The sequence below is a fragment of the Malaclemys terrapin genome, chromosome 1 (genome assembly GCF_027887155.1).
Source record: "Malaclemys terrapin pileata isolate rMalTer1 chromosome 1, rMalTer1.hap1, whole genome shotgun sequence".
Lineage (NCBI taxonomy): Eukaryota > Metazoa > Chordata > Testudines > Emydidae > Malaclemys > Malaclemys terrapin.
Genome location: NC_071505.1, coordinates 342,596,039 through 342,667,473, shown reverse-complemented (window position 1 = coordinate 342,667,473; position 71,435 = coordinate 342,596,039). Strand labels below are relative to the sequence as shown.

At 50.7% G+C, this 71,435-nt stretch overlaps 1 protein-coding gene and 1 long non-coding RNA gene across 4 annotated transcripts; one reads left to right on the top strand and one right to left on the bottom strand.

Annotated features, from left to right (window-relative positions):
- Positions 1-24,532: 24,532 nt before the first annotated feature.
- LOC128830147 (uncharacterized) lies at positions 24,533-25,491 on the top strand. The gene is made up of 3 exons (XR_008443548.1): positions 24,533-24,839; positions 24,972-25,063; positions 25,451-25,491. It is a non-coding gene; the product is annotated as an uncharacterized LOC128830147 (long non-coding RNA).
- Positions 25,492-48,802: 23,311 nt separating this feature from the next.
- On the bottom strand, positions 48,803-64,801 carry KCNE3 (potassium voltage-gated channel subfamily E regulatory subunit 3). Of its 3 annotated transcripts, none has more exons than XM_054015904.1 (3): positions 64,697-64,801; positions 51,804-52,049; positions 48,803-50,321 (listed from the first exon to the last, which is right to left on the bottom strand). In XM_054015904.1, the coding sequence occupies exons 2-3, from the start codon at positions 51,815-51,817 to the stop codon at positions 49,994-49,996; spliced, it is 342 nt and encodes a 113-aa protein (XP_053871879.1). In that variant the 5' UTR covers positions 51,818-52,049; positions 64,697-64,801; the 3' UTR covers positions 48,803-49,993. The 3 variants fall into 3 exon arrangements, with proteins under 3 accessions (XP_053871879.1, XP_053871881.1, XP_053871880.1); XM_054015906.1 differs by lacking the exon at positions 64,697-64,801 and adding an exon at positions 64,618-64,636; XM_054015905.1 differs by lacking the exon at positions 64,697-64,801 and adding an exon at positions 53,582-53,641.
- Between the last annotated feature and the right edge of the window lie 6,634 nt (positions 64,802-71,435).

Sequence of the window (71,435 nt, the reverse complement as noted above, 5' to 3'; positions counted from 1 at the left end):
ATTTCCTACTCATCAAAACCCACTTGGGTAAAGACACCGTTCAGATTGGTTTCTGGAAAAGCTGTAAAATAGATGTCAAGGAATGATCCTGTATCTCTGACTGTTTGGACTCTTACAGGGAAGATGCCAAATGCAAAATGGAGATCCCCAGAAACATCTGGGTTCCTGAAAAGACATTTAGGAAACCAAGAGATTACTACATCTCCGCTATCATTTGGGATTTACAAATTTTGACTCACCTGTTAATGTATTTTACCTGCTTTAACCTCTCAATAACTCTCATTTATTTTTCCTAGCTAATAAATCTTTAGTTAGTTTACTAGAGAATTGGCTGCCAGTGTTGTTTTTGGTGTGAGATCCAGAATCCCAATTGACCTATGGTAAGTGACTGACCCTTTGGGGTTGGGAGTAACCTGATGTGGTGTGATTTTTGGTTTTAACAACTTTTAATTGCAAAGTTCAGTTTGTCTGGGTGGCAAGATAGGCTAGAATGTCTAAGGGGACTGTCTGTGGTAAGACTGTCCTTGGTAAAACTGGTACTGTAATCCAGGAATGCACAATTGTTACTGGCTTTGTGAAATCCAATTATAGAATATACTACTAGTTTGGGGTGCCTGCCCCGTTTTATGACAGTCTGATCTAAGATTGGCACTCACGGTTGTGAACCACTCCAGAGAGCGTGACAATTGGCGTAGTCAACACAGGAGTCACATGCCACAGGTCAGTTGGGCTTAAAGATCATAACCCAACACTATTTAAAGTTTAAATTTGATATGGAGAGTTTTAAGGGTTAAAGATGAGTTACAATGGGTGAATCACAATCCTATGAGAGTCTTGACTCAAAAGAACTTGAAGAAGTATGTAAAGAAAGGGGGCTAACTGTTAAGAGGAAAGCCGCAGAACACGAACTGAGAGATTTGCTCATGGACTTTGACCAAAAATCAGGGTCTCAGCCCCCCTATACCCCAGACGCAGAAGAAAAGGCCCCTCTGAGGCACTTGGAAGCCAAGGAACAATGCAAGCATGAAAGAATGACGGTGGAAGTTCAAATGAGGGAGAAGAATGATGCCGAGGAAGCTGATGAAAGAGCCACTCTTCTCTTCATTAATTTATTCTCTCCCATTCTTAGTCCCATGAGGCATTACCCCCACCCCAAGCATGCTGTCTCTGCAGCCCCTGCAGGTCAGGAAGCTCTGCGAGATCCGAAATCAAAGCTAGGTCCCCTGTGTGGCAATGCAGCCTAGTGTCACCAGACTCCACAAGGCAAAGCCTTCAACCTGCCAGTGCCCGGCTTCCCCCGCCCTGCTGCTCAGGGCAGTTTAACTCGGTTTGTTTCTCCATGAATCAGGGGAGTTTCATAGCACATAAGCAGGAAGTCCTGAGAACTGACGCAGGAGGGAGTAGGATTTCCAAGTAAGCTTGTGTCTGTCTTGTTCCCTCTTCAGGCCACATGCGCCCTCTATGAGATGATCTCGGTGAGCAAGTCCAAAGATGCCACAACCCGCCTCTATCCTCAGCTGCTAATGGCTCTTCTTGTCGAAATCCATTTCAGCCTGGGACAGAGCATAGCAGGGGATAAAGTCTCTGGAAGGGAAAGCAGCTGGCAGAGCCTCCACACCAGGTACTGTGCCTACTGGAAAATCAACGGTCTAATTACATGGACAGTCATAGAGAAGTCCTAGTTCTCTTCTCCAGCTCTCATGTGGCCCCTGCAGGTTTTCCATAACTCTCTAATTCTCAGGGAGTTAGCAGGCAGGGCTTAGGTTGCAAGGGTGTCTCTCAGTGGTAAATGACATACCAACCAATGCACTGCAGAGGAAGTAGAAAGACTATCCCAGCAGCTATGGGGAGAAATTAGTGGGAGCCAATTTGCCAGTGTGTCAAAGGAATGTGGGTCCGACACTAAAGGGCTGAAGTTCTCCTGTTCTGTGACATTGACATGCCCTAGTGCAATTGTCTGTAGGATTTGCTCAGAACTCTTTCTCTTTCTTCATATTATTAAATTGTATTACTATAGTGCCTAGGAACCCCAGTCACGAACCTGTGCCTTCCTAAGCTCTATTTAAACCATTGGTGTGTCTTTCCACACACAAGTGAATCCGTCACTCCCTGACAGACCTACCATGAGGGGGCTCCTGGCACTCAGTCACGCTGGTGTGTTGTTTGAATCTAGCTCTGCAGTGGAGGCTATAAAGATGCTGCTTCTCTGTGTTGGCTGCCGTTCCGAGCTGACTGTTATGGAGAAAGAGCAAGGCTGGATCCTCCTACAAAGCCCCCAAGATCACCTCCGTGGGGTGAGCCTGCTGGCCAGGTAATACACAAGCGTTTTCCATGCAGTCAGTCCTGCTAGTGGGGGCAATTCCAGAATGAAACAGTCCTCACTTCTGGGCTGCCATGTGGCCCCAAGCTGACCCCTCACCCCCTTGTTGCAGAATGTGCTTCTTCCCTTACTAACAAAGGTATTTCTGCTTTGTGTCACAGAGCCGTGGTGCACTATGCTTGCCCTGAGACCACAAGGATGCTGCTGGACCTAGTGATCCCGCTCCTCGACAGAGGTGATAAGAAACACAGGCTGACCATGATGGCCTTCTTTGTAGAAGTAAGTTTCATTAGCTGATGAGAGCAATTGGGTCTTGTGTCCTAGATTAGTGAGCAACTGCTTAAATCAAGCCTTTGAGACTCATTCTTGCGCTACATAAACAATGAGCTTTATTGGTCATGTCCACATTGCCAGGTGTCCATGCAGCACTGACTAGGCTCCCCCAGTCCTGTCCCAGCACGCTCAGGGTAAAATCTGAGATGGATCCTTTAGGGGATCATTGGTTGCTCCAAAGTTGTAATCAGGAGCCTGATGGGAATATCCAAGAAACTAAGGTTCTGTAGAACAGCATCAGCCTGGACTCTCCCGAAGGGCAGCTGGGTCTCCTGTCAGCATCAGCCTTTCTGCAGGTCCATGAAAGGTTCCTCCCTGCGAAGTCACTAAGGAAAAGCAAAGAGGGGCATTTTGAGTGGGTATGGAGGAGAGAGGATCATGGTAAAAGCTCCCCCAGATGCAGGATCATTAGCTCTGAATGTGGTGAGCAATCTTTAACCTTCTCTATTGGATGGGTTAGTTAGAGGCACATCACCAGGAATGAGGTGGCTCTATAGTCCATCGCTAGGTTGTCCTCCCCATTTCCACGGTTTCTGTCTGGCTAGTTCCTATTGACAGTTTTCAGGGATTGTCTCCTCATCTAACTCATTAAGGGATGGGGTTTAATTCTCTCCTCACCAGGAGTCCAATCCTGGGCCCATTGCGATCAATGGCAAAACTTCCACTGACTTCAGTGAGGTCAGGATTTCAACTCAGGGGTTTGATTTCTCAGTCCCAGCTTTCGCGTGATCTCAGAGCGGCTTGTTCTGCTTCACAGGGTCACCACGAGGGCTTCGGCTGCTCTTGGCAAACCCCCAGATGCACAAGAGTCCGCCATACAAATGGTCACTGAACAGTTTGTTGCCCTACATGTTCTCCTGGAGGGTAGAGCAGCTCTGCTAACGCCTATGGCTGAGTCTAGTGCTAACGGCCAGTCGAAGCCCCAGGAAGTCAGTGGGAGGACTGGGTGTCACACACAAAGTGGGGCTGATGTATAGCAATGGACGGTACAACATGGAGGTTATGATGCCTCTCCACAGAACCGACACACACAGTTTTCTGGTAAGCACCCTGTTGCTGATTCGCTCTGTGTTGTTTTCAGCTTCTGCGTTACAAAGAGGCCAAGAAGCTCCCACATCCAGACACTTTGGACCGTCTCGAGGAGTGGACAAAACACCCCAGCCCAGTTTTCCGTTCACTTGGTCTAAGAGGACTCGGCATCCTGGCAACCCAACCAGGGAAGGTGAGAGCCCAGGCTTGGTTAACTGGAAAACGACGAGGTGGCTGTGACCCAGTGGACTGAGTTCTGGGCAGGCAGTGAGGCACAGTGTTCTGAGCCCACCTCTGCTGCTGACTTGCTGACCCTCTCGGTGCCTCCATTTCCCCAGCAGGAACGGGGATCACAACGGCCCCTCAATGCAGATCTTTCCTCAGAGTATTTTAGATGGGATTTTACTGCTTGGATTTCAGATGGACATTATCACTCTCCTAGGGCTATCACACTCCGGGTTTCCCCGGACATGTCCGGCTTTTCGCTCTTTAAATAGCCGTCCGGGGGGGATTTCTAAAAATCTAAAAATGTCCGGGATTTCCCCCCCAGTCGGCTATTTATCGACCGAAAAGCGGCTGACAGGGCGGCCGAGCGCCGCTTGCATTGGGGCCTCGGCAGCCAAAGCCCCTTCCCGGCTCCCCCCATCCCCTGCAGCCTTAGCACGCCGCCCGGCAGCGCTGGGGGGCGGGGCTGTGCGCCTGTGAGGGAACGCGGCGGCGGGGCTGGAAGCGGCGGCCAGAGCCCCTCCCCCGCTTCCCCTCTCCCCCACAGCCTCAGCACGCCGTTCGGCAGCACTCGGGCGGGGCGCTCCTTGGGGCATGGAGCCAGACACCTGCTCTAAGCCGAGTGGCACGGTAAGGGGGCCGGGGAGTTGGAGAAGGGGGGCAGTCAGGGGACAGGGAGCGGGGGGGGTTGGATGGGTCGGGAGTTCGGGGGGGCTGTCAGGGGGGCAGGGGTGTGGAGAGGGGTTGGGACAGTCAGGGACAGGGCGCGGGGGGGGTAGATGGGTTGGGGGTTCTGGGGGGGCTGTCGGGGGCAGGAAGTGGGAGGGAGTGGCTAGGGGGCGGGGCTACGCCCTCCCCCCCCAATGGAGTGTCCTCTCTTTGAAAGTTCAGATATGGTAACCCTAATTCTCCCCCATGCAAATTACCCCAGCAGCATTCCTGTTCCTTCTTGGAGAGACCAATCCTGGTGCTGTCACCAAGGAAGACCTTGATTGGTCTAAAGACCTTAGCGAGCACACAAGGCCCTGTCTCATAGCCCCCTCCAGTGGCAAGACCCAACATTGCAGCACTGCCTCAGTTTTCCCCTCCTCGCTTGACTTCACAAATACCTCGTTCAATAACACCCTTAGTCAGGCTCATTTATTAAGACAAACAAGCCTTTGAAGGCCAAAGATAAAACCCTCAGAATCAAACCTGACAATGTCCAACAGACTAAAAATCAGAAACAGGATCTTCTGCCATTACCACATCTCCTCTTCTGAGCTCACTCAACAAAGGTTCCACCCTGTCCTTAGTAAACATAAGAAAACTTAACTTTGGCCCCCTTCCTGGGCACCCCTTCTGCAAGCTCTTTGCCCCCAGGCTCTGCGGAGTTCTTTGTTCTCTTGGGGGAGGACTGCTTCCCAAGGCTTCCTCCCTGGAGGCCCTTTTCCCCCATCAGATTCCCCCTGCCTTCCCTCCCAGGGTACTCTAGGAGCCACTCCCCCCTGCTCCTGCTCCCCTTCCTTCCTGACAGCCCAAAATAGTTCTCTCCTCCTCCGCTGTATCTGATTAATGCATGGGGCTGGCTGGTCCCAAAGTCTCTGGCCCTGAGAGAGGCAGAGCACTCTCTTAAAGAGTGTTTGTGACCCTGCCCCCAAAGGATATTTCAGTGCCTTGCACTATCAGGTCCAAGTTTCTCAAACTTTGCAGAGGGTTCAGCTCTCACCTAGGACTCCCCATGGGCCAGGTTTGATTTTTTTCCCCAAGTTTCACCATTTGGGGGATTGTCTGCATGGGAAAAGAAGGTGGCTAGAAGTTTTCATTTGTTTGTTTGTAAGTGGAAAAACTGTCCTACAGCTCAGAGACGCAATCTCCCCAGGAAAAAATCACAATTGACTGGGGAGACAGCATGGAACATTTCCATCCAAAAAGGGAATGTTTTTAGGAGCGTATCAAAAGGAGCAACTAGAATGGAAACTGTGTACCAGCCTTAACTATGGAGATTGCTGCCAGCATCTGCTATAATAATAATGAATAGCACGTAGAAAAGAGAGAAAAGCCCCGAAGCAAACCACAGCTTTGCCCACCCTACACCAGAACGACCCGGGGCAGGGTTAGGATTCACTGATTGCCTCATCAGGCATCCCCATCGATTCTAAAGCACCACGCCTCCGACTGTGGAGACGGAGCTTCTTTCTGACTTGGTACCACGGGGTAGAATAAACACAGCCCTGGCACTGTGGCTTGTACTCACTGGAGGGCTGGGAGATCTGATGAGCCCCCCCCCCGTGTGTGTGTGTGTGTGTGTAGGTGGAACAAGTCAAGGCCCTGCTGCCTGCCATCCTTTGGGGCTCGGATGAGAAGGATGATGGGAGTATTCTGGAGGCCATCTCAGCTGTTCAGAACCTTCTGCAGAGCCTGGATGGGAGTGAGCGCACCAGCGTGGCCAGGAAGCTAATCCCCTTACTCGATGCTGTAAGTCAGGGGCTCTTGACCTGCCCATCCCCAGCCAGGCAGTGTTGTGACTCTGGAGTTGTAGTGGTGGCATATCTGACCTGATCAGTTCCGAGCCATTGCCTGGACCTCAGGCATTGGTGACACCTTGGTCTCTCGTGTTCTCTGTGTGTGGCATGCAACCGTTTGGTCTCCTGAGGACTGATATGCTTTAATCTAACTCAAGTGAACATGCTCAATGTAGTGGTCATGGGGTGAAATGTAATGTCCTGTGCTTTGGAGTCTAGATGAATGAATGGCCCTTAAATGCTATGAAACTATGAAAGTGTTGAACCCATTAAAGAAACCCTCCAAAGAGCCCTTCACTGTGGATGGAGTCAGCACTTACAGGAGGCCTCCAGGGAAATTTAGGAACCACTGTCCTAACCTGTGTTGTCTGCCCCTCCACCCAAACCTTTCTGCAAATGGGTGCCCTCTTGGTGGGCAGACCATGGAGTTATTAGTCAGACTGGCCCCTATCTGTGGTTTGCATTGTGCCGAGCTCACCCAGTAAGGAGAGTGTGAAGCTCCCTCGGTGAGATCCCCTCACGGTTGTGTGTCCATCACAGGTGAGACCCCAGGTGCGCTCTGCTGCCATCATGCTCTTTACAAAGTTGCTTAACACAGTGAAGAGGAGGCAGAAGCCCCTGCTGCAGGAGGAAGTGACCCGCAGCCTGGTCCCACTGCTCCTTCACTTACAGGACGAGGACCCTGACGTGGGCAAGGTGAGTCCCGCTGCCATGTGCTCCCTGGTGCAGCAGGCCCTGACTGCTCCAGCTCTCCTGCTAGGTCTGTCTCCAGAGCCGCCTCCCAAAAGTGAAAAATCTCAGCCCTACCCGCTTACCCAAGCAAGTTCCCTGGCCTTCAATGGACACACAAGTGGAGATGTTTTATGGCTCCCAGCAGCCACTTCCTAATTCACTGAACTGCAGCCACCATGAAGATCAAACTCCAGGAGCCTCCACTAATAGGAACAAAGAGACACCAATGGTCAGCAGGATACCATGTGACCCCCACATTCCTTTCCCTCATTGATCATTTCAGCTGGCTTTTCACTGCAGAGTGACCACAGATTCCAGCTCTTCTCATGATGCAAACTCTCCTTGTCCCATCTTGTGTTGCAGAGGTGTCAGAAAGCCTTGGCTGGGTGTTTTCAGCTCCTGGGATGGTCTTGTCCTAAGCAGATTAACAGCAAGAAGGCTTGGCACACCCATCCCCAGGTGGTGGACAAGATCTGCCAGCACTCTGTAAGTGAACAATCGGCTTCTCGTGAGTGCTGCTTCTAGATGTGGGACCGGAAACGTGTTCCCTCACTCACTGCTCTGATTGCATGTCTAGTACTAGCATACTGCACTCTGGCTTCCTCTTAGAAGCACCCGGCTCCCCCACTCCTCCCAGTGCCTGTCAGATCTGAACAGCCAGACCTGGCCAGGAGTTCAGTACGGAGGTGAAAGCTCAGAACATAAAGAATCAGATGATGGCAAAAATGCCTTCTGAATCCTGCAGGAAACTGGATGTCCCCATTTTTCACCTTACCCCAGCCCATTGGCCACTTCTGCACCGTATTTCCTATGCTCTGCACCCTCTCTAATGTCCTCCCCAGATGAAGCCCATACAACCGGGCTTCAGTGTTCTCTAGTACCAGCCTCCAGCCCTGCAGTGCCAGCAGCTCAGACACCAGCAATGTGTCTGGTGACACTTTGAAATGGTCATTTAATGACTGCCTGGCATGTAGATGGTCGCCCCCAGGATACATGGAGATGGGAGCTGCATTCTTCCCACCCCTCCAAGCCAAGCAGATGAAATCTCTCTTCTCCTCACCCTGCGGCCCCAGCAACAAGAAGCTTCCTTGGTTTCTATTCCTAGGTGCTGAAGCTCAAGAACGTATCTGACATCTTGCTCCAATGTCTGGGTCACCTCCGAAGCCCCCAGGCTCCAATACGACGGGCAGCAGCCATCTTTATCGGTAACCACTACTTTTCTTAAGCAACTTCTATCTGAGAGGTTGTCCCGTGTTCTGCTTGGAGGGCACTAGCAGCAAGAATTAACCCCCTGGGATCCTAGTGTCTAGATATCCTGCCCTTGAGGCAGTTGGGCTGGGGATTATATCAAAAGGCCTGGAGCAAATTACAACCCTACCCTCCAGCTCCACCCACTGGAATCCCTGTGGGACTGCAGCAATACCATAGCCATTGGCAATCAGGCTCTCTGTATCTTCCAAGACATGAGCCTCTTTGTCTTGGAGCTTGTGGACTTGTCTGATTATCCCAGGGACCACTTGAAAACTGTTTTGCTTGTTGGAAAGACTGACATTTTTTAAAAGGTAGCCCCAGGGGAGGTGAAAACTCCTGCAAGATTCATTTCCATTGTACGTTCCAGGTTGCACTGTTCGAAGCTCAGAGCCCGCCATGGTCAGGCAAGAGAAGGAGCTGATACTTCAGTGTAAGTAGTTGCCACATGGCTGTGTTTGCATATGGAAGGAGAGCTCATGCTCCTTGTAGAATATCAGGGTTGGAAGGGACCTCAGGAGATCATCTAATCCAACCCCCTGCTCAAAGCAGGACCAATCCCCAGATAGTGTTTGTTTGTTTTTTAAGCCCCAGTTCCCTAAATGGCCCTCTCAAGGATTGAACTCACAACCCTGGGTTTAGCAGGTCAATGCTCAAACCACTGAGCTATCCCTCCCACTTGTGAACCAGTCTAGGAAAAAGTGCAACTCCCCCGCCATGCTGCTGCATTGAGTTCAATTTAGACGTGGCCAGAGGTAGCTGTTGAGAGAGCCTGGACATCAGTCCCAGCTTTGTTTTCTCTGATGTCAGGCGTCACTTCCATCTCCAGGTGCCAGAAGGTTTTACAAGGAGAAAGTAAATGCCAGGCAGGGTGAGAGGCCCTGGCATGTGTCAGGGAGATGGTGCTAAGGAGGTGGATGCCCCAGAATGCAGTGGAAGATGGTGCTGCCAAGGGCAGATGTCACTGAGGACTTAAGGGGTTATCAGATGGTGTGACATTGATAGCCCTGGTGGGTCCAGAGCATCTGGGAGGAGTTAGTTGCTGTGGAAGATCAGGGGTTGCTCCAGGCACCAGCGCAGCAAGTGCGTACCTGGGACAGCAAGCCACGGGGGGCGGCGTGCCGGTCGCCGTGAGGGCGGCAGTCAGGCAGCCTTCGGCAGCATGCCTGCGGGAGGACTGCTGGTCCCGCAGCCTCGGCGGCAATTCAGCAGCAGGTACACTGAAGGCGCGGGACCGGCAGATCACCGACAGAAACGCCGCTGAATCCGCGTGACCAGCGGACCGCCCGCAGGCATGCCACCAAAGGCCGCCTGACTGCCGTGCTTGGGGTGGCAAAAAACATAGAGCCGCCCCTGTGGAAGATACAGAGGCCCATGGTGCAGGTGCTAGGGCATGCTAATATGATATGTGTTTTGACCTGAGCTTCCTCTCTCTGTCTCAGCTCTCAGTGGCCTGCAGCAAGATCCGGATTTCTCTGTCCATGTCAGTATCTCACGGGCCATTCAGCAAGTTCGGGATGGTGGCAGAAACCAGTCACGTCAGACCCTAGGAGCTAGATTCAGGAACCTGCTCTGCTGCTTGACTGGCCAGGAGGAGAGGGAAAATGCTCCTGACAGAGATCTCTTGGGTGGCCCGGACCCTTCCCAAAGCCACCGATGGGACTCAGGAGGGCCCTGAGTTCCCACAGAGAAGTTGGTGACTGGAGGAGGTCAGCTGAGCCACCACTCCAGCCCCGAAGCCAGTGCCTGCATGATCCTGTGGTAATTACCTGCGTTGTTCCCCATGAGATGTAGGCAGCTGGCGATGAGTTTAAGTGACCCCAGTACTCAGCAGAATGACGGCTACTGGCTCCAGCTAAACAAAAAGGTGACAAGACTGTTAGTGTAAAACCAAGGGCATTTGCTCTTACGTCTCTGTCTTCCTTCCATAATGGGACAAGTTGCAAGATAGCTGGTTCATTACATCAGCCACGGCATTAATGACCTTTTCCCTTTCTTCTGATTAGCCTCCGATCTCTGATACATTCTTTGTGACCTTGTAGGAAGAGATGGAATCTGTGCATTAGCCCTCTCATGCTATGGAGCCACAAGAAGGTTTGACAGCAGAAGTAGATGCAGTGTGGACTAATCTACGAGGGACTAACAGGTTCATGCCATATGGTATGTTCGCTAGCTGATCTGCAAACTTGTGCTTTGGTCCCCTCATCCTTCTCCAGGTATTTATCCAGCTCCTCTCCATCCTCTCTCGTTCTATGCAATCCAGCCCAAATAGGGATAATTCTCCTTCACCAGCCTCTTATCTTACATAAACTGACCTTTCTCTAGACACGTATCCTACATGATAGCTAAGTTCAAAGCTGTCTGTGAAGAGTTACAGACTGATCTCCCCAAACTGGATGACTGGGCAACAAAATGGCAGATGAAATTCAATGTTGATAAGTAGAAAGTAACGCAGCTTCCATGTACAACTGAGGGAATTCTGCACCAAAAAATTAAAAAGTCTGTAAAATTCTGCATATTGTATTTGTCAAAATAACACAATATAATCACACCATTTTCCATTATTTGCTGACCCATTTTTTTAATAAATTACCAAAATAATTAGGGATGTCGATTAATCGCAGTTAAGTCACGTGATTACCAGAAACAAATTAATTGCGATTAAAATAATTAATCATGATTAATCACAGTTTTAATCGCACTGTTAAGCAACAGAATGCCAATTGAAATTTAGTAAATATTTGGAATAAATGAAATTAATAGGCAGCAAGTTTAAAACAAACATAAGGCAGTACATCTTCACACAACGCACAGTCAACCTGTGGAACTTGTTGCCAGGGGATGTTGTGAAGGTCAAAGGTATAACTGGGTTCAAAAACCACTGGACACATTCATGGAAGATAGCCACTGATGAATCTGTTAGCTAAGATGGTCAGGCACACAACCCTATGCTCTGGGTGTCTGTAACAAGGTGCTGCAGGACCCTGTTGGCTCCTAACCCTGTTGGGCTGATAAAGTCACTTCAGTAACCTCTGGTGCAGTTTATTTACACGTTGTGCTCTCACCACCTTTTCACCATACAAATAGCCCTTTACCTACAGGCAGGAGGGAGGGGAGAGCTACCTCCCTGCTTCCACTTCCTGCCTTGTCCCTTTCTTCCTGCTCCTCTCCTGGCTTCCTTCCCCTGAGGCTTTTATACAGCCCCAGCCTAATTAGGCAGCAGCTGTCTCTACTTCCCCAATTAGGGCCAGGTGGTCTAATCAGCTCCAATTCATCTCCCTTAATTGGAACCGGAGTGACCGAGGGCTGGCTCAGCAGCTCCTGCTCAGCTCCCTGTCACAGTGTCCCTCAACCTGGGACTGGATGATGGGGATGGATCACTTGATAAATTGCCCTGTTCTGTTCATTCCTTCTGAAGTATCTGGCACTGGCCACTGTCAGAAGATGGAATGCTGGGCTAGATGGACCACTGGTCTGATCCAATATGGCTGTTCGTATGATCCAGGCCTCTAGTTCCCCTTGGACAGTTAAATAAAACCCTTCATCTCTCCATCCATTGACATTATATAATCTCACTTTTCTTTAGACACTTGGGCCAGCACTTTCAAACATGGATGTCAAAAGTTAAGTACCTAAATCCATACTTCTTCTTCAAGGCTTAGCCGAACGGTCGGCCGTAGCAATTGTTCACCATTGATCCGTTCCTGTGCTTGACGGGCCGAGAGCCCAACGTCGGAATAGACTTGAGGCACCCATGTAATAGGGGGCCTGCCTTTGGGCTGCCTGCATCCCTTGATTGGTGGAATTGTCTCTCGGATGTTACGAGCCACTCAAAGAACGGCGTTCGCCGGAACATCTTGTGGCATACTTGCGACAGGTCTGAAAAGCATAAGACGCCATCTGCGGACAATGGCCCCAGTAGTCTGTAGACCGGAGCGACCATAAACATCTGCTTTACAAATGAAGTCGTTCCACTCTATGCCCAATATACAACGTTGGCATTTTATGTGGAAAGCCTCCAGCTTTGCCCACTCTGAGTGGCGCAGTCCCAATGTTTCGCAGCCGTACAGCAGTACAGAGAGGATACAGCTCGATTAGATCCTGAACTTGGTTGTCGTGCCGAGATGATGCTGATTCCGTCTTCATTGTAAACGACCCATGGCAGAGGCTGCAATGCCACACTCAGGCACCTAAATAAATGGCCTGACCTTTCTTAAATGCTGAATACCAAGAACTCCTCACTCGAATCTGCTGAAGCCGTGGCTGTTCAGCTCCTCTGAAAATCAATCCACTCGTTTAGATGCCTGAATATGAATGTTAGTGCCAGACTTTGGACAGTGACATAGGAAGATATTGGCCTGAGCCTATGCATGGACTCTCATCCTACAATCCAGCCCCTCAACAGATACATCCCAGCTTCTGACTGTGAGCCATTCAGTTACAATGGGGAGGCCTAGATGCTGTAAGTGAATTAACATGTAATGATAGATAGACAGATAGATAGATAGTATAAGCTATTCTTTCTACCATCTGCCTTACGGATTTGCTCTGTAGAGCTTGCTGTCCCTGTTACTCATGGGTATTTATGTTCCAGAGGCCCACATGAGAGAGGGAAGGATTTCAGGCCCAAGGCCCAAGTGGGGCAGGAAGAAGCACACGCTCACCTCAGTTGCCTTCTTTGCTGAGGTAAGTTTTGTTGACTTGTTGAACTGAGATTGCAAAGCGTTGCTCAGTCCCATATTCTCACAACTGGCAGTGCCCCATATATATGTCTGGGGCACCTTGCAACCTCATTTCTCTCATGTCTCTGTCTTCCTTCCTTAACAGGATGAGTTGCAAGACAGCTGGTTCATTACATCAGCCACGGCATTATTGGCCTTTTCCCTTTCTACTGATTAGCCTCCGATCTCTGATACATTCTTTGTGACCTTGTAGGAAGAGATGGAGTCTGTGCATTAGCCCTCTCATGCTATGGAGCCACGAGAAGGTTTGACAGCAGGAGTAGATGCAGTGTGGACTAATCTACAAGGGACTAACAGCTTCATACCATATAGCAGGCCTGCACAACATATGGCCCGCGGTGGCGTACCTGCCCGCCGACAGGAGCCAGCAATGCGGGCGGCTGAGTCCAGCCCAATCAGAGCTGCGGTGGCGGGGCTTTCAGGAGCCCCCCCCCGACCCAATGCCGGCGCCGGCGCAAGGATATTTTTGCACCCTCGCGCGCCACCGCCCCCCCTGCCCCAAGCAGGACACAGGCACGGAGCCCTCGCGCGCTGCCGCGCCTCCACCCGCCCCCGCCCCAAGCGGGACACGGGGATGGAGCCCTCGCGCGCCTCCACCCGCCCCCGCCCCAAGCGGGACACGGGGATGGAGCCCTCGCGTGCCGCCGCGCCTCCACCCGCCCCCGCCCCAAGCGGGACACGGGGATGGAGCCTTCGCGCGCCGCCGCGCCTCCACCCCCCCGCCCCAAGAGGGACATGGGGATGGAGCCCTCGCGCGCTGCCGCGCCTCCACCCCCCCGCCCCAAGAGGGACACGGGGATGGAACACTCGCGCGCTGCCGCACCTCCACCCGCCCCAGCCGGACACGGGGATCTAGCCCTCGCGCGCCACCGCGCCTCCACCCTCCCCCGCCGCCCCAAGATGGACACGGGGATGGAGCCCTCGCGCGCCGCCGCGCCTCCACCCCCCCCCGCCCCAAGCGGGACACGGGGATGTAGCCCTCGCGCGCTGCCGCAGCTCCACCCGCCCCCGCCCCAAGCGGGACACAGGGATGGAGCCCTCGCGCACCGCCACGCCTTCAAACCCCCCCACCACCACCCCAAGCGGGACACAGGGATGGAGCCCTCACGCGCCGCCGCGTCTCCATCTCCCCCCCCGGCCCCAAGCGGGACACAGGGATGGAGCCCTCACGCGCCGCCACGCCTTCAAACCCCCCCCACCACCGCCCCAGGCGGGACATGGGGATGGAGCCCTCGCGCGCCGCCGCGTCTCCATCTCCCCCCCCGGCCCCAAGCGGGACACGGAGCCCGCGCGCGCCACCTTCCCTCCCCACTGCCCCAAGCGGGACACGGGCATGGAGCCCTCGCCCCCCCCCCCCCCAGCAGGACACAGGGCTCTGCCACCGCCCCCGTCCTGAGCGCTTTTTGACCCACCCCCCCCCCGGGACTCCTGCCCCATCCAACCCCCCGCATTCCTTGATGCCCCCCCCGGGACCCTTCCCCATCCACCCCCTTCCCTGTTCCCTGACTGCCCTCCGCCGCCCCATCCAACTCCTCTCCTGATTCCCCATCCAACCACCCCTTCTCCCTGTCCCCTGACCACCCTTGGAACCCCTGCCCCTGACTGCCTCCCACCGCCCCATCCAACCCCTGCTCCTTCCTGACTGCCCCCCGGGACCCTTGCCCCCATTCAATCCCCCTGTTCCCTGCTATCTGACCGCCCCGACCTCTATCCAGCCCCCCACCACCCTCCTGAACTCCCCTGCCCTCTATCCAACAACCCCTCCCTGCTCCCTTACCGCGCTGCCTGGAGGTGGCTGGCGGCGCTACAGCCGCGCTGCTCGGCTGGAGCCGGGCCATGCTGCCACCGCGCAGTGCCTGGAGCACCGGGTCAGTCTGAGCTCGCAGCCCCCCCACTTCCCGCCAATCAGCTGTTCGCGCAGGAAGCCTGGGAGGGCTGAGAAGCAAGTGGCACCTTCGCGCTCAGGCCCAGGGAGGCGGAGCGGAGGTGAGCTGGGGCGGGGAGCGGTTCCCCTGCGCGCCCCTCCCCCCGGGTTACCTGCTGTGGCGCGGACAGCTCCCCCCACCCCAGCTCACCTCCGCTCCGTATCCCCCTCCTTGGGCTTGAGCACGAAGCCGCTGCTTGCTTCTCTGCCCTCCCAGGCTTCCCGCGCGAACAGCTGATTCGCGGGAAGCTGGGGGGGAGATGGAGAAGCAGGGCGGAGTGTTCAGAGGCGGAGGCGGAGCGGAGGTGAGCTGGGGCCGGGGAGCGGGGCGGAGAGCTGGAGCACCCATGGGGCCAGCTCCTAAGGCGCCACTTTTGGATAACGTGCTCAGGGGGAGCAGCCGCTCCCTCTGCTCCCCCCCCAGCTACGGTCCTGGTCACTTCAACTAACCGGTTGTTAAACTTAGAAGCCCTTTTAGAACTGGTCCCGCGCAGGACAACTGGTTCTAAAAGGGCTTCTAAATTTAACAACCGGTTCCCACGAACCGGCTCCCGCTCACCACTGGAGACTCCCCTTGCCGCTCTCACCCTAGGAGCCAGAGACCTCCCAGCAGGGCTGGTGAGTGCGGCCAGGGAAGGGGGAAGGGTGTGGTGGAGTGAGTGTCTGGGAGGTGTGCGGGGGGTGCTGGGCTGTGAGGGTGTGGAGGGCGCTGGGTAGTGGGGGAGGTTTCTGTGTTTTGGGGTGCTAGGCAGTGGGGGCCTGTTGGGGGGTGCTGGGCAGTGAGGGAGATCTGTGTGTGTCAGGGCACTGGGGGTCTGTGTGGGACATTGTTTAGTTGTGGTGGTGGGGCTGTGGGGAAGGGCACTGGGAGGGGGGGAGGGAGGGAGGAGAAATCTGTGTGTATTGGGAAACTAGCGAGTGGGGTGCTGATGTGTATTAAGATGTGCTGATGTGATGTGGGGTGCTGATGTGTATTAAGAGTTACCAGCTGGATTGAGGACTGATTGGACAGAGTTTATATTGAATGGGCAAATGAAAAAGATCGCAGGGAAAAACAGTAAGGTTAGTTTAGCAGTCTTTGACATTTCGACCAATAAAGAAATTAAAATGCATTTGTAATTACATATCTTATTCTTGGCTGATAATCATTTATTGATATTTTTTAGGAAAATTTTCCATTTAAATCACAAACTTTTGTTTTTCTTTTTTTACTTATGATGTCTCTATCTGAAAACCCATATAAATTGACACAAATTGCAAATTAAAACTTTTTAAATGTATAAGTGTTTTACTCACTTGGACGCATTTGCCTCATGGCACACAAATTTGAACTCTGCTTCAAAAATTTGCACAGAAGAAATTTTTCTTTTACCTTAATTATACTATCTTAGGAGCCCGCTATACATAGTACCAAGGTTCAATACAAAGTCATATAAAAGTTATACAAAAATGCATAATGCAGAGATTTATCTACAACTGCATTGATTGGCTGCTGTGTGCAGTAATATAGTGACCCCTGGACCTACAGGCTTCCACACACCATCAGTGCCTTGCTAGTGTGCCATGCGCCGTGAGATATCTCTTCTCTTTGTGTGTGACTGTGAGTGTTTCCCTTGTGTGTGAATTTATTCAACAAAATCTTGAGCTTCATAATGGATACCATGAGTGAAAAGAAAAAGAGAAAAAGAGAATCAGAGCACAGAGTTTTCAACACTGAATGGACGAATAAATACTTATGTACTATTTCCAAAGACAAAATACTGTGCCTCGTGTGTCGCGAAACGTTAGCCGTTCCGAAAGAATACAACCTTCGGTGGCACTTTGAAACGAAGCATCCCAATCTCGCCAAATTGAGCCCAAATGAAAAAATAATTAAAGCAGCCAGTTTAGCGAAAAACCTTAGTAGAGAACAGCAAATTTTCAAGGCACTGACGGTGTGTGGAAGCCTGTAGGTCCAGGGGTCACTATATTACTACACACAGCAGTCAATCAATGCAGTTGTAGATAAATCTCTGCATTATGCATTTTTGTACAACTTTTATATGACTTTGTATTGAACCTTGGTACTATGTTATAGCGGGCTCCTAAGATAGTATAATTAAGGTAAAAGAAAAATTTCTTCTGTGCAAATTTTTGAAGCAGAGTTCAAATTTGTGTGCCATGAGGCAAATGCGCCCAAGTGAGTAAAACGCTTATACATTTTAAAAGTTTTAATTTGCAGTTTGTGTCAATTTATATGGGTTTTCAGATAGAGACATCATAAGTAAAAAAAGAAAAACAAAAGTTTGTGTTTTAAATGGAAAATTTTCCTAAAAAATATCAATAAATGATTATCAGCCAAGAATAAGATATGTAATTACAAATGCATTTTAATGTCTTTATTGGTCGAAATGTCAAAGACTGCTAAACTAACCTTACTGTTTTTCCCTGCAATCTTTTTCATTTGCCCATTCAATATAAACTCTGTCCAAATCTATCAGTCCTCAATCCAGCTGGTAACTCTTAATACACATCAGCACCCCACATAGAACCCCCACTCGCTAGTTTCCCAATACACACAGATTTCTCCTCCCTCCCTCCCAGTGCCCTTCCCCACAGCCCCACCACCACAACTAAACAATGCCCCACACAGACCCCCAGTGCCCTGACACACACAGATCCTTGAGTGGGAGTTCCATTGGAGGAGAAGGTACCTGTATTTGCGTCTGTCTTTGTATTGCTTGTATGTGTAGAGGCCTGTAGGGGCAGCGTGCTGGGTGGGCAGCTGAGACCTGATTAGGGGGCGGAGCTTGGCTGAGGAGAGGCCCTATAAAAGCGGCCACCCAGCCAGGCAGCGGCAACAGCTGCGAGCAGCGAACAGGGCTGCTAACAGGGGAGTTTGAGTGGGAGTTCCATTGGAGGAGGTGGAAGGGGAGGCAGGAGGGCGTGGTGCCCTTTGTGCTGTATTTCCCCAGGTGCAGAGGGCACAGCTGAGCAGGCGGGCCCAGGCAACAGCAGCCATGAGCCAAGCCGCAGGTGACACAATGCAGATGATTGCATGTGGCAGCTGCGGTATGTACATGGTCCTAGCAGCGGTACCTGAACAGAGGTATGTGTGCATGAAATGCCGCCTAATAGAACTGCTGGAAGAAAAGATCCGAGGCTTGGAGATGCAGATAGATACCCTGATAGAGTTTAGAAGGGGGTTCGAGCACCTGATGGAGCAAAGGCAAGTGAGGGCTGAAGGGGAATGCTCAGGGGTACAGGTGGTAGCAGGGGCTAAGACCTGTGAGGGGGGAATGCCGGGGGGAGAACAAGGGCAGTGGAAGCATGTGACTGTGAGAAGCAGGCAAAGGAAAAGGAGGGCCAGTGAAGGAGAAATAGAGCTCAGGAACAGGTTTGGGTGTTTGGAGAATGAGGAAGGGGTACAGCAGGTGGTAACTGAAGGGGGCAGGGTGAGGAAAAAGAGACAAGCAGCTAGTCCCATAGAAAGAGGGGAGGAGTTGATGGAGACAGCACCAATTCTGGGCCCTGGGAGGATACAGGATGACGTAACGGGGACTATAAGGGAAAATAGGAATGGACAGGGGTTGCAACTAGAGGGAACAGGGGATAGATTAGTAGATCACACTGCCACCAGGCAAAGGCAGGTGTACGTGATTGGGGACTCCTTACTGAGGAGGTTGGACAGGCCTGTAACCAGGGCGAACCCAGAGAACAGAAGGGTGTGCTGTCTCCCGGGCACTAAGATACGGGATGTGGACTTGCGGCTGAAAAGGATCCTAAAAGGAGCAGGTAAGAACCCCTTGATCATCCTTCATGTAGGAACAAATGACACGGCTAGGTTCTCGCTAGAGAGAATCAAGGGAGATTATGCCAGGCTGGGGAAGACGCTTAAGGAATTCGAGGCTCAGATCATCTTCATTGGGATTCTGCCTGTTCCTAGAGAAGGGCAGTAAAGGGGTGAAAGGATTGTGATGATAAATAGTTGGCTAAGGGAGTGGTGCTATAAAGAGGGCTTTGGGATGTATGGTCACTGGGAGGCTTTCGGGGACAGAAAACTGTTCTCACGGGACGGACTTCACCTGAGTAGGGAAGGAAATAGACTTCTGGGAGGGAGGCTGGCTCATCTCATCAAAAGAGCTTTAAACTAGGAATTTGGGGGAGACGGTTGGGAGATGTCCAGTTAATCTCCACACCAGATTATAACATTGAGAGGGAGGACAATGAGATAAGAACAGATACAGCCAGGGGGAAGAGATTGGACATAAGGAGGAGGGGGGGTAGATACCAGACTAATGGGTCATACTAGCAGTACGGTGTCCATATCAAATGGGAGAATGAATGTGAGAGAGGCCAAAAGACATAAATTAAGATGTTTATACACCAATGCGAGAAGCCTAGGTAACAAAATGGAGGAATTGGAGCTCCTGGTCCGAGAAATGAAACCGGATATCATAGGAATAACTGAAACGTGGTGGAACAGTAGTCATGACTGGAGTACAGGTATGGGAGGGTATGTGCTGTTTAGGAAAGACCGGATCAAAGGTAAAGGTGGGGGAGTAGCATTGTATGTCAATAATGAGGTAAACTGTAAAGAAATAATAAGCGATGGTATGGATAAGACGGAGTCTGTCTGGGCATTACTCACATTGGGTAAAAGAACTACTAGAGCCTCCCCTGGGATAGTGCTTGGGGTGTGCTATAGACCGCCGGGATCTAGCCTGGATATGGACAGAGAACTCATTAACGTTTTTAGGGAAGTAAATACTAATAGGAACTGTGTAATCATGGGAGACTTTAACTTCCCAGATATAGATTGGGGAACAAATGCTAGTAACAATAATAGGGCTCAGATTTTCCTAGACGTAATAGCTGATGAATTCCTTCATCAAGTAGTTGCTGAACCGACGAGGGGGGCTGCCATTTTAGATTTGGTGCTGGTGAGTAGTGAGGACCTCGTTGAGGAAATGGTTGTAGGGGACAACCTTGGTTCAAGTGATCTTGAGCTAATTCCATTTAAACTAAATGGAAAGATTAACAGAATGAAATCAGAGACTAAGGTTTACGATTTCCAAAGGGCTAATTTTAATAAATTAAGGAGACTGGTTAGGGAAGTGGATTGGACTAACATATTTAGGGATCTAAAGGCGGAAGGCGCCTGGGATTATTTCAAGTTGAAGTTGGAGGAGCTGTCAGAGGCGTGTATCCCAAGAAAGGGAAAACGGTTCGTAGGCAGGAGATTTAGACCGAGCTGGATGAGCAAGCATCTCAGAGGGGTCATTAAGAAAAAACAGGAAGCGTACAGGGAGTGGAAGAGGGGGGGATCAGCAAAGAAACCTACCTTATTGAGGTCAGAGCATGTAGAGATGGAGTGAGAAAAGCCAAAAGCTGAGTAGAGTTGGACCTTGTGAGGGGAATTAAAACCAATAGTAAGAGCTTTTATAGCCATATAAATAGGAAGAAAACAAAGAAAGAAGTGGGACCGCTTAAGACTGTAGATGGAGTGGAGATTAAGGATAAACTAGGCATGGCACAATATCTAAATGAATATTTTGCATCAGTATTTAATGAGGCTAATGAAAGGCTGAGGAATAGTAGAAGCGAGACGGATGGGAATAAAGGAGTGGGGATTGACATTACCGTATCCGAGGTAGAAGCCAAACTTGAACAGCTTAACGGGACTAAATCGGGCGGACCGGATGATCTTCATCCGAGAATATTAAAAGAACTGGCGCGGGAAATTGCAAGCCCGTTAGCAATAATTTTTAATGAATCCATAAACTCGGGGGTGGTACCGTTTGACTGGAGAACAGCTAATCTGGTTCCTATTTTCAAGAAGGGGAAAAAAAGTGACCCGGGTAACTACAGGCCTGTTAGTCTAACATCTGTAATATGCAAGGTCTTGGAAAAAATTTTGAAGGAGAAAGTAGTTAAGGACCTTGAGGTCAATGCCAATTGGGACAAATTACAACACGGTTTTACGAAAGGTAGATCGTGCCAAACCAACCTGATCTCCTTCTTTGAGAAAGTAACAGATTTTTTAGATAAAGGAAATGCGGTGGATCTAATATACCTCAATTTCAGTAAAGCGTTTGATAGGGTACCGCATGAGGAATTATTGGTTAAATTGGAAAAGATGGGGATCGATATGAAAATCCATAGGTGGATAAGGAACTGGTTAAAGGGGAGACTGCAGCAGGTCGTACTAAAAGGTGAACTATCAGGTTGGAGGGAGGTTACCAGTGGAGTTCCTCAAGGTTCGGTTTTGGGTCCGATTTTATTTAATCTATTCATTACTGACCTCGGAACCAAATGTAGGAGTGGGCTGATAAAGTTTGCGGATGGCACAAAGTTGGGAGGTATTGCCACTTCGGAGAAGGATCGGGATATCCTGCAGGGAGATTTGGATGACCTTGTAAACTGGAGTAATAGTAATAAGATGAAATTTAATAGTCAGAAGTGTAAGGTTATGCATTTAGGGATAACTAACAAGAATTATAGTTATAAGCTGGGGACGCATCAGTTGGATGTAACGGAAGAGGAGAAGGACCTTGGAGTCCTGGTTGATCGCAGGATGACTATGAGTCGGCAATGTGACGTGGCCATAAAAAAAGCTAATGCGGTCTTGGGATGCATTAGGCAAGGTATTTCTGGTAGGGATAAGGAGGTGCTGGTTCCGTTATACAAGGCAATGGTGAGACCTCATTTGGAGTACTGTGTGCAGTTCTGGTCTCCCATGTTTAAAAAGGATGAAATCAAACTGGAACGGATACAGAGAAGGGCCACTAGGATGATCCGAGGAATGGAAAATCTGCCGTATGAAAGGAGACTCGAGGAGCTCGGTTTGTTTACCTTAACCAAAAGAAGGCTGAGGGGGGATATGATTGCTCTCTTTAAATATCTCAGAGGGATAAATACCAGGGAGGGAGAGGAATTATTTCAGCTCAGTACTAATGTGGATACTAGAACGAATGGATATAAACTGGCCGTCGGGAAGTTTAGGCTTGAAATTAGATGAAGGTTTCTAACCATCAGAGGGGTGAAGTTTTGGAACAGCCTCCCAAGGGAAACAGAGGGGGCGAAAGACCTCTCTGGCTTTAAGATTAAGCTTGATAAGTTTATGGAGGGGAGGGTTTGATGGGATACAATGATTTTAGTCAATAGGTCAATAAAAATGATGGGATATTAAAAGTTACTACAAAGAACTTTTCCAGGTGGTCTGGCTAGAGAATCTTGCCTGCATGCTCGGGGTTCAGCTGATCGCCATATTTGGGATCGGGAAGGAATTTTCCTCCAGGGTAGATTAGCAGAGGCCCTGGAGGTTTTTCGCCTTCCTCCGCAGCATGGGGCAGGGGTCGCTTGCTGGAGGATTCTCAGCGACTTGAAGTCTTTAAATAATGATTTGGGGAGTTCAACAGCTAAGTCAAGGGAGAGAATTCTACCAGGAGTGGGTGGGTCAGGTTTTGTGGCCCGCATCATGCGGGAGATCAGACTAGATGATCATAATGGTCCCTTCTGACCTTAGAGTCTATGAGATCTCCCTCACTGCCCAGCACCCCCCAACAGGCCCCCACTGCCTAGCACCCCAAAACACACAAACCTCCCCCACTGCCCAGCGCCCCCCGCACACCTCCCAGACACTCACTCCACCACACCCTTCCCCCTTCCCTGGCCGCACTCACCAGCCCTGCTGGGAGGTCTCTGGCTCCTAGGGTGAGAGCGGCAAGGGGAGTCTCCAGTGGTGAGCGGGAGCCGGTTCGCGGGAACCGGTTGTTAAATTTAGAAGCCCTTTTAGAACCAGTTGTCCTGCGCGGGACCGGTTCTAAAAGGGCTTCTAAATTTAACAACCGGTAAGTTGAAGTGACCAGGACCGTAGCTGGGGGGGAGCAGAGGGAGCGGCTGCTCCCCCTGAGCACATTATCCAAAAGTGGCGCCTTAGGAGCCGACCCCATGGGTGCTCCAGCTCTCCGCCCCGCTCCCCGGCCCCAGCTCACCTCCGCTCCGCCTCCGCCTCTGAACACTCCGCCCCGCTTCTCCCCCTCTTCCCCCCGGCTTCCCGCGAATCAGCTGTTCGCGCGGGAAGCCTGGGAGGGCAGAGAAGCAAGCAGCGGCTTCGCGCTCAAGCCCAGGGAGGCGGAGACGGAGCAGAGGTGAGCTGGGGTGGGGGGAGCCGTCCGCGCCACAGCAGGTAACCCGGGGGGAGGGGCGCGCAGGGGAACCACTCCCCACCCCAGCTCACCTACGCTCCGCCTCCCTGGGCCTGAGCGCGAAGCCGCCGCTTGCTTCTCAGCCCTCCCACGCTTCCTGCGCGAACAGCTGATTGGCGGGAAGTGGGGGGGCTGCAAGCTCAGACTGACCCGATGCTCCAGGCACTGCGCGGTGGCAGCATGGCCCGGCTCCAGCCGAGCGGCGTGGCTGTAGCGCCGCCAGCCACCTCCAGGCAGCGCGGTAAGGGAGCAGGGACGGGGTGCTGGATAGAGGGCAGGGGAGTTCAGGAGGCTGGTGGGGGGCTGGATAGGGGTCGGGGCAGTCAGATGGCAGGGAACAGGGGGATTGAATGGGGGCAAGGGTCCCGGGGGGCAGTCAGGAAAGAGCAGGGGTTGGATGGGGCGGTGGGAGGCAGTCAGGGGCAGGGGTTCCAAGGGTGGTCAGGGGACAGGGAGAAGGGGTGGTTGGATGGGGAATCAGGAGAGGAGTTGGAAGGGGTGGCGGAGGGCAGTCAGGGGACAGGGAAGGGGGTGGATGGGGCAGGGTCCCGGGGCAGGCATCAAGGAACACGGGGGGTTGGACGGGGCACGAGTCCCGGGAACGGGGGGGTGGGCCAAAAATCGCTCAGGACGGGGGCGGTGGCTGAGCCCTGTGTCCCGCTGGGGGGGGGGGGGAGGGGGCGAGGGCTCCGTGCCCGTGTCCCGCTTGGGGCAGTGGGGAGGGGCAGCGGCGCGCGTGGGCTCCGTGTCCCACTTGGGTCCGGGGGGGGGCGTGGAGGCGCGGCGGCACGCGAGGGCTCCATCCCCGTGTCCCACATTGCTGGCTCCTGTCGGCGGGCAGGCACGACACCAGGAGCTGCCCCAGGAGCGCCGCCACGCCAGCCTCGGGACTTTGTGTGTGTGGGGTTTAGAATCCCCCCGCGGGCCGCACAGTGAGCCCCCACGGGCCGCATGCGGCCCACGGGCCATATGTTGTGCAGGCCTGGTCGTGTGGCATACTCTCCACATGTCTGAAAAGCATAAGACGCCATCTGCGGACAATGGCCCCAGTAGTGTGTAGACCGGAGTGACCATAAACATCTGCTTTACAAATGAAGTCGTTCCACTCTATGCCCAATATACAACGTTGGCATTTTATGTGGAAAGACTCCAGCTTTGCCCACTCTGAGTGGCGCAGTCCCAATGTTTCGCAGCCGTACAGCAGTACAGAGAGGATACAGCTCGATTAGATCCTGAACTTGGTTGTCGTGCCGAGATGATGTTGATTCCGTCTTCATTGTAAACGACCCATGGCAGAGGCTGCAATGCCACACTCAGGCACCTAAATAAATGGCCTGACCTTTCTCAAATGCTGAATACCAAGAACTCCTCACTCGAATCTGCCGAAGCCGTGGCTGTTCAGCTCCTCTGAAAATCAATCCACTCGTTTAGATGCCTGAATATGAATGTTAGTGCCAGACTTTGGACAGTGACATAGGAAGATATTGGCCTGAGCCTATGCATGGACTCTCATCCTACAATCCAGCCCCTCAACAGATACATCCCAGCTTCTGACTGTGAGCCATTCAGCTACAATGGGGAGGCCTAGATGCTGTAAGTGAATTAACATGTAATGATAGATAGACAGATAGATAGATAGTATAAGCTATTCTTTCTACCATCTGCCGTACGGATTTGCTCTGTAGAGCTTGCTGTCCCTGTTACTCATGGGTATTTATGTTCCAGAGGCCCACATGAGAGAGGGAAGGATTTCAGGCCCAAGGCCCAAGTGGGGCAGGAAGAAGCACACACTCACCTCAGTTGCCTTCTTTGCTGAGGTAAGTTTTGTTGACTTGTTGAACTGAGATTGCAGAGCGTTGCTCAGTCCCATATTCTCACAACTGGCAGTGCCCCATATGTATGTCTGGGGCACCTTGCATCCTCATTTCTTGACCTGTAAGTGGGGTGGCCTGGGGTTTATGTAAAAGGCAGGGATTGTGTTGAAACCATAATCATCCAGAGACTTCTGAGGAAATCCCCCTGGAACAGTGGAAATAGCGTAGCATTCGGCCATCAGTCCCTCGGTAATTTCCCAGATTGTGACTGCGTTTGATTTCCCGTGAGACGTCTTGAAAACTGCTCTCTTTGTTGAGAGGCTGAACATCTGAAAGTTCGCCCTGGAGAATGTAAGCATTGACAGGAGAGCCGTTGTGTTGATTCCCTAGGGCGCACTGTCCAGCACACCGGCAGACAGACCCAGATCAGAAGGCCTGGACTTGGTACGTGAATGTAAGTAATATCCTTAGGTTAGTGCAGTGAGGAAGCAGAGGTCCCAGGGTGTGGGTCAAGGAGATGGCAATGGGGACGCAGAGGCCCTGTCATGGCACCAATGGGGTATAATTTGTACTGTGTGCTTTGGTCATCCACTGTGTGATGATCCTCTTCTGTAATGGGCGCCATCGGCCTGGTGTAATGGCTCCAACACCACCCTCCTCCCAGCCTCAGGAGAGGGAGGTGTTCCCAAGGGAGAGGGGGCATGGCTGCGGCATCCCCGAGGCTTCTCTGCTTTATGCTGGGGGCTGGCCCAGTGGCCAGATGGCCTCCAAGTTGGTGGGGGTGGCGCACAAAAGCGGCTTTCAGGCACATTCCCAGGCAGCTGCCAGGATCTGCACTGAGCCTAGGATCTGCAGAACCATATCACAGGCTGGGCCTCAAGGCTGGCAGGTTGGCAGATGCTGCACTGAGCAGCAGAGTTACTCTGTGTCCTGAGTCAGGAAGCTTTTCTGCTGCTTCGCTGATCAGAGGAGCCTGGTAGTTAAATGAGGCAGGAAGATACACCTGGTTAATGCAAAGACACAGATGGAGCCCTGGAAGTCCGTATTTCCTGGTGTTTAGTCAAAGAAGATCAGGCCTGGGCAATATGACTTGACAGTCCTCAGCAAGGACTCATCAGAGAGACCCTCAGATGTAAAGAGGGAGGAGGTGGGGGATATTGGGTACAAACTCCCCAGATCCAGTTCCTTAGTCCGGGATCTGAGTGAGGGTGAGACCAGCCCGTCAGTCAAAGGAAATAGTGGACAGTGAGATGGTTATAGGCTAAGCCTAGAGACGCAGGAATGAGTCCGACCCCTCTTTGTTCAAGGTGGCCTGATCCAAACAAAGCTCATGGAAGTCAGTCTCTCTGTTGTCTTTAATGGGCTTTGGCCCAGGCCCATGGAGAAGGGAATGTGTTCTTTGAGCCCTACAAAGGACAGAGCAGAGACCATTTCCATCATCAATAGTGTGATGATTGAGCTGGAATAAAGCTAATCCAGGGTTCCCCTTTCTCTGCTGTTGCTAAACTTCTTTTTTCCTTGTTGATCCCCCAACACACGAACTGCTGGGCACCGCCAAAGTCCACAAAGAGGAGAAAAGAGGGAGGAGCAGCATCCGCCTGCTAAAATTCATGGCTGAGGACGGACCAAGTAACCTTTGACCCTGGCTAGCTCATTCTGCATTCCACAGGGGACCCTTATTACATAACAGTACAGTGATTGGCCAGCCCCAGGCTGGCAGGATAAACCCAGAGCACAGCAACCTCTGTCCTCATGACTGAAATGGGCTAGTGCCACTAGATGGGCCATGCCTCCTTCACCTCTATTACACAGCAGTAAGGGTGTGAATCACAGCGAGGAGATCAAAGCTCTGTAGAGCTAGAGACAAGCTCTCTCCTCGCCACCTTTCATATGGCAATTCTCACCCCTCCCCCACCCCCACCCTCCCCCTCCCCCCCACACACACATTTACAGAGGAGACTCTAGACAAAATACAGCAAAGGGCAAAATAACTGGTCCCTGGACTGTGGGAGGAGAGTTATGGGCAGGGAGTGAGGGAGCTGATGGCAAGGGGAAGGCTCCGGGCGAGTGTGGTCCCGGTGATCAGCGAGCCTACGGGAGTTATTCACATTCTCAGGAGGCCGGGACAATTGCTTAAAACGAAGACAGGAAAGCTGGAGGCAAGACCACGTTAACCATGAAAGCAGCCTGTCGGTTTGCCTGGCACGGGGACAGTCCAGCTCGCAGCGTAGTTCTCCTACAGTCGCTCTGGACTGACTCTGGCTCTTGTCCCCACTGAGTCTCCCACCCCAGCCACCATGCACACATGAGCCCAGGGCGATTCTGAGGAGACCCCTATTTTCTGAACAACTGCTTCAGGAAGGACCTGGCTGGCTGGGAAAGCGCAGAGCACTACAGAGCCGGCTGGGCCCTTCATGTTTTTCAGCCTGTCGGCATATTGGATTCAGACTAATTCTCAGGCTGAACTCTATTTAGAACAGGTACCTTTGTTCCTTCCTGTGCTAACGTCACTCCGCTTTGGGGGAGAATAAGGACAAAGCCTATTAGAGATCTATAGAAAGCCGATCTGGGAGACAGATTCTTCCACAGCTGCTACTGTGAGATTCTGACAGCATCCTCTGAACCACCGGGTGCTGGCTGCTGTCAGAGAAGGGGTCCTGGACTGGATGGAACTCAAGTTTTGATTCAGTCTGCTAATGCCTATAGCTAGTCCTTCACTAGTCAGTACCAGACGCCAAGAACCAGCTCCTCGGATGGTGCAAATTGGCTTAGCGCTATGGACAGCAATGGAGCTCTGCAAATTCCCACCAGCTGAGGGTCTCTAGCCCTGCAGCATCAGTGACTCAGGACACTGGAGTGTATTGGCCGAGGCTTTGAAATGATCATGGCAGTGAGAAATGGGCTCAGACTGGAAACCCCAAACCCAGCACTGGTGGACTTGGGGACGCTGAGATCTGGATCCGGAGCCAGAGCTGAATGATGTGGCTTGGGGCAGTCGCTGATTACAATAACCCCTGGTGTGTAGCTGGGCTGTGTGCACTGCACTCTGGGCTCCCAACTGCAGGATTTGACTAGTAGCCTTTCAAAAAAAAAAAAGAGGTTTTGAGGTGCAGAAGGACAAGGAAAAATGTGACACCCTGTCCCAGACCTTTCTGTGGTACAGGGGTCCCTTTACGAACACAGCAGCCATCTCCATACAGCAGCTAACAAAAAAAGAAAAGCTTCCATGATCCTTAAATCCTGACCCTGTCCCTCTTCCATCCTGCACTGTCCTTTATTACACAAAGGCCTTGTCTACACTTACGTCAGCACGTAGGGTGCGTGTAGCTCCACGTGAAAGGCTGTGGTAGGGAGGGCAGCCAGGCTTAGCTTGGAGAGCTGCCGGTGCCATTCCGCACTGCCTCCCCCGACCAGAGCCTTTCCCCACTGGAATCTTTCACTGTCGTGGGGAAAGGCTCTGGCAGCGGGGAAGGGGCAGGACTCTACCCTACTAAATATAGCAGCGTAGACACGGGAGGCCCTGCATGGGCATGTAGGGTGCATAGCCATAGGGTTCAAGCGTCCCTTTACTTGCCTTAGCCAGGCCTCACCATCTACACTGCTGTTACACCCGTGCTAGCAGGGTCGAAATAGCCCCAAGTGTAGACCTACCCAAAGCAACCACCTCTGTTCCTGGAGTCCTAATTGACTGTGCTTGAAGAGGCTTGGGGATTGCAAAGGAAGGCAGGGTCCAAGTTAACAGCCTAGCCCAGCAGCAGCCCCTCTGGTGGGAATTCGTCCTGGGCTCACTGCAAGGAAACAGTTCCCCCTTAGTTAGGACTTTGTATTGTTCTTCCAAAGAAGTAAGGCAGAAACTAGTCATGTAAGCCACTCACCACAGGGTGGCGCTGATGCTCTGCCTCCCCTACGTTTTTCTCCTCTTAGGTCCCTTTGCAGCGGATCAGATGATGTCCGGTCTCTGTGCCCACTGATGCAGTCTGAGTAGCAGGAGCCCTTCAGCCCCACGGTGACATGGGCTGTTATGTGTTTGAATGATTAATCCTTCCTCTTCCTATTCCAGGCCAGAAGGGCTGAGGTGCTGTTTCCCGAGGAGCTGTTCCAGGACTAGCGAGGTAAGCACAGACACGGGCCGTGCACTACAGGTCTAGGTACACGCAGGAGCGCCGCCAGCGTTTTTGCCGCCCTAGATGACGGAAGGTCCCGCCCCCGAAATGCCGACGACAACGGGGGCAGCCGAAGATTCGGCTGCCGCGGTCGCCGCCCCCCAAATGTTAGCGCCCAAGGCAACCGCCTAGATTGCCTAATGGGTTGTGCCGGCCCTAGGTACACCCCTGTAACCCTAGAGGGGCAGGAAACGTGGTCCTTTCAGGTGGAAACGATGGTCGTTTTAATATGAGTGTAGAGTGTTTAGATGCAAGCTGGCTGGATAGAAACAGAGTTTGGAAGATCAATATGTAGCTGAAGATCATTGTTTTTACTGTGTTTTTCCCCCCTCTCATAGGAGCCTTTCCAAGCGTCACAGAAGGACGGGCCAGAGTTAACATGGCATCGAGTTGTTTGTTGCATAATAAAGCTGCTGCTGATTTCCAAGTGTGTGCGGCCAACTTTCCTCACTGTGCACTAGGCCGCGTATAGCCATGTGACTGAGATGTCGGCCTTCTCTTTTCTGGGCACTGCACCTTTAATAGTAGAGGAATCTTGCTGGCTGCCAGCATCCTGGCTAGGGTTGCCAGGTGTCCGGTTTTCGACCGGAACACCTGCTCGAAAAGGGACTCTGGCGGCTCCGGTCAGCACTGCTGACTGGGCTGTCAAAAGTCCGGTTGGCGTGGGGCTGGCAGGCTCCCTACCTGGCTCCGCGCGTCTCCCCACAAGCAGCGACATGTCCCTCGGCTCCTAGATGGAGGCACGGCCGCAGCCCCGTACACAGCCCCCACCCCGAGCGCTGGCTCCGCATCTCCCATTGCCTGGGAGCCGCGGCCAATGGGAGCTGCAGGGGTGGCACCTGAGGGTGGCGACAGCGTGCAGAGCTGCCTGACTGCGCCTCCGCCTAGGAGCCAAGGGACATGTCGCCCTTTCCCTGGAACCGGCTGAGGTAAACACCACCCGGAGCCCGCACTCCAAAACCCCTCCTGCACCCCAACCCCCTGACCCAGCTCTGAGCCCCCTCCTGCATCCAAGCTTGGGGATTGGTCGTGCTTTGAGCAGGGGGTTGGACTAGATACCTCCTGAGGTCTCTTCCAACCCTGATATTCTATGACTCTATGATTTCCTCCCAGAGTCTGCACCCCCCCCAATACCCTACCCCAGCCCTGAGCCTCCCCTGCACCCCAAGCCCCTCAGCCCCACCCCAGAGCCCGCACCCCTAGCCGGAGCCCTCACCTCCCTCCCCCCACATTCCAACTGCCTGCCCCAGCACTGAACCCCTTCCCCCACCCGTCATCCCCAGCCCTCCCCAGAGCCCACACCCCCAGCTGGAGCCCTAACCTCCTCCCGCACCCCAACCCCCTGCCCCAGCCCTGAACCCCATCCCACACCCAAACTCTTTCCTGAAACACACGCCGCACCCCCCTGCTGCAACTTGGACCCCCCCTCCTGCGCTCCAAACTCCTCGTCACCAGCCCGGAGCCCATACCCCCAGCTGGAGCCCTCACCCTCACACCCCAACCTCCTGCCCCAGCCTGGATCCACCTCCCACACCCTGAACCCCTCATTTCTGGCCCCAGTCCAGAACCTGCACCCCCACCCCAAAGCCCATGTCCCCTCCCACACCCCAACCCCCTGCCTCAGCCCAGACCCCTCCGACACTCCGAACCTCTCATCCCTGGCCCCACCCCAGAGCCCACACCCTCAGCCGAAGCCCTCACCCCCTCCCACTCCCCAACCACCTGCCCCAGCCTGGTGAAAATGAGGGAGAGCGAGCGACAGAGGCCGGGGGGAATGGAGTGAGCGGGGGTGGGGCCGCGGGGCAGGGCCTCGGTGATGGGGTGGCAATGGAAGGGGCCTTGGAGAAGGGTTAGGGCAGAGGTGTTCGGTTTTGTGTGATTAGAAAGTCAGCAGCCCTAACGCTGACTTTCGGGGGCAGGGGGCAAAGCCGGGGGGCCTGCTGTAGTCTGATCAATGGCTGGAGTTCCAAGTGGTGCCTGTTGGCTCACAGTGGAGCAAGTTCAGCCTTTCCTTTCGAAAACTCAGCCGGGCATTTTGAAGGAGAATCTCAGCTTTCTTCTTCCTTTCTTTCAAGTGAGTCGCTCTAGATTTTATGGCTGTGGGTAAATACTTGAAAATGTGAACTCCAAAGGCTCAAAAACCAGAGAGCAAATCATTTGTTGATTTATTAACCTCATGATTTGGGGGACATGACATGATTTTTGAACATGGGGTGTTGGCCCTACTGCCTCTGTGTCTAACCCTTGGCAGGGGGAAAGGTACTTCCCCCTCGTGGGTTGCCAATTTTGGTTGGACGTATTCCTGAAGGGTTCATAACATGACATAATCCTTAATTAAAGATTAATCTTGAATTCATGGAGACGCCAAGCCAATCCTGGAGGCTTGGCAACCCTACCTGCAGCACAAGCCGCCTTCTCTCAAGAAGGAACACCTACAAGCGGACATCCCCCAGCTCTGCCCACTCTCTGTTTTCTTGCTCCATTTTATCATTCTGTCTTCATCACAAATCACCCTTTCCCCTGCCCTGTGGGTCATTCTATCTGTTCCTCTTCCCTGCATGTCTCTCTCCCTCCATCTTTGTTCCTCGTTCTCTGGTCCCACCTGTTTCCTCCCTCCCTTGTTCTCTACCTCCTCTTCTGCTTTGCCCACCCTTGATTCATCTCCTACCTAGAAATTTAGCCAGGAGAGTGGGGGTAACCCCCCAATTCTGGCAAAAAGTGGTGTGGGATCTTCAGCAACGACCCCTGATTGGGATCTCAGTTTTACGGCTCCTCCGGCAGGTGGTCCAGCAGCAGAGCGCCCCCTAGCCCCACTGGCTCAGTATTGACACAAGGGACCTCCAGCTCCTGCATTCCAAGCAGTGCAGGCTGGAAGATTCATAGTTGGCCAGGGGGAAATCAGACCAAATCTGAGACATTTGATGAGGAGGTAAACAATCATGAGTTTGCAAAAACAAATCCTCAGGTGCCCGCAGATGCTCCTACACATTGGCATTCTCTGACATCACGGCCTGCTCCTGTTCCTCCTTCTGTTCATGTGTAGATAAAAGCCTGAAACACTTGGAGAGCTTTAATTTTCTCTGCCCCATGCAGAGGTAACAGGATAAATGATCCACACCTCTGCTTACTTCTCTGTGGGGAAAACACACCTGTTCTGCATTGCTCGAGCCACAGGGTGACTCATGGGAATGCAAACGTTCTCACTGACCTCCCGAGAGCCACATCAAACACGGAGCCGTGGCAGGAAACAAACCTACCAGACTGTAGGTCACGGCAAGTTTGGCTCTGGACTGTATTTCACCTGCAAACTGTTAACAATACAGGCAGCTCCAGAGGGAGTGCCACCAAAACACCCCCGGTTCAGCTTTGTGTTGACAAGAGCAGCTAAGGACACGGACAATAACAGACCCAGAGCTAGGTTCTTGATACCACTGGTTCCCTAGGACATAGGTTTCTGGCCCTATGCCCAGTGCAATTCAAATCTGTTATTATTATTTATTTGGATTTCAGTAGGACCTAATGGCCCCAGTCCATTGTGCCAGGTGCTGTATATGTGTTTGTTATTTATATTACATACGATTTAGGAGCCCCAGTCATGGACTAGGCCCCATTGTGCCAGGTGCTGCACAAACACAACACAAAAGACAATCCCTGCCCTGAAGAGCTGACAATCTATCAATGGGATCAATCTTCACAGTGTGCACAGTCTCTTCACAAGCGCACAGTCAACCTGTGGAACTCCTTGCCAGAGGATGTTGTGAAGGCCAAAACTATAACAGGGTTCAAAAAAGAATTAGATAAATTCATGGAGGATTAGGGTTGCCACCCGGCCAGTCCGAGTTCCGGCTTGTGTGTCCAGGTGCCATTTGACAAGACCTGATATCTGGGTTTTTTGGATCTGGAGTGGAAGAGGTGGATCAGAGGGTGTGGTCTGGGAGAAAGGTTTATCTCACGGTGACACTAACACTTTTGACTGGCTGGCCAGGAAGTACCACCCCCTCATATCTGAGGACTTCCTGAAACAATCAGAAACACAGATGGACTGGGGTTGCTCTCCAACAGTCCCACCTCTGGGACCTACTTCTGGGATTCACAGCATGGCAGTCAGCACGTCCCAGAGCGCATGTGGGTGTCCAGCGCCCTGGGGCTGGAATTCCACTCTTGCCCATCATAAATGCCAGCTGCCACGCTGCCGCTGGAGGGATTAGGAGCATTTAGATCCCACGCTGTGATTAGGTCGCTGACGTTCCTTTGTACAGACTAACACCTTTCACCTGGGATTCGGGGCAGGACTGCTAAGGGCGCAGCCGCAGAATGCGCCTGGTCCAGTGAAGCTGCCTGCAGAAAAGAGCATCTGAGTGGCAAGGAATGGCTTAACTGGGCAGCGTAAGGACGCGACAGGTGAAGCCTCTGGTATGGCACGGCACTCGAGGTGTATATGTTCTGTATGCGGCTCCTCCAATACATTACGTAAAGAAGAACTCCACGGACTAGACAGTGCCATATAGGCACAACCCTGCGCAGGGCAAATCCACTGCCCATAGGAGTATGAGGCCCAAAGCTTGCAGAGCTCCCCAGCCTGGGCCCATGGCTGTGCCCCACAGGAGGGTGCAGGGTGCCCTCCCCTCTGCTGCTCACCAGCTTTGTCTCTCCACTCCAGTCCTTTCACCACGGTGGCCAGTGTCCACAAGGCTACTAGCCGGGAGCAGACCCTGCACCCTCCAGCAGGCCTGTTTCAGTACGGCATCAATGTGCATTAGGTACCTTTAGTTCCCACCAGCGGGGTCTACACGGGCTGGCTAGAGTGCGACGTGCGAGTGCTGCACAACTCACACCCCCATAGAGCGGACTGCGGCGCCGTGTAGACAACCCCGTCGGTGCCTAAAGGGGCAGTTAGACACCTAAATCCAACAATTAGGCACGACTAGCATTCACAAAAGCCCACTCAGCTGCTACCCTGTAGGCACCTAAAGCCCCTAGGCATCTACTTTTCCACTGTTGAAGTCTGTGAGGCGCTTACACTTGGTGGTGGTGGCCCCTGTGCAATAGCCCAGGAATCAGAGCTCTCATCCGGATCCAAATCCCCCCTCTGCCTGATGTGGGGCAGGGCCTCGAACCCTGCTCCCACCTCCCAGGAGAGTGCCCAGGCCCCTGGGCTCTGGGGTCTCTCTCCTGGTGAAGCTGTTCCCAGTGGTGCAGAAGCAGGCTGCGGAGCCTGGCATAGCACTGGGCCAATGCTCGGCTTTGGCGCCCGTCTCCCGCAGGGGAGTTGCTGCCGTGTTGTGCAGCAGATGCTCGGCTGCGACTTGGAGACGGGGCTGAAGATGCCTCATGCACTGGGCCCTACAGGCTCTAGCATCTGGTGGGCTCATACCCAAGGGACCAGTTAGGATCTATGATACACACAGTAATTCCTATCTTGGCCTGTAGGGGGCAGTCCAGTAGAGGGGTACAGGGTAACCCTGCCCCAAGGTGTTTCTCACGTCTGTTGCCTGGGGTGCCCCTTCCAGGCCGTCCCTATGTTAGAGGGCAGGTTTCCCTGTCCGGGGCTCAGTCAAGCAGCCTGGTCTCATTGGGGCCTCACCTCATTCTCCTCCTGTCTAGCTGCAGCGGTTGGATCACGTCTGTTATTGCAGGCAGCTCCCCCTGGGAGAGACCATTAGGCTGCAAGCCCCAAACTCCCACCCCATTGACGATGCACGACCTGCCCCAGGCCCTTTCCATGCAGAGACATCCCTTCGCTGTGGTCAGAACACACTGCCCCCGTCCCAGGCTAATCCCTGGTGGCTGGGGCACTGCACTGCACCGTTAGTTCACATTAGTGCCACATTGAGAGACTCGAAGGGCACCTGCCTCTGTGCTCCTGCTGCAGCTTCTGCAGCCTCCTCTCCTGGCTGCATCCCCTTCCCTTCCTCTGCCTCCAGTTCCCAGGCTGCTGGACCCCTCACGTCCTCTGGCTCCCTAGTCCCTCTCCACTAGGCCGTCATAGCACCTTCTAGAGGCTGAAATGAATCCCTGCCCCTCCAGGAACGACCCATGGCTCCATCCCTTGCCACCAGCCCGTTCTGAACCGCTACAATGGGCTCTGTGCAGACAGGGGCGGCCCTAGGATCTAGGCTGAGGTTTTTGGTAAACTGGGAAACATTTTGCCCCTTTTTTCCTTTTAATGTTTTTTAAGCGTTTTTTTTTTAAACAGAGTCTTAATTATTCGGTTTGTCCATCCGTCCATCTATCCAACCAATGTTTCTGAGATCAGATAAAATAGAGACACAATTTTCAGAATAGATTTGTACACGACAGCTAGATGATATTTCAATCCGATTTCAAATAAAAATGCATTAAAAATGTTAATTATAATTTTTATTATTACAAATCCAAAATCATCCATTACGCTCTCCTGCTTTAACTGCCATTACCACCACATCCGATATAGAAAGAAATAAGAAAACTCTGCAATGAACTTTAACCTGTATTTACAAAACACTCCGAATAAAAAACACTCCGTGCTCTTAAAACATGACTTTTCTTGCTTTAAGTTTTGAAAATTCAGTCACTAGTTGTTTTAGATCCAGTTTTCCAGCTCTTTCATGCTCTATTGATATTGTGGCAAGTCCAACAAGTCTCCACCATTGTCGAACACAGATATGTTTTTACCAATTTTAACTTTGAGAAGCTACATTCCCCACTAGCTACGGAAACTGGCAAAGTTAAAAGAGCTATAAAAATGTTTGGAAAACTGTCTGAGTTTATTTTCACAAACAAACTTCAGGAGTGGAATGTTTCTTAAGTCGTCTGGAAAAAGCCTGAATGAAGCTCACTACATAGATCTGTAGCATCAATGTCTTCTGAATTTTCATGAGTCAATGCCGACAACAGTTTTATACAAAATTCTCTTATCTGTTTTGCTGTTTTCTTTTGCAAGCTATGGATATCATCTAGAAAGCCAAATACTGACTAACTGCTGCATGTATTGAAATCTTTCATCAACCAAGTCAATAGCAGTATCAAGGACTGCGAAGTAGAAATTCACTTTGAACCTTTGTTTTGGATTCTGAATGGGTGTGTCTCGTCCTTCATACGAAAACTGCTGTTTCTTTTGCCGAATCAGAACTGGCTCTGCTTCAAATTCTGTCGGAAAGTCTATTTCTTCAGCAAGCTCAAGAGAATCTACCAGTTCTTTCGAACCCTTCATCACTTCTGAATTCCTCCAGAATATTTTTATTTTGCTGCAGTTTTTGAATAGCAGAATGTACGTTCAAGTTCTTTTCCTGAAGCCGCTTACTAGTGAGGTTAATCTCAAAAAGGATATTATACCACAAAATGAGTGAAAAGTCACAAATTTGAACTTGGAAAGACCATTTGCAAGAGCTTCTGCATCTGAACGTGCCATATTGCCAGATGATCCAGTAAAGGTAGTATCATCAGAAATTTCAATTAGGGCATCATAAATGTTTCCAAGTTCATAGTGAAGAGGCTTCAAAGCATCAATGCGACTCTCCCATCTTGTCTGACTAAGTGGCTTCACAGTTAGAGAATTCACATGGCGAGTCCAAATCTCCCAACGGCGTGTTCAGCCTGAGACAAACACATAAACACGTTGCACCAGGTCAAAGAAACTGCTTGCCTCCAAACAGCATCTAGCAGCATCATTGACAACCAAATTCAGAGAATGCGCACTGCAAGGAACGAAAAAGGCCCTAGGATTGATTTCCATCATTCTCCTTTGCACACCATTGTCTTTACCCTTCCTATTACTCACATTATCATAGCCTTGGCCACGTAAGTTTTCAGTAGATAATGACATTGTTTCAAGCTCTTGTAGAACAGTTTCAGTCATAAATGCTCCAGTTGTCTCCTTCAGTGATACAAAACCCCAAAAATGTTCCTTTATGAGCACTTCAACACTATCTTCATCTGCAGACTTTTCCATATTCACAAAACGAATGATCATCGTCATTTGTTCAACATGACTCACATCTGGTGTACAGTCCAGTATTATTGAAAAGTATTTTGCAGAATGGGCAACTTCTACAATTTTATTTTTAATGGCATTTGCTAGGATTTGAATCAGTTCATTCTGCATATTTTTTCCTAAGTAATGAACCTGTGTTTCATGATTAGTTATTTTACGTAGATGCTCCTTCATGACTGGATCAAACAAAGCTAGGTATTCAACACATTTTTAAAAGTTTCCATTACCTGGAGTATATAATTTTTCATTTCTACCGCAGCTGCGGAATGCTACGTTTTGCCCACCGAGAACTCTCACTAAAACTATCAGACGCTCTAATATTTGTTGCCAATATTCTTCTTTTTCCTTGATCACACGTAAATTTTCTTAATCGATAGTTTTTCCTTTTTCAATCATAATTCAAGTTCTTTCCAATTTTGAAAACATTCCAAATGTTCTGTATTTCTTTCATGTGAAGAGAGAATTGAAGATATATTTTTCCAGTCCTTTGAACCATTTTCAGTAAGTGATGTACCAATTGCTTGATTTCTAAACAACTTGCAGCAAAAGCAAAACACAGAGTCCTTCGCCACTGAATATTGTAACCAGTTTAATTTCTTCCCCATTATGAGTTTCCTCTTGTAATGCCAAGCAGAGAATTTTCTTTTATTTCCATCCTTAGGTAAGGGAAATTCATGAACTTGTTCAGGTCCATGTTCCACAAGAATTTGCTGCACGCTGTCATCACATCTGGGCCATGAAGCTGGGTCCCCATACTGTAACTTCCTCATCCTTTCTTCCAGAATTCTACTTCACTTACTTCAATTTCTGCATGTGTCCAAAGGTGAATAAATTTTTTCCACTTCCATATCAGTCTGATGCTGTGAGCTGCCTTCATCTAGAAGTAAGTTTCCATCATCTTGATGTTCCAAACTGCTTCCATGCGGATGTGAGATAACCTTCTCTCCAAGTAAAATTCCTTCATCTGGATGCTGTGAACTGCTTCCATCTTTATTTGGATTAAAGAGAAAATATTTCAGGAAGGATCCCTGCTGTTTTGCTTGGTCCTTTTCCTTCTCAGTCTTTTGTTTACGATACTCAGCTCCGGAGGGTTTTCTTTTTCCTCTTTCTGCCATGGGGCACTTGAATATTGTTATGTACTGTGCTCCCGACTGCAAGCCTTATAGTGTTAAGGATGGCTGTCGCACCACATGGTTGGTGATTTAAACCACATTGCAGCCATTCCAACATGTCTTTTCACTGCTTAAACGTTCAATAATTAGTAACATACACTCACTTACCTATTAAAACAGTTAGTTACAACGTTTACATGGAAACAAAATGACCTTTTTTGACGTTATAACCTGACACCAGTTGTTTGGAAAGTGATCCCCTTCCTCACGGTTACCCGCTTGGAGGGGGACGTCATCACTTTCGTAGTCTATTAAGCGTTAACGCTGTCACTTTTCCTTTATGGACCTTATTTATTACATGTGAACCAGTTATAACAAAGAAAAGTTCATAATTATACAGCCCGATAATAATGCTAAGATTTAATAACGCTTAAAGATACTCACATTTTGGATTTATAAGGCTGAAAGACGTTATTCTTTATTCTTTGGCACCAGGAAACACAATTTTCCACAGTATTCGCTCGATTCTTAACCACCTACCTGCAATGTGTGTTAAAATGGCCGTTTGACATGTATCAACTCGTGATATCTCCGCTCTACATTAATTTCTGGCTATGCAATCTTGATGTATGTTCGAGTTAGGTGTCACTAGCATTGTAGCTCTTGCCACTGGTGGATGTGTTTCATTATGGCTGAGTTATTGCTTATCAAAATTGCGGAGTGAGTCATCTTGACCCTACGTCGCAAATTGAAAAAAAAAATCGCTAAAATATTATTTATTTTTGCAGTAGATAAAAGATTTGACATATTAATAAATTCTCAAAAATGTAGAGAAATTAATTATAATTCCTATTCCCTCTGTATGCACATGGGAATTGAAATAATGACATCATCGTTATTTTATTTGTATTTTTTTCATCTTTTTCATTTTTTCCCCCTTTTATTTTTTTTTTATTTGATTTTTTTCCTCAAATTTGGCACCCCATTTAAGTTGGCACCCTAGGTGACCACCTAGTTCACCTATATGGACGGGCCGCCCCTGCTTCCAATATATTAAGAAATATGTTAGAAAGAGGCCAGTGATCAGTTGTTCTCCATGTCCATTGAAGGGAGGACAAGAAGTAATGAACCTGCAGCAAGGGAGATTTAAGTTAGATATTAGGAAAATTTAATAAGAGTTAAGCTCTGGAATAGGATTTCAAGAGAGGTCGTGGAATCCCCTTCACTGGAGGTTTTAAGAACAGGCTGGACAAACACCTGTCAGGAATACACCAGGGTTACTTGGTCCTGCCTCAGCGAAGGGGGCTGGACTGGATGACCTCTCAAGGTCCCTTCCAGGCCAATATTTCTAATTCTGTTGGGCTCTATTGTAAATGACTGGATAATTATAGTCACTTGAAAAAGAAACGAAGACCCATTTGTCTTGTAACCACCCATTTCGTTGTCACTTTATTGCATTCAATTAAAATTTTTGAAGAAAATCCATTCTATAAACACCTGCATTTTTAAGCACCAGAAAGGTCAGTGAGCCCCTGTCATTCTTACCCTCGCTAACCCATGACTTGAGACCTACTGCTACGCAGGGCCAGCTCCAGCTTTTTTGCCGCCCCAAGTGGCGAAGCCAAAAAAAAAAAAGATAAAGCCGCGATCGGCGGCATTTCAACGGCAGCTCTACCAGGCCGCTTCATTCTTTGGTGGCAATTCAGCGGCGGGTCCTTCCCTCCGAGAGGGAGTGAGGGACCCACCACCGAATTGCCGCCGAAGAACCGGATGTGCTGCCCCTTTCCATTGGCTGCCCCAAGCACCTGCTTCCTTTGCTGGTGCCTGGAGCCGGCCTTGCTGCTACGGGGCTATATTACAAGACTCTGGGCTGGATCCTTAGGTGGTGGAAAGCGGTGTCGCTCCATTACTTAAATAAAGCTATGGCAATTTATATCAGCTGAGAATCTGGCCCCATGACCCCAGTGGAGTTACACGAGGGATGAATTCGACCCCATATGTTTAGTTTTACATAGAAGACTGGACTTCACACTTCTTTCCAGCTACAAGTTTCAACCTGCAGTCTACAAAAGCAATCAGCATTCCAGCCCAGTTTAATAGTGTAATAAATGGGTTAAAAGAACAGGAGTACTTGTGGCACTTTAGAGACTAACAAATTTATTAGAGCATAAGCTTTCGTGGACTACAGCCCACTTCTTCGGATGCACGAAAGCTTATGCTCTAATAAATTTGTTAGTCTCTAAGGTGCCACAAGTACTCCTGTTCTTTTTGCGGATACAGACTAACACGGCTGCTACTCTGAAACCTGTCATAAATGGGTTAGCGCATGCATGTGCACCACTGCCCTCTACTGGATGGAATCCAAACTACTCAACTTTTCCATTATTAAAATTTATTATTTCGGGGGTGCCATATTTACATACTACCTTATTAAAAAACTTTTTGGCCACTACCCTGGTGCTATTATTTTTAGTAGGAAATGCCTTCACTCATTCTGAAAAGGAATTAATTATTACCAATAAATACTGGAATCTTTCCTTACTTCTTGGCAATTTATTAATAAAATCAATTTGAACCCTGTGCCACGGCCCAAGCCTTCGTTGGTGCATCATGGGTTGCCAGTGCAGAGGACGAGCCTCGTCCTGAATGTACCGCACACAATTCCACACCCATATTTTAATATTATTCTTTCCAGGGGTCAGCAACTTTTCAGAAGCGGTGTGCCGAGTCTTCATTTATTCACTCTGATTTAAGGTTTCGCGCGCCGGTAATACATTTTAACATTTTTAGGTGGTCTCTTTCTATAAGTCTATAATATATAATTAAACTATTGTTGGATGTAAAGTAAATAAGGTTTTTAAAATGTTTAAGAAGCTTCATTTAAAATTAAATTAAAATACAGAGCCCCCCGGACGGGTGGCCAGGACCCGGGCACTGTGAGTGCCGCTGAAAATCAGCTCACGCGCCGCCTTTGGCACACGTGCCATAGGTTGCCTACCCCTGATTCATACACTCCCATTCTGCTACTTGTTTTAGCCTTTTTAAAGTCCCTTCCACTTTTTCATGCATAAACTGATGGGCTACATTAAGTAACTTCTGTTTCTTTGGAACGTGGTTAGGGTGATTTGCAGTGCCATCTGTTGGCTCAGATGTGTCAGCACAGACATTCTTGTCGGGCTATTGTATCTACCCGATTATTCCAGGCGGTTTTTATACCCGTTTCTTTACTGTGTGCCCTTACATGTCACACCTTTAACTCTTTAGGGGTTTTTGTTACCCACTGGTAATTTTTTTTTTTTTTTAATATGCAATTTTTTTTTATTTGCTGCTTTTCACCTGTTCCTATACCAATGCTGTATCCAAAACTGTATTCCCTTCACACAAAAATCACTGTCAGCATAAATATATACGGGCTGTGGGGAATTTTCATATTGCCTTCAAACCTGATAAATTGCGTGGAGCTTGGCATGCTGAGCCAATCCATGGTCTAAATGTTCCTAAATGACTTCCTCTTCTAAGTTAATGGCAGCGTATTTTACACACCTTTTCCTTTTTACTACCATTGCACTCCCATCAGTAAACCAGACGTGCTTTTCTTGACCCATGGTATCTCATTCTTCCAGTGGGGGGGCCTCTACCAAGGCAATTCTTTGCTTCAGAGTGACCTCTGGACATTCATGTTGGGGTTTTTTTTTTATTAGGGCATGTGTTACCATGTCCAGCTTGGACACTGTTTCTGCTGTCACCTGTTAACTAAAATAAGTGTTCATTGGGCCATTCGGGTGTTTGAGACTTTACCTCCCATTAATCTTCCTGATAAAATGTACTTTAGAGGACTGTGGGTGCTTTGAATAGTACTAGGGGCTGTTCCTGTAAGAGGCTGAAAAAATGGTACTGCCCAGACGGCTGCTAGACACTCACGTTCACAGGGATCAAAATTTATTTCTGCTCCTTGTAATTTTCTGGATTTATATACTACTGGCACTAGCTTTCCCTCTTCATTATTTTGTAATAGTGTGGCAGTCAAGGCTATGTTATTAGCCGCCAAACGAATAACAAAAGGCTGTAATTCATTGTAGGGCTGGGGCTGTGAGAGCCTTCTGTTTTAATAGGGTTAAAGTGGAGTCCTGCTCTTTGCCCCATTCCCATTTTGTCTTTTTTTTTTTTTTTTAGCAGTTTTCACAATGGGTGAGTTATTTCAGCCTATTTATAAATGTGCGGTCTAAGAAAATTGAATCCTCCTAGTAGTACTCTTAAAGAGTGGGCATCGGTGGGGGCCGGCATTTCTACCAGTGCCCTTACCTTCCTCTGATCTACCTGTTTTCCTTCTTATTCTTTGGTTTGATTCCTTTGTGCTGCCGTTTATGGGCAGTTCTTTTCTTCCTTTATTAAAACAAGAGGCTGCTAGGCAGCTCTCTAACACCACATTCTACAGACCATTACCCTCTGATCCCACTGAGGGTTACCTAAAGAAACTTCACCATCTGCTCAAGAAACTCCCTGAAAAGGCACAGGAACAAATCTGTACAGACACATGCCTAGAATCCCGACCAGGGGGTTTCTATCTGCTACCCAAGATCCATAAACCTGGAAATCCTGGACACCCCATCATCTCAGGCATTGGCACCCTGACAGCAGGATTTCTGGCTATGTAGACTATCTCCTCAGGCCCTACGCTACCAGCACTCCTAGCTATCTTCGAGACACCACTGACTTCCTGAGGAAACTACAATCCATTGGTGATCTTCCAGAAAATACCATCCTGGCCACTATGGATGTAGAAGCCCTCTACACCAACATTCCACACAAAGATGGACTACAAGCCGTCAGGAACAGTATCCCCGATAATATCACGGCAAATCCGGTGGCTGAACTTTGTGACTTTCATAGAATCATAGAATATCAGGGTTGGAAGGGACCTCAGGAGGTCATCTAGTCCAACCCCCTGCTCAAAGCAGGACCAATCCCCAGGCAGATTTTTGCCCCAGATCCCTAAATGGCCCCCTCAAGGATTAAATTCACAACCCTCACTTTAGCAGGTCAATGTCAAACCACTGAGCTATCCCTCCCCCCCTCACCCCTCACTTTGTCCTCACCCACAACTACTTCACATTTGGGGACAATGTATACCTTCAAGTCAGCGGCACTGCTACGGATACCCGCATGGCCCACACTATGCCAACATTTTTATGACTGACTTAGAAGAACGCTTCCTCAGCTCTCGTCCCCTAACGTCCCTACTCTACTTGCGCTACATGGATGACATCTTCATCATCTGGACCCAAGGAAAAGAAGCCCTTGAGGAATTCCACCAGGATTTCAACAATTTCCATCCTACCATCAACCTCAGCCTGGACCAGTCCACACAAGAGATCCACTTCCTGGACACTACAGTGCTAATAAGCGATGGTCACATAAACACCACCCTATACCGGAAACCTACTGACTGCTATACTTACCTACATGCCTCCAGCTTTCATCCAGACCACATCACATGATCCATTGTCTATAGCCAAGTTCTAAGATACAACCGCATTTGCTCCAATCCCTCAAACAAACACCTACAAGATCTCTATCAAGCGTTCTTAAAACTACAATACCCACCTGCTGAAGTGAAGAAACAGATTGACAAAGCTAGAAGAGTACCCAGAAGTCACCTACTACAGGACAGGCCCAACAAAGAAAGTAACAGAACGCCACTAGCCGTCACCTTCAGCCCCCAACTAAAACCTCTCCAGTGCATCATCAAGGATCTACAACCTATCCTGAAGGACGATCCCTCACTCTCACAGATCTTGGGAAACAAGCCAGTCCTCGCTTACAGACAGCCCCCCAACCTGAAGCAAATACTCACCAGCAACCACACACACTACACAACAAAAACACTAACCCAGGAACCAAACCCTGCAACAAATCCCGGTGCCAACTCTGTCCACATATCTATTCAAGGGACATCATCATAGGACCTAATCACATCAGCCACACCATCAGGGGCTCGTTCATCTGCATATCTACCAATGTGATATATGCCATCATATTCCAGCAATGCCCCTCTGCCATGTACATTGGCCAAACTGGACAGTCTCTACGCAAAAGAATAAATGGACACAAATCAGACATCAAGAATTATAACATTCAAAAACCAGTCAGAAAACATTTCAACCTCCCTGGTCACTCAGTTACAGACCTAAAAGTCGCAATTCTTCAACAAAAAAAACTTCAAAAACAGACTCCAATGAAAAACTGCGGAACTGGAATTAATTTGCAAACTGGACAATATTAAATTAGGCTTGAATAAAGACTGGGAGTGGATAGGTCATTACACAAACGAAAACTATTTCCCCATGCTAATTTTTCCGCTACTGTTACTCACACCTTCTTGTCAACTATTTGAAATGAGCCATCCTGATTATCACTACAAAAGGTTTTCTTCCTCCTGCTGATAATAGCTCACCTTAATGGATTAGTCTCGTTAGAGTTGGTATGGCAACCTTCATATATATATATATATATATATATATATATATATATATATATACATACACACACACACACACACAGAGAACATGAAAAAATATCTTCCTACTGTATTTTCCACTCCATGCATCTGATGAAGTGGGTTTCAGCCCACAAAAGCTTATGCCCAAATAAATTTGTGAGTCTCAAAGGTGCCACAAGGACTCCTTGTTCTTTTTGCTGATACAGACTAACACAGCTACCACTCCAAAACCTGCATTAACACTGACGCTTTCTGGCTTGCTTTTGGATCCAAAGCCATCAGCAGTTGAGAGACTCTGTCTTACAAGGGACACAATCAACTGCCACCAGAATTTGGATTACTTTCCACTTTTAACTCCTGCTTCCAAAACACCCGGTGATCTGAAAAAGAAAACACCCTATTGTGGCTCCCTTCGGAGCCCTAATAGGATCTTAATTAGGTAGTATGGTCTGCGTTTGCATTTCTTTTACCCCTTCTACAATATACACTGCACGTTTTGGGGAAAACGCACATTCCTTCCATAGTTTAACTTTTATAACATTAGCCATATTAATTTTGACATAAGGTGTCACTGTTTCTTTTGTGCTCACAGAGTTTTTATGTAGCCTTATCAAAGTGACAGTTTGATGACACAGAGCCACCTTAAGGTCTGTCTTTTTTATAAATTTTATTTATTTATTTATTTTTGACTACAACTCTTATTTGCTATTTTGTTACTAAAAAACAAATCCGGAATTTTTCCCCATTCTCCTGGGTTTGACTGCCCTGCTGCAGCCACGACTTTGGTCCTTTAAAAAGATATTGAACTTATAAAGCATTAAGGTACCTTAAGGGTTAAATGCTAAATACCAAAGCCAAACACCACTAGTTACCTGTGGATGGCAAAAAGGGTCTCTCAGTGTTGCAACTTTGAACGCACAATTCAAATGGATTTTAGAGATATTATTTAAAAACAAAACCCAATTCATCTGAAGCCTACAAAACAAGAGTTTTACAGCCAGGAGTGTTGCTTTAGGTCCTAACACTCCACATATTTACACAATATATTTATACACATTATACATATTTTTTTCTTAACATTCCTTACACTGCTCTAATTTGTACACAGCTCTACATAGATCACATTTGTATACATTGGGGGGGCAGTTACGTTCCAATAGAACCCCCTTGTGTTCTTTTAGCGAATTTAACTAAATTGTCCATAATCAAATGATGTAAATCAGATAGGCTCTTTGCCTGGCTTATTTACAGACATTCCTTTAGAAAAGGGCCCATTTCCCTTCAGAAGGGCTGCAAAGAAACCAGGAATTCTCTTTCTATAACACTTTTCCTTTTTAACATTTTTACAACATTCAACTGCTTAATTCCCTCCAGCTTCCGCAGAGCTAAGGTCTCACTCTCTTTCCTTAAATCACTTGTTTAGCTCCCAAAATGACGCCTTCATCAACTCAGATTTCACCATTCCAAGTAGTGTTCCAGGGATCTGAATTCCCCAGGCCTGCACTTACTGCTTTCTCTAGTCCTGCCACTATGCCCTCAGGGCTTCCAACCTGTTTCCCCCCCCCCCTTTTTTTTTTATTTGTTGCCTGCCTGCTTGTCTGGGCCCGATTCTGCATCCCTTTCCATGGACACAGGCTTTGTTCCACTACCAATTTAGCACGGAGGGTGGCTCCTCAACTAGCCCCCACCCCTCCTGGTCCATTTCCTGAAACATTTTTTCTTTAAATTGTGAAATCACAACAATATCCCACCCTCCTATATCCCTCAGAGTGAGGCCTTACAGAAATCTACCCCTTATTTGCCCACGCTTGTGCTGGGGCTTACAAAACACAAAAAGTCTACACCCACTAAAAACAATGCCTGACAGAGCAGGACGGGGGAAGGCTAAGTCCCCTACCTTTTGGGCTCGATCCTGCTACGACCGAGGGTATATTCACCTATGAAATTTTTCCCCGAGTGACAGATAGGAGCGAGGACTCTAATCCTCCCCATTATGGCCCGGCACCTCTACAACCAGGGGAGTATATAGCTAGACAGTTTGTATATATCTTATTTGGATAGTTTTCCCCAACAGATGGGTCGGAGTGAGGACTCTAATCCTCCCCCTATTGCCCGGCACTTCTACAACTCGGGGTGTGCACACCTGAATGATCGATCACTTTATATGGATGGCATAGCCTTTTAGCAATGTTTAGCAGTACAGTAACTGCTCACTTAAAGTCATCCCGCTTAACGTTGTTACGTTGCTGGTCAATTAGGGAACGTGCTCATTTAAAGTTGTGCAATGCTCCACTCTTACGTTGTTTGGCTGCCTGCTTTCTCCACAGCTGGCAGCCTCCGTAGGCCCTCCCCCCACCAGCAGACCCCGTGGATCAGCGCCTTCCCCCGCCTCCTGCCCGGGGCAATCAGCTGGCTTGTGGCGTTTTGGAGGCAGGAAGGAGGGGGGAGGAGCGAGGACTCGGCGCGCAGGCTCCCCCTCCCTCCCGAACACCGCAAGCCAGCTGATTGCCACGGGCAAGAGGCAGGGGGGTGGGGGGAGAGCCTGCGCTAAGACCTTGCTCCTCCCCCTTCCCTCCTGCCTCCTAAACGCTGCAAACCAGCTGATTGCCCTGGGCAGGAGGGAGCGGGGAGGAGGGAGGACTGGTCGCACAGACTCCCCCCTGCCTCCTGAACTTGGCAAGCCAGCTGATTGCCACAGGCAGGGGGAGGAGCCAGAACTCGGGCGTATCTCCCCCCTCCCCTGCCTCCCGAATATGTCAATCAGCTGGCTTGCGGTGTTTAGAAGGGAGGGGCGAGGAGCCAGGACCCAGCGTGCGAAGTAAAGGGGGAGGAGGTGGGGAGGGAAGGGGTAGAGTGGGCAGGCTGAAGGTTGAGCCCCCCGCCCCTGGTGCTTGCAGAGTAGGGGAAGCTGCCCTGGAACTTAACCCCCTCATTACATTAATTCTTATGGGGAAATTGGATTCGCTTAACATCGTTTCACTTAAAGTCGCATTTTTCAGGAACAGAACTACAACATTAAGTGAGAAATTACTGTATGTTCAATCACAGTGCATGTCTTCCCCCTTTCACAATTCTCCACCCAAAACTGTTATGCTTAGAAGAAGCCCACGGGATCTTTTGCAGGGGAAACGGCAATATACCGCATTTATTGAAGATACAACAAGTAGCATATGCATTCAATCACACACACACCCCCCACACACACTGACAGTCTATGGTATAGTTACCAGTTTAGAGTCCGGATCAATCTAGTGGCCCGTTAGGTTGATCACGGTTAGGGAGGAGCCGGGTTCTGTCGGCCACAACATGATGTTCCGGGGAAGTCTTGGCAGGACGAACCCAAAGTTTCATGGCAAGGCACCCTGTTTACATAGTGATTTTCCTTTACTGGGACCAATGAGTTTTGCACCATCATGCTGTAATCAATTGTTGTTTGACGAGTGCTTGTTTTCTTAAATTGTCCTCCTTACTTTTTATTTTGTTTTTTTATTAAGTTTTTTAGGGAGTTCTCCCAGGCTGGTTTTGATCGCAGCTATTTTGTCCCCATTGATAGGTGCCTGTCTCGTTTTTAAAGTTGTTAATCTGCCCTCCTCTGACATTTCAATAGGGGCATGTTGCAGCCTCCTGGCGCCCTTGCGTCTGTCTCCAGTTCCTTCCTAGACCATCTGGTTCAGCGATGCCCTTCACACTTATCTCTTAACACACACATTTCTTATTTACACACAAAACAGAATTAATTTACACAGAACATTTTGAACCGGAACATCAAGTTGCAATGCAAAAGAAAACACTCATGGCATTCTTTTACTGATTTCAAAATGCTAAACCTACAACAAAGGGGTGACCTTAAAACGTCTGTTACTGCCTTGAAATCAGCCCAGACACAGATTCCGGCTGATGACGCTTTACCAAATGGCCCATTAGGCCATTCCTTTCTGCTATCCAAAAAGGGTGGCTGGCAGGATATGATCAAATCACACACCAATACATTTAACACAAGCTACATTATTATTCTTTATTTTTCATTTTAAACTATACAAAATACAAACATAAAATCCTATTACTACAACTGTATATCATAGGCCTTATATTGCTAACAAGTCTCTTTCAGCGACAAATGTAGAAACCTGTGCTTTTGGAATAGGAGGAACTGAGCTCCATCTCTGCTGTCCCCAGGAAGTTCTGGGTAGCCAACAACTGTGTGTGCTACGTGGCCTTGGGTTTATTAAAATGCACAACCGTTTACCCAGTGCAGGGAACACAGCTTACGTGGCGTACGGACCCTTTTGGCCCTCGGGACAGAGACCAGTGGGAGCTGCGTGCGCTCAGCCCCTCTCGAGATCAGCCCCACAGAACGTTTTCCCTTCTCTCGGATTTGTTCTCTGGCTGCTGCCCTGAGAATGGGAGGCCTCCCTATTCAGAGCCCCATCAGACTCCAGGCCGCACATGCATAGCGAGAGGCTGACATGACGTGGAGGGACAAATTAAACCATCCGATTGGCTCATCCGCCAGCCATTCATTCTCTGCTCTGTTGACAGAGGCATCTCCACACACCGATGCCGGGTCCCAGCACCAACATTCTGGACTCTAGGTGGAGACAAGAGGGGCCCTCCCCTTGTGCTCCCACCCAGTCCCCAAACTGTGTCATGCTCTGCCCGAGCCAGGAGCCCACTCGCTGTTGAGCTGCGTGCACCGGGATCTCCGCATCCATTTCTCTATGATCTCATATGGCGTCCAACATCACAATAACTAAGAACTTGCAGCACTCACATGCATCCCATGCACCTTTGCATGGGAGCAAAGGATTCTGGGATACACTTAAAACCTTCCATCAGCCTATCCCCGGGCCCTTTGGCGTAAATGGAGATGTTCCTTTGGAAGAGAAGGAGGTTGGCGGAAACTTCGCAACTGGTGCAGAGTGATCCAGGACGGGCCTGCTGGCGAGCGTCCAGAGCCGTCACATGACTATTCTGCGGCCTCTAAGGTCTGGCGCTCTCTGCCTGTGTGCAAGATCACGCCTGCTGCTGCTCCTCTGCACTAAATGTGTCCGCGTGGCTGTCTCGTAGCAAGACGTGTGTCAGCCCCTCCGAGAAGAGTTTGACTGGACCAGGGAAAAGGGTTTCTCCTGCTGCAGGAGGCAGATGCCGGTAGCTGTGCATGTCCTTTCAACAGTGTCCCTGCCCTGCTCAGATCATAGACACCCTGTTCTTAATGTACACGTGGTAGGGGTCGCTCCGCTTGTCCACCCTCCTGGACTTGGTGTAGCCCAGAATCAAACTCCCCACCGTAGCGGCAAACAGGATCATCACAAACAAGATGTACATATAGGAATAGTCGTCCTTGCTGGCTAGCTTGACGTGACTGCCATTTGTCCGCCCCGTGGCCTGGTCTGGTGCGCACAGGATGGCACCGTGAAGCGTTTGGTTCAGGGCCGTCAGCATTGACTGCAGGCTTTGGTACCACGTCTCCGTCAGGTTCCCCACCTCCATGTCCTCGCAACTCCCAGGAAACTTTCTGCCAGGATAAAAGGGGAAAAGTGACTTCAGTCAGGCCTCACTGGGGGATGGGGAGGGGGCACGTACACAGTAAAGAAAGACCCACTGCAACGAGTCTCAGAACCTGGGTTAACTACCTGGGATTGCATTGCAGGGCTACATATAGCAGTGTAGACGTCCGGGCTTGGGCTAGCGCCTGGGCTCTGAAACCTGGCGACGGGGTGGGTCTCAGAGCCTGGGTCCAACCTGAGTCCGGATGTCTACACTGCTAGTTTTAGCCCTGCAGCACGAGCCTCGGTCAGTTGACTCAGACTCTGAGATCGCAGTTTATTTCACAATGGTTTGAGGGAGCTTACGAGTCACACAGCATCACTGCTGCAAGCCAGGCCCTGCGGTCATGCTGGCTGATTAGCACCAGTGTACAACTTGTGCATATTGGTGAGATGGAATCAAAGTGCAGCTCCCAGATAACGTAACATTGTGATGTCACCTTCCCCCGAAGGATCCCAAAGTGTAATCCTAATGTATCACCAGCCACAGACACGCAGCGCCACGGAGATGCAGCCACCTCTGGTGCGGAGCACAGCAACCAGACAGCTCACAGTGGGGACATTTTGGCCATGTGCACTTTGGAAAACCCTGTTCTTATGTAGGGAAATCCTGATCCTTTCCTCTGGGGCTGCAAGATAGTCGCAACAGATCCATTGCAGGGTGCCAGGCGCAGGATTTGTGGAGTCTGTAGAGAAGCTCTGGCATAGGCCTTACAGATCATGGCTGGGCAGGGGCTCTCTGTGCATGGCTCGGATGATGGATTGAGGTAGGGTGCTACTGGAGCAGGAGGGTCTCCGACCCACACGGATCCACCAGCCCTATGCCCTGATGTACAGGGGGCTGGGGCCGGGGGGATGGAGGGGGGGGTAAGTAGAGCCCACTGACAGTAACTGCCTCTTTAGGCCTGGTGGGACAGGAAGCTATTAGGGTTCAGCACAGCTGGAAGGATTTTCCCCCATCAAAAGTGCTTCACGTCTCTGTCTCCCACACTGCGCTACACCAAAGCTCTGGTGATCCCTCACCAGGTGGGAGCCTCGGCAGAGGTTCTCCTCGTATTTCTGTTCCCTGTTTTGCACCGCCCCTCTGGTAGCCACCCTGGGGACTTTCCCTTGGCCAAGAGTGACAAGCTACAGATCGGTCCCTTCCTTCCCCACCCAGGAGTCTAGCTTCAGTCTGCCTTCTGAAGGCCCCTGGAGCAGAGCGCAGCACAGAGGAGACCATCCGGCAAGGTCTACACCTCCATCCACATGGCCCCTGTAACTGGGTGATCACCAATGCCGACAACACGCTCCCTTCATTGTGCTCCCAGCTGGGAGGGGCACCGTGGAAGACCCTGGTTAGACAGACGCGCAGTCAGCCCCGTCCATCATGTGCTGGGGCAGCCGGAGAGCAGTCATCCCTGGGTCCTAACCCCATGTCAGGTAAGCCAGGGTAAATTCTTTGTACTTACACAGCGTCTCCCATCCAAAGAGCGAGACAAAGGGGCCATGTGGTGTTGGCATCCGTCCCGTTGTGGAGATGGACAGGTACCGAGATCCCCAAGGTCACACAAGGAGTCACAGACGTCCACAGATAGGCTCCCTCGGGGCAGTCACCCTCAGAGAGGCCAGAGACCGAGTAGGCCTGCAGTGTGGGTAGCCCATTGGTGAGGTGGAGCGGAGGAGCTGGTCCCGTCACTGCCTTCACAGGGCCTATCCTGTGGACAGACAGAGGATGAGTCTCCAGGGCTGTCGATCAGGCACCATCATTCAGTTAAACTAAACATTAAAGTGGGAGAGCTCTCTGGGGCAGGTACCACCTTCTTGGTTCTGCGTCTGTACAGCGCCGAGCACAACGGGACCTGATCTTACACGGGGCCCCAGTTTAACCCATGCCATGTGTGGCTCTCTGCCCCTCTCTAGCGGCTCGGCCCCAGAGATTTCGGATGGTGCCACAGCCATTTTGCTAACGGATCTGTTCAATTCACTCAAGCAGTGGAGACTGACGCTCTTCGATTCAGAGCTTCAATCCCAGCAGACAACCTGCCCGGGACACTGTCATGCGAGGCACCGTTGTAATGCAACAAACCAACCACCTGATCAAACCTCCCGAGATTTCAGCAAAGCTTTCGGCTTGCTTAGGGGCTACGCTTTGAGTCTGCTCCGGTTCTAGCTGCTCCCCAGCCCGGAGCTGGTCTCTCTTTCCCAACATGTCGGGAAAGGATGTAAAAGTCAAACGAACCGAACAGTGACTCTGGGGAAAGGTGAGCCCCTGGCGTGAGTGGAAGTGCAGTGAAACCCTGAAATAAGGGGGGTGGAAGTGTGAATACAGGGGCCTTGCGGGAGGGGAATGGAGAGATGCCAGGAGCACCTGGCGTGTGCAATACACTCATCCCACAGCAGCATCAAAGCGTGCGCCCCCCTAATTAAACTGCCCCCCAGAAACACTGCAGAGTGGGGCAGCATTGGGCACTCAAAGCTCGAGCTAGGGAGTTAGTCACAGCTAACTGCCAGGGGTTGAGCCTCCTTCCAACTGCTGAGTGAGGCCGAACACCCTCGAGTCCCAAGGACTTGTGGAGCATGGAGGATGCTCCCGGGATCAAGCCCGTGGTACTAATTGGGCCTAGCTGTGAGTTCAGCTGTAAGGAGTGAACATTCCTACAACAGCACAACACCTACGGTAATAAATGTTGATGGGGAAAGGTGCAAAGGGAAGCCACAGAGAGGAAAGGAGTCCAAACAAAAAGGCCTGTTGATATAGCTCAGGGACTGTGTTAACGCCATGCCCCGTAACCAAGAGAAGGGTTGGACTGAAAATCAATGGACCAAAATTGGTGTGTCGGAAATTAGGTCTAATTGGTGAACAAATTCAGGAGGGGAAGGGCTGTTGACCCATTGCATCCTTCTGGGGTCCTCAAAAAAACCTAACACTTTTGGGAGGAGTGTGGGGGGGAGAATCAAGAGGATGAAACTGGCTGCCAACAACCGCTGGCTGAGAGACCGGAGAACAGGAATGGAGCGAGATTCCCCATCACGGCTGCCACCCCCACCAGCTCCTGGGACCCAGAACCCACAATGACTCTGTTAGGTCTTCGTCGTCCTGATTCTCAGCAACGTCCCGACAGGGCCAGGCCAAGAGAAGGACCCAGACTCAGGCCATATCTACTCTACAGACCTGTATCGGGATCACTACATCGCTCAGGGATGTGAAAAATCCACCCCCCTGAGTGACGCACTTCTACTGACCTACCTCCTCGTGTAGACAGCGCGATATCGCTGGGAGAGCTTCTCCCGCCAACATAGCCGCCGCCTCTCAGGGAGGTGGATTAACTACACTGCTGGGAGAAACTCTCCTGTCGGTGTAGGAGCGTCTTCACGTAAGCGCTACAGCGGCGCAGCTGTGCCGACGCAGCGTTTGAAGTGTAGACCTGCCCTCGGCGCTGCAGGTTTTGATTCCAGCCCTGGGGCACAGCGATCTGGCTGGCCAGGCAGTTGTGTGAGAGCAGCGGGGGCCCGAGCAGCACAGGCCCTTGTGCAGTTGGATGGGGCAGAGGTTCTGGGGGGCGGTCAGGGGATGGGGAACATGAGTGTGTGGGGGGGGGGTTGGATAAGCGTGGGAGTCTCAGGGGGCGGGGGTGGGGATAGGGGTCAGGGGACCGAGAACAGGGGGGGATTGGATAGGTGTGGGGTCCCGGGGGGCCTGTCAGGGGGCGGGGGTGTGGATAGGGGGCGGGGCAGTCAGGGGACTGGAAGCAGGGGGGTTGGATACGGGGTGGGGGTCCCGGGAGGAGGCAGTCAGGGGACAAGGAGTAGGGTGGGTTGGATGGGTGGAGAGTTCTGAGGGGGGCAGTCAGGGGGTGGGAAGTGGGAGGGGTTGGATAGGGGGCAGGGGCCAGGCTGTTTGGGGAGGCACAGCCTTCCCTACCCAGCCCTCCTTATCATTTTGTAACCCCGATGTGGCCCTCGGGCCAAAACGTTTGCCCACCCCTGGTGTAGCAGAACATCGTGGTGTCGTTATTAGTCAGCATATGGCAACGCCCTCTCTCCTTCCCTCGCATCACTGGTACCCCATGTCCCAGCACTCAGGGGTCACAAGAGCCGAGGAACGACCGACAGAGGGGGTCAGCGCCTGCACTCGATCAGTGACCGGACAAAGGAAGGAACTGCCGAGCCCAGGCAGAGGTGGGACGCAGACAGTAGAGAAAGGGGAGGATGTCATGCAGCCAGGGCTCCTGACGACTTGTTCCCTCTGCTTCCCCTGCCCCAGAGCTCAGCCCCATCTGCACCATGCGTCCAACGTGCATCCACCAGCATCAATGGGAATCTGTCCTTCTCCCAATCTGGCTAACATTTCAGCTCATCCCTTACACGCAGACCAGAGACAATAAACACAGCTTGGGCTAACCATGTCCTGGCCTTGCAACAGCTGGTCAGCTCCTACTTAAAGGCTGGCTAAAGACATACTCTTGCCAAATAATCCACTTCACTGGATCCCGTAAGTATTTAATGATGGTATTTTATTACAGATCACCTGGCGGGGCTGGCCCAAGGAGGCACTACAGGAATTCACAGGGCCTCATAATGCATTAACCAATGAGACGAATTACAGCATATTAAAGTCCATTTACAAATACAGCAGCAATGTCCATTATTAATGTAACAAGCCCCTAATAAGCAGCGACAGGTCAGTCCTGTTAGAAACAGTGGCAGGCAAACCCTGGATCTGGATTTTGCATTTGGCCGAGAGGTTCCAGCTGCAAACAGCAGCCCCATTGCTGGAGCAGGAGATTAGGCCTCAGTTTGCCCCTGACTCTGGTCCCATTGCCAAGGAAGGGAACCGAGCTGGCCCATAAGTTGTAAGCATGTGCAGGGCCCCCAAGCCGCCCTTATGCTTAAGGTCCTCTCTGATCAATGCACTCACAGGGAGACAGACCCATCCACAGCAAGTGTCACTAATTATACTAGCAAATGCCCCTGCCCCGCCTGTTTGCCGAGGTGACACATCACATCTCTTTTACAAAGCGAGACCCAGGCACAAAGAGACACTTGCCGCAGGTCAGAGACAGGGCATGGCACCCAGGAGCACTATGGTAGCAACAGACCTTCTCCACATCGCCGTCACGGAGCTTAAACCAGGGTCAACGTCCTTTGTTTGTCTCGACTCAGCTGCCTTTAGAAGCACGTGTCCCACCCTGCCAAGGAACTGCCCCGCAGCAGCGCCGGTCAGATGGGCTCAGCTGAGCCCCCTTGGCGGCCTACGGCACTCAAGAGATGAGGGAGCGAAGCAGGAGGGGAGCAGTAGGGGGTTGCCAGGGGAGATGATCCACTCCAGGAAGTTTCACACCATCTGCATAATGAAGAGGCTGGAGAAGTCCTGGCCCACGGGCTCCTATTCTAGTTTGGTAGCAATATTATTGCTTCCTGCGGGCTGCTGGCTTGCACCGACCCTGCAGGGAGGGAGCATTTGCCACCGTACCAGGCTAACCTCTAATCTCTTTTGAAAAGTTCCATGTAAAAGGTCACTTCTCCCTGGCCAGCCTTCAGAGATGGGCAGAAGAGACCTTGGTTTAACATCTCATCGGAAGCATGCCATCTCTAAGGGCTTGTCTACATGGGGAAACTTACTGGCATAATCATACCTCTACAGTTATACCCGTGAGCCATTTTTAAACGACTTGCGCTGGTGAAAGGGGTCATCCGGCCCCTTCTGTAGATGGACACTTGCTGCCCACAATAGAGGTAGCAGTAGAGCAACAATCCTTACACCATCCACCTGTAACCCCAGAACCAACTCGGCCCCGGACCTGCCGTGGCCGGGAGAGGGGCAGCCCAAACCCAGTCCCGGCTCAGACCTGCCACGGCCGGAGGGGGGCAACCTATCCCACGGCCCCAGCCCCGGAGCTGCGGCGGGGAGAGGCACCTCTCCCCACAGCCCAGGTGCTGCAGTGGGGAGAGAGAGCTGGGGGGAGTTCTCTCTCCGCGCCGTAGCACCGGAGCACCCTTCTGCACCCAAAACCCCTCATCCCCGGTGCCACCCCAGAGTCCACACCCCCAGACGGAGCCTCCATCCCCTGCACCCAACCCTCTGCCCCAGCCCTGAGCCCCACCTCAGAGCCTGCACCCCCAGCCCACAGCCCTCACGCCCCAGCATCCCAACCCTCTGCCCCAGCCCGTAGCCCCCTCCTACACTCCAAACCCCTCAGCCCCACCCCCACCAGATGAATTTTGTTATGTGCACCTATTTGTCACACATCACCTCCATATTGGTGCACGTAACAAAATTCATTCCGCACATGGGTGGGAAAAATTAGAGGGAACGCTGGCCCTGTGTATAGAACCAATGTGGAGTTTGTGCCTGGCTCATAACAGACTGAGGTTGGTACTCGAGCTCTTAAGACACCGCAGGACAGCTTGACACAGAGGCCACAGGCTCAAGCCCTCCTGCTGCTCACACGCGTGGGGTATCACGTGATAAGTGGTGGCCCTTACAGGAAGCTCAGTTGGGCAGAGCTCTCAGCTCAGGATGAGCGTCCCCAGAGGGGGAGGTCTCTTAGCTCAAAGCCAGAGGCAATGTCAGAATTCTCTGGGGTCCAGCCGCTAGAGGGAGAGAGCCACACTTAGTGGTTTGAGCATTACCCCCTTAAACCCAGGGTTGTGAGTTCAATCCTTGAGGGGGGCAACTTAGGGATCTGGGGCAAAAATCAGTACTTGGTCCTGCTAGTGAAGGCAGGGGGCTGGACTCAATGACCTTTCGAGGTCCCTTCCAGCGCTATGAGATATACCTATCTCCAGATATTATTATATTACTAAGCAAGCATTGACTGATGACATACTCATGTGCCCCAGCCACACCCTAGAGGAACCACCAATCTCCTCACTGGGGGAAAGAGGACCAAGTCAGCCCCTGACTTCTTGGGGTGGTTGTTGTGGCCTAGACCAAGGCCAAGTTTATTTCATAGCTGGCTGAGTAAGGCATCAGATGGTAACAACCATCAGCCAAATCCCAACACAGGCTGGGTTTGAACTGCTGCCCTAGAGCTGGGAGGAGCTGCAATTCACGACCAATCCCACAAGCTAACGAGTTCCCAGCTACACCTCTCTGAAAGGACAACAAGGCTCTGTAGTGACAACAGGGCTGGTCCACCTGAACTTCCTGCCCGGGCCAGACACTGGCTTCTGCAGCTCTCCCGACAAAGGAAAGGATAATTGTCCCTATTATTCAGGGTCCTGCCTGGGGGCGGAGTTGAATACCTGCCCGTGTCTCTCATGAATGCAGCAATTGTTCTGTCAGAGGGTAAACTGATATCTTGGGATGTCAACGGCTTAGTCACCTGCTAAGGAGCTGTATCTATACACTTGTCAGGCCTATTGTTGCAATCCCCTTTCTAATGCCTCAGTCAAAGTGAGGCCTGGTCTACACTACAGGGGTAGGTCACCATAAGCTGCCTTGCGTCCACCGAGCTGTGGAAGTATCTTCACTTAAATTCAGCTCCCGTTGATGTAAAGTGCCCCCCTACACCGATTTAGTAATGTCACCTCCCCAAGTGGTGTGGAGTCATGGTCAATGTCATTAGGTCGACACAGTGTCAGCGTAAAGCTGCCTAGGAAGGAGTACTGCGGAAAGGGATCTGGGCGTCATAGTGGATCACAAGCTGAGTCAACAGTGTAACACTGTTGCAAAAAAAGCAAACATCATTCTGGGATGTATTAGCAGAAGTGTTGCAAGCAAGACACGAGAAGTAATTATTCCGCTCTGATTAGGCCTCAGCTGGAGTATTGTGTCCAGTTCTGAGCACCACATTTCAGGAAGGATGTGGACAAATTGGAAAGAGTCCAGAGAAGAGGAACAAAAATGATTAAAGGTCTAGAAAACATGACCTACGACGGAAGATTGGAAAAATTGGGTTTGTTTAATCTGGAAAAGAGGAGACTGAAGCAATGGGCTTAAATTGCAGAAACGGCAGTTTAGGTTGGATATTAGGAAAAACTTCCTAACTGTCAGGGTGGTTAAGCAAATTGCCTAGTGAGGCTGTGGAATCTCCATCATTGGAGATTTTTAAGAGCAGGTTAGACAAACACCTCTCAGGAATGGTCTAGATAATTAGTCCTGCCACGAGTGCAGGGGATGGACTAGATGACCTCTCGAGGTCCCTTCCAGTTCTGTGATTCTTCAGGTCTTGGAAAAGTTTACAGGGAGAAATCATTATCTGGCTGCGGGGTACAGGATAAAAACCCGATCGGATGTCCTGCTCTTCTTTGCATGAACCATTTCAACTAAATGTTTGCTCGCTTCATCTTGAAAGCCCTTATTTCAGTGGATCTTGAATCTCCTACTTCATATGAACAGCCATAGTGGGCCAGACCAATGATCTATCTAGCCCAGTGTCTTGCCTCTGACAGTGGCCAGTGCCAGGAATGAACAGAACAGGGCAATTATTGAGTGATCCATTCCCTGTTGTCCAGTCTCAGCTTCTGGCACTTGGACGTTTAGGGACATCCAGAACATGGGGTTGCATCCCCGATCATCTTGGCTAATAGCCATTGATGGACTATCCTCCAGGAACTTCTTTAATTCTTTTTTTAACCCAATTATACTTTTGGCCTTTACAATGTCCCCTGGAGGGAAGGAAAGGGGCTTTCAGAGGATGGATCTACACGAGAGTTGTGGGTCCCACTTGACATAAGTAATAAAACATGGGGGAAGCCTTATTTCTTGGGAGACAGGATTAGGGAGGTAAATGAATCAGCAGGCTGGAAACAGAACATCTGGACTAGCTAAAATAAGGAGGACATCCAGGAAACCATTTATAATGGGCAAGATAATGGATAAGCTAAGCCTGGAACATAAGATGGGGTACAGAGTAAGTTGCGCATGGACAGTGCACACTGTACAGAGATTGGTTTCTGGAAAGTGACCGTGCCAATCCCAAAATGTGTGATTCAACATACAGTAAATGCCATATAAAGTGTAATTATATATAAAGGAAGAGATTTGCTATGTAACTTTGGATGTGTGGTACGCCCTATACACACCCCCTACGCTTGAGTCTGAACAACTCAGCCTAGCTGGGCCGTATGCCAAATAAAGGAACCAGAGTGACAAGACTGGAGTCAAACTGAGTTCTTGGGGAATCGAGGGGAAGAGGTCTCAGGGAAAACCCAACAGCGTGGTGCCATGACACAGATCCGCTCGTCTGGAGCAGGTAATGTATACACCCCTTAGAGTAAGGGTCGCGACCCAGGGTTAAAGGAAATGGCATTGGAAGGGTTTAAGGGTTTAAACAAAGTTCGCACCACACTGGAAAAGTAGGTTAAATCTAAGGGACTCCCCAGAAGTATTACAGGGAAACTAAGATTGGGTGAAAAAAGGAACTCCAGAGAGTGGTACCGGAGAGGAAAAAAAGAATGCGTGGCAGAGCACAGCAGAGGTCCTCTGAAAGCCACTGAAATGTTCAAAAATTCTCGAAAAGGCAGGAGGAAAACAATGTCTATTACCTATTTGCATAAATCCAAAGTAAAAAGCAGCCGCCCTTCCAGAATGCTCGGTTTAATAATGAAACCCAGTTATGGCAGTAAAACTCTGTGCAGTTATGTCCGGCGACACCCTTAGTAATAAAACAAATTATGCAATGGGGAGGTCAAGTGGTGACAACTACTACCACTATATGCTCTTCCCCCTGAAAAGCCTTTACAAGCCATTCTGAAGGAAATGGGCCCTTCCCGATGCATGTGTCTGGCAATAATTCATTGCGCCAGCTGCTGCAGGCAGAGTGGCAATCTCATTTGAGTTACTGGACTATAATAATTCAGTCAAAATCTCTAAAAAGAAAATAGGGATTTCAATACGGTTTCACTGCTTCCAGATATACTAGTGAAAATGTAACAAAATCTGACATCAAAATATAATTAAGAGCAGCGCAAAGGGCATTAATCGGCTCAAACCACAGACTGTAAAAAGGGGAGAAAACACCTAGTCAGTGAAAAAAATACCGCCCATCCCAAAAAAATAAATGTAAGCGTAACAGGTTACTAATGCATCACTCCTTCCACTCTGCCAACAACACCAGCCTGAAAAGTTTCTGCTACCACTGGCTGGAATTATTATTATTAATTTTTTTTTGGCTGATTTTCAACCACATTACAGAGCTGGGCAAATTTTGGCGAAAATGAAAATGTTGATGAAAAATATTCAGCCCGATTCCAGCTGCTACTTTCTGCTCCTTCAAAACCTTCCTTAAGACCCACCCGCACTGCAATGCCTGTAAGAAGCATATGCGGGTTAATGGTAGATCCAGGAGAACCCAGACTGTGAGTCAAGCAATCTGGGTTCTCCTCCGCTCCCACTAACCTGATATGGGACCTTGGGCAAGTAACTCCACCTATCCGTGCCTCTAGGACCACCTCTCGCTAAGTGTTTGTACACAGCCTGGCGCTAGGAGGCTGGTTGGATGCTACGGCTACGTCAGGTGGTAACTGGGTTGTCAGCGTATGGAATGTAAGGTGAGGCTAGATGGAATTGTGCAGCTCTAAAATGCTGGACTGGAGCCACGGGAGCGGGGGGTTGTTATGAGAAACTGAATAACGATTGCTACAGAAAATGGGGTGGCTTTCCTGCAAACTCTGATTCTGCAGTGGGAAGAAATACCTGCATACCCTGTCCTGTTGCCAGCTCAGTGGATTGCTGCCAGGAAGTCCCACCCTCTTTCAGACAGAGGACTGTAACCCCAGAGCCCTTATCATAATATATTTAAAACCTCCCATAAAATTCCAGGGCTGATCCTTCTAGCCTGGACTATGCTGGCAGAAATCAAGCATGGAATTCCCGTGTCCCAGCTCCACTGGCAGGGGCAAGGATGGAAGCCACAGTGGAGACAGGGCTCAGGCATTTTTCTCCCTGTATGATGTCTGCAGGTGTTAGACAGCAGAGTGGTTAGGAACAGCTGAGCCCTGCCCAGGGAAGCGCTTTCACCATTATTACCATCTATGGATCTACACCACCAGGGAACCGTGGGGTTTATTTTTGCCAACCCAGAGGCAGCCTCTGTTAAACTCTGCCTCAGTGATGACCCCACATCTGTCCTAGAGCTTCACTTCCACAGGAGTTTGACAGAAACACCGGAAAGATCCACATCCTCCCCAGGGCCGGCTCTAGGATTTTTGCCGCCCCAAGCGAAAACAATTTTGGCCGCCCCCCCGTTTTTTTCTTACCCCACCCCCGGCCCCGCCTCAACTCCGCCCCTTCCCCAAATCCCCAGCCCTGCCTCCTCCCCCAGGCTCTCAAGCCTAGGAGGGAGGGAGAGGGAGAAGCAGCGCGTGCGCCGCAGCCACTCGGGATCTCCCCCTCCCTCCCAGACTCTCAAACCTGGGAGGGTGAAACAGCTGTTTCGTGCACCGCGGCCGCTCGGGATCTCCCCTTCCCTCCTGGATTTGAGAGCCTGGGAGGGAGGGGGAGCAGCGGTGCGCAAATCAGCTGTTTCGCGCGCCGCGGCCGCTCGGGATCTCCCCCTCCCTCCTGGGTTTGAGAGCCTGGGAGGGAGGGCGAGCAGCGGCGCGCGAGCGACAGCAGCGCAGGTGAGTTAGGGCGGCCGGGGCACGTTTTTAGGGGCGGCATGGCCCGCGCCAGAATGCTGCCCCTAAAAATGTGCCGCCCCAAGCACCAGCTTGTTTTGCTGGTGCCTAGAGCCGGCCCTGATCCTCCCCCATTCTCCCAGTGGAAATTCAATTTAGCATCTGTCCTCGTATAGTGATTTCCACTCTCCAAACCCCCGATTTAGGAGAGATGGGTGGACTCGCCCTCCCGCTCCCAGGAGACGCTGTGTGTTGCCAATCCCGCTTGACGAACACATTTTATTGGAGGTCCTCACCACACAGGCAAGTGGTTCCCATCCCAGCTCACATGGCTGCTTTCTCCCCTCGCTTCCTTTCCTGCTGCTATCTAGCCATAGTTCCTTTCCACCACCCTCCTCTAGCAGAGGGGACCAGCAGGGCACCAGCAGGTGGCGCTCTCCCAGATTGCTACTGAGGGCTAGACCTTGCAAGGACTTGCGACATTTGGATTTTTAACACTCCCAAACATCACAGGGGTTTGAAGGCTGGGGATTTTGGTTAAACCACTCGCTAATGCATGTGATGTCAGGCTTTACATGTACGTGAGCATTTAGTCATTGAAATACACAGTTCATTTCAAGGGGTAGCGACCCACATAGGGGTAGGTATCTGCACAATCACCTTCAGTAACCCCACAAGTCAGTCTTTGTCCCCCTCTTGTGGCTGATTCACAGAAGGGGTTGAAGAGTCTGTGGTTGCTAATTGAGGGTACATCTAGACAGGCATAAAGGCATCTCTCTGTATGTGTGTATATATATCTCCTCAATATATGTTTCACTCTATATGCATCCGAAGAAGTGGGCTGTAGTCCACGAAAGCTTATGCTCTAATAAATTTGTTAGTCTCTAAGGTGCCACAAGTACTCCTGTTCTTTTTGCGGATACAGACTAACACGGCTGCTACTCTGAAACCTGCCTTTAAAGCAAGTTAGCTGACATTTTAAAATCCTGCTGTGGACGGGACAAGCTGTATTTTAATGTGTGTTAGCTGGAATTGTTAAAATACCTCTTGTTCGGTTCACAGCACTAGGGTTTGAAAACATGTTGGCTAAATTGCTTTAACCAACATGTTTTGAAAATACACCTTTTATCCGAGCCTAGACAAGCCCTAAGGGATTTAATTCTTTATTCAATTGTTTGAGGCTTATACTTTCGTTACTGAAGGTCCTATCTAACTCACCTGATTGGTCCACGCTGGTTCAAGTTACATATGTCCAATATACTATTTCCAGTCTCCTGTAACAAAACCATAGTCACGTAGGATTTCCCAGTGCCCATGACACAGCTACTTAGAACTTCACTGTGACATGTGAAAGCCCAGATCCTCCTGCTCCCAAAGCACTAGCCCACATTTTTTATTATTATTTGTATATGATAGTGCCTAGGAGCCCTAGTCATGGACCAAGACCTCATTGTGCTAGGCGCTGTACAAACATAGAACAAAACAGTCCCTGCCCCCAAAGAGCTTAAAGGAGAATCTCCATTAGCTATTAGCAGCATAATGTTTATGACCCAGTTGAGTGGTTCTCACTCCACCCAGTAGAGGGCAGTCCTGCATACACTCTAGCCAGGACATTCAAGTAACAACTAATAATTATTCAACCAATTCCCCCCTTCAAACTTTGCAGTGCCTGCACACCTAGAGTTACCTCTACCCTGAGAAAAGTCTTCAGTGTAAAAAATACCTCCCCTCGCCCTGCTACTACAAGGGCGGCAAATCAAGGCTTTGCCAAGCTCCCTCAAGAGGACATTCAAAGCCAACAAGTATGACAATTATTTTTGCCCAAACGTTAAAACTTCTGCGAAGAAGTTAAGCGCCTGAAAAGGTGCTTTTGTTAGGATACGCTCCTCACCCCAGCATCACTTGTCATCTACACCCACTCTGGCTTTGTATCACCCCAGTTCCAAAGCAAAGGCACTCTCCACAACACACACAGGGCCAGAACGTCTCAATTAGGACAAATCTCCCTTCCCCCAACTCACACACATCAGGTAAGTGTCACCCCTGGGAGTCCCCTGAGCAGTTTGGTTCTCCCTGAACCCTCCAGTGCCTCCTGGAGCAAAAGGACAGGGGGTTGGGGCACAGGGATATGGGTTGGGAGGGATTTGGGGACAGGGGTGAGGGGGGCAGGTGAGGGACCCTGGGTCAAGGAGTAGGTAGTAGGTGATGTCTGAAGACAGGTGGTAAGGGCTCTTTGGGGGAATGTGCAGGGGGTTTGGAGGGTCCCCTGGGACAGGGGATAGGAGCTCCATGGGGAAAGTGTGGGGGGAGAGTCAGGGCCTCCTGGGACGGGGGGGGGGATCGGGGATCCCCTGGGGAAGGAGGGAGAATCAAATATCCCCTGGGACACCAGATGGGGGCTCCCTGGGGAAGGTGAATGGAAGCTCGGGGTGGGGGGGGGGTCCCGTAGGACTTGGTATGGGGGCTCCATGGGAAAGATGAATGGCGTTTTAGGGGTTCCCACGGTGGGTCGGGGGTCCCCGGGGCAGTGGATTGAGGCTCCCTGGGGGTGGGATCAGGGGTCCCCAGGAAACGGGAAGGGGGAGCCCTGGGGGAGATCGGGGCAGGCTATGGGGGCTCCCCGGGGCAGGCTATGGGGGCTCCCTAGGGAGGAATTCGGGGGGTCTCCAGGGAGGGGCTTCGGAGCTCCTTGGGGAAGACCCGGGGATCCTGCGGCACCTCTCGAGTCCCCGGGCCGTGGCAGGGGCAGCGAGCCCTGGCTCCCCGCAGCGCCGTCCAGCTCCCCGCCGGCACTCACCCGCCGCTCGCTGGCTCGCTCCCCTCAGGCTGTGGCTGCAGCACGTGGGGGCCGCGCTCGGAGCCGCTGCCCCGGTCCCGGTCCCAGCCCCGCCCCGGCTGGGAGGGGAGCGCAGCGCAGCGCAGCGCAGCGTCCCCCGGCTGCGGCCATCGGCACCGCCCGTCCCGGGGCAGGGCCACCTGCTGCTGCTGCCCCACACTGCCGCCGGGGGGAGCCTCTGCCCCAGCTCGGGGCCCGGGGCCCCTCTCCCCTGATCGGTGTCCCTGCCCCCTCCAGTACCTCAGCCCCAGGGGCACCCCACACAGCCCGGGCCCCACCGGCTCCCTGCCACGTCCCCCTAGGTGAGGGGTCCCGGCTCCCTGCCATTTGCCAGCAGTCCCCGGGCCAGCGGTCCCAGCTCCCTGCCACGTCCCCTGGGCCTGGGTCCCGGCTCCCTGCCATTTGCCAGCAGTCCCCGGGCCAGCGGTCCCAGCTCCCTGCCACGTCCCCTGGGTCTGGGTCTCGGCTCCCTGCCATTTGCCAGCAGTCCCCGGGCCAGCGGTCCCGGCTCCCTGCCACGTCCCCGGGGTCTGGGTCCCGGCTCCCTGCCACGTCCCCGGGGCCTGGGTCCCTGTCTCCCTGCCACGTCCCCGGGGCCTGGGTCCCGGCTCCCTGCCACGTCCCCGGGGCCTGGGTTCCGGCTCCCTGCCATGTCCCCTGGGTACAGGGTCCTGGCTCCCTGCCATGTCCCCCAGGCCTGGCATCCTGGCTCCCTGTCATATGCCCCCAGCCCCACCCCCTGCTTGGCCAGAGTCATCACTAGGACGGATGCAAAAGTCTTGGGGAAGTCAGGAGGCGCTGAAAGGACTGGCCCAGCATTTCCCTCTTCTGTACTCTTAGTCTTTCCTGTTCCTCTTCTCCATGCCAGATCACCCCTTGCTGCTGTCGCCAGGTTCGGCACCCTTTGGCCTAGCGGGGTCTGTGACACCAGTCGCTCTTGGTTCATGGAATTAAATGAGCCCTCTGTGCACTATGGCAGCTGGCAGCCCTGGGAAGTGTGATTCCCAGAGAGCAGGGGCAGTGGCCCGGCAGCCTGCCCCTACCGGTCATGGGCCTTGTTCCACGCTCCACAGATCTCCTTAGCCCCGGTCCATCTGGGTGGAGAGCTGGGTGCAGGAGCCAAGCTGCACTGGTGGTGTTGGCCGGGGAGCATTCCCACGAAGGGGATGAGAGAACGTACAACACATGCCAGATGCTAGTCGCCTTGTTTAAGGCACTACGGGAAGGCGCTCCGCTACGCCGGTGGTGAGCGCAGTATCAGAAGTGTTAGAGAATAGAATGTGTGTCCCAGCTGATTCTGTTTGATCTCTTGGGTGCCTTTGCTGTGGTGAGTAATGAGGGTGTGTGGTCGTCCTTAGCAGGAAGAGGTGAGACAGCTTGGCAGTGGCTCCATTCCTTTTAATACGGAAGGACCCAGGTGGTGATCAGGGCAATTGATTATCTAAGCCAAGGGCTCTCTTTTGAAGGATACTGTATGGTCGTGCAGTATGCGTATACTAGGTGGATTAGCAAGGAGATGTGGGTCATGCTATCTGCTGTGTGTTGAGAATAACTATCCTTATAGCTCCATTATGGATGATCCCACCGGTGGAGAGGGCTGGCTACCTGCTGCCTACTGGAGACTGGGGTTGGGGTGAGGTCTCATTGGGTGAGGCTCAGTCAGGACCAGATGGAGGTAATATTGTTCGGGTGGGGGACGTAGCTAGAAGAACTGACTGGAATTTGATCAGCTCTGCCAACTGATGGTTACTGGCCACTCTATGTGAAAGAGGTTAGCAATTTAGAGGTGTTCTTAGACTTGGGGCTGTTCTGGGGGCCTAGATAGCTGAGGCCCTTGAGCATTCTCCAGGAGAGCCCCTCACCTCTAGAACACGCTTCCCACCCTGCTCTGCCCGGGCTGATGGGCTGCACTGCAAGGCTCATGGGGGAATTACATTGGGGACTGGACCCAAGAATGGTTATGGGGGACAGTGGCATTGGATCTAAGCTATTTAATCATAGAATCATAGAACTGGAAGGGACCTAAAAGAGGTCATCTAGTCCAGTCCCCTGCACTCATGGCAGGACTAAGTATTATCTTTTAGACCATCCCTGACAGGTGTTTGTCCAACCTGCTCTTAAAAATCCCCAATGATGGAGATTCCACAACCTCTCTGGGCAATTTATTCCAGTGCTTCACCACTCTCACAGTTAGGAAGTTTTTCCAAATGTCCAATATAAACTGCCCTTGCTGCAATTTAAGCCCATCCTCAGAGGTTAAGAAGAACAATTTTTCTCCCTCCTCCTTCTAACAACTTTTTATGTACTTGAAAACTGTTATCATGTCCCCTCTCAGTCTTCTCTTCTCCAGACTAAACAAACCCATTTTTTTCAATCTTCCCTCATAGGTCATGTTTTCTAGACCTTTAATGTAATGTTATTCCTTATTCCTTGAATAAGGAATCTTGTAACCCCTCCCCAAGCTTGGGATGAGCCTTTCCATTGTATTATAGACCAAAATAAATAGACACGGTCCCCCTCCTTCCCACTACAGGCTTTGTGCATATGGGTATCAGGGTTTCTCCCATGTGCACTTGGAACTTGATCCTGCAGGCCTGCACCCCAGTGATCCCAATTGACTTCGATGCTGTGAGCAAGGACTGCTTCTGCCCTGGTAAAGGTTGCGGAACAGGGTATCCAGGACGTTGCATAGGAAGTTTTGTGCACGTAAGAGTTGGCATGCATAACTGTCTGGAGTTTGGGAGGGGATGTCTGAGAGCACCATTATTTAATTTCTTACTAGAGAAACCAGCATTTCATAATCCTGGCTTCAGGCAAAGGAAGAGAACAACATGTGGGTCCACTCCCGCTCCCATTGAAATTAAGGTCAAAACTCCCATCAACTTCAGTGGGAGCAGGGTTGCACCGTGTTATTTGTGCTTTGTGGCATGACTGTAATCCAAATTCAGTCTGATCTCTGTGTACCCTAGCTCATTAATAGACAAACCCATGAGATATACCTGAGTTACACTTCAGACAAAGTGTAACCCTTCTGCCAGGTGGAGCCGGCAGCAACCAGGGCTAGGATCAGTATCTAGGGGTTCCTTTTCAACAGTACAACACAGAACTGGCTCGAGCCCCCACCCAGTAACCTGGGAAAATTCCACACCACCCCTGCGTGCCTGAGAGGCAAAACTTCCCCACTCGCAAGCACAGAGTCTGAGTGTAGAAAAGAAACTTTTAATGAAAGGAGGGAAGTCACCCAGCATTAATTAGGGTAAATGCCACAAGCAGGATTCATAAACATAAAACTGAGCAGGACACCCACCCCAGGGCGCGTGGGGCAGAGCCTTCCGCCTCGTGTTCTACAACCAAAAGTTCCTTTTCTGTGCCCCTCTCTGCTCCCTCACCATACTCCACTCACAGGGGTTTTCCTTGGTCAGTGAAGACCCAGGGTCAGAGGTGCATCTGTGTGAGTTCACCTCCCACCCGCAGAAGAAAGCACCTTGCTTGCTCTGCCATCTGAGCGCTTGCTCTGGCTGGTTGCCCTACCAGCTGTGGTTCCACTCCGCTCGCTGCCCCGCCAGCCACTTGTTTGCTGCACCCGCCGGCCACCTGCCTCTCTGCTGGTCAGTCTCTTAATGATTTTCAGCTTTCTGCAGGCTGGGTAGAAACACAACCCCACCACAAGTGATTTCAGCTCTTATTTAAGCACTTAAATAATAAAGGCTTTTAAGAGAGCCTATTTATCTCTGTCTTTGAACAGTGGGAAGGACCAGGTTAAACCAGACCAGGGACCCTTTGGAAGAATCCACCTTTTTCAGCTGGGACATCTGGCATTTGAGACCCTGGCTTAATGAGGTCTTTTCAGCTGAGGGTGAACCCCTCATTTGGCCTAAACTAAGCACAGTTCTGCTCCCCTTTATTCATACAACAACATTGATAACTACATCTCACTACCCCTGCTTTCAGTACTAAAGTGATTTGTAACCCAATACCAGCCAAAGTGGATCACTTTGAGCAACACAGCTCTATCTGCTGGATATCTTGGCAGAGTAGGTGTGTTCATGTAAATACAGTTTGCTACTGAAGTCTCTCCCCTCCCAGCTAGCTGTCAGGAGAGATCTCATTCAAACCCTGCTTACATAGGTATCCCTGGGGATGGGAACTCAACTGGTAACACTACAAGCTCCCATTTACCTACATGTGCCATACAGAGTCCTTGAATGCACCTTCACCCCTAGGTATAAAACTGGTCTGCTATTAAACCCCTTTTTCAAAACATAATTATTATTAAACATAGGGATGAAGGATGGTCTTCTGATTACAGCACCGGGCTGGGAATCAGGAGATCTGAATTCTATTCAGGGCCTGCCCATCAGCCTCCTCGGTGCTCTTGTACACAAGTCACTTAGCAGCTTCATGCCTCAGTTTCCCCACCTATAAAAGTGGGTAATAACAGCTAGCTGATAGGGGTATTGTGTGGCTTAATATAGCCATGATTTTTGAGATCTTTGGATGGCAGCTGATTCAGAAGTGTTGTTATGCTTTCCTTAAGGGGATATCGGTCATCTATGGTGCTTATATGGCCTCCATCACCACAGCAACTGAGAGCCTTGCAATCTTTAATGTATTTATACTCAGGACACCCCTGGGAGGGAGGGCAATGCTATTATGCCCATTGCACAGTGCAGATCTGAGACTCAGGAACTAAGTGACTTGCCCAAGGTCACACAGGAAGTCTGTGACAGGGGAGGGACTTGAGAAAGGATGTCACCCTTGGTGTCCTGGCTAAGTTCCAGTTTGTGTAGTTAATGGTCATTTGTCTCCTTATATTTTCCTTGACGTTTCATATGGATCCACAATTCCTAAAATGTTAGGTAGTGTTGCCCTGTGCTGTGAAACAACTGCCATGTTACACCCCAGAACTGGCTGTGTTTCGGTGGTGGTGGAACAGATACCTGCTGTACATGCCATCTGGAAAGCTCTTTGGATTCTTTGAGCAAATGGGAACAATTATTCATAAACATTCCTCCCCTGATGGCTGTTGGTCAAACGACAGGTCAAAATTGCATTGGTGCTTTAAGTAAGCTGAGGCCACAAACTCATTTCACCTGTGATCTCCGCCAAAGTTGAAACGACTTTGCCATCTGTTTAAAAACTAGTGTGAGAACAGAAAAACATGTGAGCAAAGAATTAAACCAAGGTGAAGGAATCTATTGAACTATGTTGTCTCCTAATGATTTTGTTCTCAGCAAGCTGTCTTTTTCCCCTTACATTATTTTGGGATCGTGGGGAGGAGAATTTGGTAACCTGTTTTGAATAGAAACAAAGATGAAAGCCTCCATGTCAGGACAGGGGGAGCTGGCAGTTGGCAAGGGTGGTTGGAGGACGTCAGGCCTGATGATGCATTACTCATTTGAGCTATCTGTCTTGTGCATGGACTTTTAAGACAAGTACTCATAGGTTAATATCAGCTGACCTATGAAAATCCCTGATCCCCAGCTAACTTCTGCCTAATAACACAGTAACAATCCAGTGGCCACCCAGGATATGTGGCTGTAGATTTGTTACACTGGCAGGACTGAGTGTAGGTAAAACCCAGATTCGGGAGCACAAGTTTTTCCTAAAAAGAGGAGTGTGCAATGAACTAGTTAGTATGTATAGGTCCCACTGTCTTCTATGGGATGGAATTGCTCAACTCTTTGTCATAGGCTCTATAGTGCTAACTTTCATGGAGATTCTCCTTTCGTTCGAGTGGTAAGGGCCTGTGCTTTTTGAGTAGGAGGATCTGAGCTCTATCACAGTTGTCACTGAGGTATCCCGGTGCTCCTGGTACCCAGCGCAGTGACATAGGCAGACATGGATTTGCTACAGTAGAATAGAAGAATTTGTCTGGGGGGATTGCTGTCATACCACCCCCTACCCCAGCAATAAAACATATTGCATGTGCTCCCTGTCCCTGTTGGGAACCATTTTCCTCTGCTGCAGCTAGCGACCATGATGCCGAAGTAAGGAGAAGTTCAGCTCTGTCCAGCTCCCAGGGGGTTAGACTCACAGCCCCCGCGCTCCTCTGGCGAGAGCTAACAAGCTGGCACTCGATCCATCGTGAACTGAATTCTGTGCTCACGCTCATGATTGATTAGCTTGTGTTGGGCCCTGCTTTGTTCTTTAGCCCTGGGGATGTTTGACACCGGGTTGCAATAGCCGATGGAATGGAGCCAGCACAGAGATTAGAGCGGGTAATAATTGCCTAAACAGTAACAGAGCCGGCCCAGAAAGGCTTCAACTCAGGGAAGCTGCCGCCTTTGGCCTGTGACCTGTGCTTTCTGCTCAGCGAGCTGTGGAACCTCCAGAGGCATGGTTGGTTTGTCCCAGATTGGAGATGACGCCCTGCCCCAATTTGGAGTGACGGTACCTGTGGGGCGTCCTCCCCTGCCAGACAGCAGCTGCGTGGGGCCCTGCCCCTTACCCTCAGGAGTAGCAGGGGTAACAAAGGGGTTCCCTTTCCCCCATTCCCAGATAGGCAGGGACACCTGCCTCCCCCAGTACCTAGCTTAGCAGATGGGGTGGGTGGGCTGGGCCTGCCGCCCTCTTCAGCTACACACAGGGTATGTCCACCCAGCAAACAAACCTCTGCGGGTGCGAGTCTCAGAGCCCAGCTCAACGAACTCAGGCTCATGGTGCGGGGACAGAACTAGCAGTGTAGACCCTCGAGCCT